This window comes from Homarus americanus, unplaced genomic scaffold (genome assembly GCF_018991925.1).
Source record: "Homarus americanus isolate GMGI-L3 unplaced genomic scaffold, GMGI_Hamer_2.0 scaffold57980, whole genome shotgun sequence".
NCBI classification, from domain to species: domain Eukaryota; kingdom Metazoa; phylum Arthropoda; class Malacostraca; order Decapoda; family Nephropidae; genus Homarus; species Homarus americanus.
Genome location: NW_024716703.1, coordinates 3,776,748 through 3,848,836, shown reverse-complemented (window position 1 = coordinate 3,848,836; position 72,089 = coordinate 3,776,748). Strand labels below are relative to the sequence as shown.

Sequence of the window (72,089 nt, the reverse complement as noted above, 5' to 3'; positions counted from 1 at the left end):
ACATGTATATAGAGAGCACATTGTGAGTTTCCTTTCTCCATCCCATCCTGAGTGTGAACCAAACATCTGGAACCCATACCCCACAAATGGTGACCCCGGAGATTCGCACTCACGCAGGATGGAGGAGAAACTGATCACGCTCCCAGTCTTCAAGCAACATGGAAGACTGGCTTATCCACCCAGAAGCAGCTCTCATCGGCTCTACAGCTACTGTTTCTACACCGCAGGTTAGACAACCTAGAGCAGCTCTGCTACTCTAAGCAGACACCAGCTCCTCTTCCTGTCCCAAGCACCACGTCCTACCGACCCCAGCACACCCGTCCTGCCTCAGACGCCGACCCCGGCCCAGCAGTAACCCCTGCCGCCCTTGATGCGGCCTCTGTTCCTGAGTGCGGACCCACACACCCCTCTTTTCTCCCTCAGGTACTCCCTGCTGCTGTCGTGGACCCAGCTGCTGTCACGAGCCCTCATCCGCTTCTGCTGACTCAGCCCCTGCTCCTGACCCAGGCCCACACACCCCAGCAGGCGCATCTGACGACTCTGTACCTGCCGTGAGGGAAGCACAACATTCATCGCCTCCACACACCCTTATTCTCCCTCTCTACTCCCACAGATATTGTGTATCTAGACAGTTGTCCCCAGCGACCGGCTCATCACGCCATCGCCGTTGTCTCACATGAGGCACGCACCGCCCGTTCTGCCTCACATGTGCTATGCAACTCTGCAGACAACAAGTCTCCTACACAGCCTGGAGGGAAGGGGGAGTATTGTAGTGGAATTCTCCCCTACAAACGCTGTTTGTCGCTGCCTAGCCGACCCCACCAATTCCCCAGTGTATGCCTCGTGGTCTAGGTCAACCAGCGCCGCCATACACCACGGAGCGGGGGTCAACTGCTAAGCCACGCCTACCCCCGCTATTTAAGACCTGACCTCGTGGTGATCTGCCTCTCTTTCTACCTACACCAACCAGCCAGCAACACCTCCTCCGCCGCTGCCTGGCGGCCTCGCTCCTCCTCCGCCTGCCTGGCGGTCCTCTCTCCCGCTGGCGAGCATGGCGACCCACAAGCTGTCCTTCTCTGAGCGTCCTCACCAACCAGCTCTCTCTACATCACGCTTGTAACCATGCTGCCTTCCCAGCACCAAGCTGCATTGTACATCCAATACAACATGTATATAGAGAGCACATTGTGAGTTTCCTTTCTCCATCCCATCCTGAGTGTGAACCAAACATCTTACCCCACAAATGGTGACCCCCGGAGATTCGCACTCACACAGGATGGAGGAGAAACTGATCACGCTCCCAGTCTTCAAGCAACATGGAAGACTGGCTTATCCACCCAGAAGCAGCTCTCATCGGCTCTACAGCTACTGTTTCTACACCGCAGGTTAGACAACCTAGAGCAGCTCTGCTACTCTAAGCAGACACCAGCTCCTCTTCCTGTCCCAAGCACCACGTCCTACCGACCCCAGCACACCCGTCCTGCCTCAGACGCCGACCCCGGCCCAGCAGTAACCCCTGCCGCCCTTGATGCGGCCTCTGTTCCTGAGTGCGGACCCACACACCCCTCTTTTCTCCCTCAGGTACTCCCTGCTGCTGTCGTGGACCCAGCTGCTGTCACGAGCCCTCATCCGCTTCTGCTGACTCAGCCCCTGCTCCTGACCCAGGCCCACACACCCCAGCAGGCGCATCTGACGACTCTGTACCTGCCGTGAGGGAAGCACAACATTCATCGCCTCCACACACCCTTATTCTCCCTCTCTACTCCCACAGATATTGTGTATCTAGACAGTTGTCCCCAGCGACCGGCTCATCACGCCATCGCCGTTGTCTCACATGAGGCACGCACCGCCCGTTCTGCCTCACATGTGCTATGCAACTCTGCAGACAACAAGTCTCCTACACAGCCTGGAGGGAAGGGGGAGTATTGTAGTGGAATTCTCCCCTACAAACGCTGTTTGTCGCTGCCTAGCCGACCCCACCAATTCCCCAGTGTATGCCTCGTGGTCTAGGTCAACCAGCGCCGCCATACACCACGGAGCGGGGGTCAACTGCTAAGCCACGCCTACCCCCACTATTTAAGACCTGACCTCGTGGTGATCTGCCTCTCCTTCTACCTACACCAACCAGCCAGCAACACCTCCTCCGCCGCTGCCTGGCGGCCTTCGCTCCTCCTCCGCCTGCCTGGCGGTCCTCTCTCCCGCTGGCGAGCATGGCGACCCACAACCCGTCCTTCTCTGAGCGTCCTCACCAACCAGCTCTCTCTACATCACGCTTGTAACCATGCTGCCTTCCCAGCACCAAGCTGCATTGTACATCCAATACAACATGTATATAGAGAGCACATTGTGAGTTTCCTTTCTCCATCCCATCCTGAGTGTGAACCAAACATCTGGAACCCATACCCCACAACACCATTTTGCCGAGATGAATAAGGTTGGGTGTGTGGCCTAGCGGTTACGGAATTCGCCTTCTCTCCTGTTGTTCATCAGCTCGTGCACGAAGCATTTCCATGTCATAAGCTGTAAATAGTTACTTAACTCTAAAATTTGGGGAAGTGAAGACGGTCGAGTATATTGCCGGTAACATGTCTACTTACATAAAAGAAAAAGGCTTAACGAGTTTATAGCAGAAGTTTCTAACCTGGAGTAAGTTACCGCACGTGGGAAAACTTGTACATCTAAAAATAACAGGAGGCAATCACTGAAAAACACAACAACAACTCTTATCTCAACCACTCATGACGACACTACGACTCGAGTTGAAGTACCCCCCGCTATACCTCCTCCTCCTCTTAAAAAAACTTCATAAACATCAGTCACAAACAAGCACACGCGCTCTTTCTCTTCTTATCTTCCCTGCTAACTCAGCTCGATGTGATATTAAGATGTGATGTTCGAAGTTGTTGAGAATTTTAAGTTGTTTAGATGGGATAAATTAAGACTAGCACCTGTTAGTGTGTCTTCAAGTTTGTATCTCAAGAAATGTAATGCTCTTTATTGTTACAATATGTTAGTTGTTGTAATTACCATTATTCTCCCTCATTATCAGTCCTCCTTATTATTAATCTCCCTTCATTTTTAATCTCCCTTATCGATAATCTCCTTCACCATTATCATCTCTCACTGTCAGTCTCCCTCATCCTCACCACCCATCTTCACCACCCACACCATCACCTTCCCTCATCACCAACACACAACTCATCCATCTCTGGGTAAACCTTAGTGAGAAAGTCATCACTCAGCTCCCTCCTCGGCTGTGACCCTGACTAACACCTCCAGACAGTATTATCATCCGTATATTGGACAGACAGAGAGCAACAGGGCAGTACTTCCTGCCAGTTCTGTCTTGTGTTGTTATATTAATGGTGCTGGTGATTGAGGAGCGTCTCTCTCTCTCTCTCTCTCTCTCTCTCTCTCTCCGTAGGATTTTTACGATATTTTTTGTTACATGTTATCGGGCACCCTCCTTGTACCCTCGTATTTAAGATATGTCGATATATATATATATATATATATATATATATATATATATATATATATATATATATATATATATATATATATATATATATATATATATATATATATATATATATATATATATATATATATATATATATATATATATATATTATTTTTTTTTTTTTTTTTTTTTTTTTTTTGTTAGGTTGTATTATCATTATTAGTAGTAGTAGCAGTTGTAGTAGAAGTAGCTATATCGCAGGAGGTGGGCGCCTCGAATTGGTGAACTACGTTATCGATAAGGAAAATGGTTTGTCTCAATAAACTAGAATTTACAGATGCCAATGCTCTAAGGTACGGAAGGCCAGTAGAAGGTTTGCCCTCCCAATGCGTGTGTGTCTCTTCCTATAACGTCGATCACGCCATGGTGTACAGGAAAGGGGGCTTTATATGCATGAGGCATGCCGAAGTAAGGGACCTCACAGCAAATATGTTGAAGGAAATCCGCCGTGATGTCATGGTAGAACCGACCCTCCTTCCATTGGACGGTGAAATCTTCCAACATAGGACTTCAAACACACCTAACGAAGCCCGTGTTGACGTCAGCGCTCGAGGATTCTGGTCGCTGGGACAGCGAGCCTTCTTCGACGGCAGGATTTTTGATCCCATGGCCGCATGTCACCGTAACTTAGCTCTCGGTGCTGCACACAGGAGGAACGAGAACGACAAGATAAGGGCATACGGAGAGAGAATTCAGAACGTTGATCAAGGCAGCTTCACTCCTCTAGTTTTCACGACCTCTGGTGGGATGGGACCACGTGCAAGATGTTTCTACGCCAGACTCGCGGAGGTGATCTCCGAACAGAAGCAGCAGCCCAGAAGTTATGTTACAGCCTGGATGAGATGTCGACTGTCCTTCTCTCTCCTTCAGTTGGCTTTGCTCTGCCTCAAGGGAACGAGAGCTTCGGCCCCAAAGCCGACAACAGCTGCAGATATTGACTATGAGGCTACAGTCACTGACTGCCGCATAGATCTGCGGCTTAACTAACTCAACACAGCTAGGATAGCTACTTATGTATTAGGATATTTAATATTAAGGTAATAAAATGGTGGCGAAGGTAATAGTAGTGGTAGTAGCATTAGTAGTAGTAACAGTAGTGTCGTTATTATTATTATTATTATTATTATTAGTAGTAGTAGTAGTAGTAGCAAAATTATAATTATTAGTGGTAGTAGTATCGTTATTATTATTATTATTATTATATTATTATTATTATTATTATATTATTATTATTATTATTATTGAGAGGGGGGGAGGGGGTAAGTCACAGGTACACGTCAAGGCAGCTGGCACACTAGTCTAGTCATTATGAAACATGTTCCCCAACCCAGTATCTGTGTGACCCGTCTCTCTGTTTCTGTGTCTGTCTGTATGTGTATCTGTCTCTGTCTGTCATCAAGTTTCTGTATCATTTTGTAGTCTCTCTCTCTCTCTCTCTCTCTCTCTCTCTCTCTCTCTCTCTCTCTCTCTCTCTCTCTCTCTCTCTTTATTCTTTCTTTATTATTTCTTTATGGTACGTTTCAATTCTCGTTTCAGTATACAAGTCTAGTTTATTTTACCCTAAGCTAACCTAACCCCTCCAGGTAGCTTTAAGGTGTTTAATCATCAGGTGAAATAAGCTGGTAGGTTTAATCTTCAGGTTAACTCTCTTTTTCGTAATCCAATATAGACGACTATGGTGACAGATGAGGTGGTGGTGACGTCAGAGAGAAGCATCTAGTGACGTGTGAGGTGAGGACTGAGGATGACTGCATAGGTGTAGTGACGTGTGAGGTGAGGACTGAGGATGACTGCATAGGTGTAGTGACGTGTGAGGTGAGGACTGAGGATGACTGCATAGGTGTAGTGACGTGTGAGGTGAGGACTGAGGATGACTGCATAGGTGTTGTGACGTGTGAGGTGAGGACTGAGGATGACTGCATAGGTGTAGTGACGTGTGAGGTGAGGACTGAGGATGACTGCATAGGTGTAGTGACGTGTGAGGTGAGGACTGAGGATGACTGCATAGGTGTAGTGACGTGTGAGGTGAGGACTGAGGATGACTGCATAGGTGTAGTGACGTGTGAGGTGAGGACTGAGGATGACTGCATATAGTGACGTGTGAGTGACGATGTGAGGTGAGGACTGAGGATGACTGCATAGGTGTAGTGACGTGTGAGGTGAGGACTGAGGATGACTGCATAGGTGTTGTGACGTGTGAGGTGAGGACTGAGGATGACTGCATAGGTGTAGTGACGTGTGAGGTGAGGACTGAGGATGACTGCATAGGTGTAGTGACGTGTGAGGTGAGGACTGAGGATGACTGCATAGGTGTAGTGACGTGTGAGGTGAGGACTGAGGATGACTGCATAGGTGTAGTGACGTGTGAGGTGAGGACTGAGGATGACTGACATGAGGTGAGTGACTGAGGATGACTGCATAGTGACTGACGGTGAGGTGAGGACACTAGGTGTTGTGACGTGTGAGGTGAGGACTGAGGATGACTGCATAGGTGTAGTGACGTGTGAGGTGAGGACTGAGGATGACTGCATACTCAGGTAGGGTGACAATAAAAAGTGAAAGTTTTTATTTTTAGATGGCCATTTGTCCAATACTGCGTACCCATGAAAAAAGAACACAGGCGAAATCCTGGGTCATTTGGACAATATTTAGAGGTGGCTCAAGCCATTTGAAGTTAACACTACTGAAATTATTATTGATTTTTTCTAATTTCTTTATTTATGAACCGATTACTATGAAACTTTGCAGGTATATGTAGAATGCAAATTCAAACTAAAGTTGTTCCTAACATTTTTTCTAAAAATGAGTAATGAGTATTTTGGCTGGTGCAGCTATTGGCAATGCAGAGGGGAGGGAGAGGCGGGTGTCAGTCTGGGTAAGGGGAAGAGGTTGTGTGCCAGTGTCTGACTGGTACAGTAGCATCAGTTGTGTGTGAGACGTGACGGTGGGTGTGTGTGCGTCGCTCTTGTTGCAGTATTACGGTTAGTACCATTGTCTTTGTCTAAAATCAATGCATCAATTTAGGTATATAACACTTAAAAAACTTTATACAAGTGATCTTGCATGCCGTATGCTTTATGGGTGCTGTTGTTTGCATAACAGTAACAACATAAGTTACATAAATGTTTTTGTTTGTTTCAGGTTCAATGGAGAGTACACGTTCAAAAACTGAAGTTTGGCTCATTGGTCAACACATAACCGAAATCACGGGTGCACAACTTCCTTCAAGAGGAGATGTTCTACGTCTGTTTTTCCACGGTCACAATGAACATAAGAAAACAGTGAATGATTCTGCGAGTGAAGTTGCAGCATCGGTTATTAGTTTCTGGAATAAAGCACGGATTCCTACCATAACTGAGAAGAGTATTGGACGAAAGGTAGTGGATCTTTTTTTAATGTGGAAGGGACTTAAGAAAAACTGCACTCGCACTACAGACACACAACGTAAGAAAGAGGAAACTTTTTGTGATGAGTTAGAGGACCTCTTCGATGTTGCCCACCCCAAGGCAATGCAGCTCTTGACCATCAAAGAAGACCGAGCATTCCTGGCAGCGCAACGAGAAAAAGGGAGAAGAGGTGTAATGGCAGGAGTAGACAAAAAGATTGCTTGTTCCATCAAGCGTCGGGAAGAAAGCAAGAGTAAGCAATCTCTACAACAGAATCAAGCCAGTTCTGCTCTTGAATATGATGAGTTGGGTTCTTCGTCTGAAACAGAATCACAATCAAGCTAGCAATCAGGTGTCTCGATGGAGCTCTACCCAAGTTTAATCTCCGACGGCCCGGAGCACTTCACCGAGCACGGTGGATGGCTAAGCTCATTTATGTCATGAAGATCCTGATTTTTGCTAATCAGTTTAAACTAACTGCTCGTGAGACATTAGGCTTGAAACGATTCACATTCTTTGTGCTAGAGGTGTATGTCAGTGCATGGTTCACGGCCTCCGTTCCATCCTCCGCTCCTGCTAATGATTTGCGGCTCCTCCAAGACCTGTCAGAGTACCACGACGTCAAAATATCAAGAACATGTCTCACAGTCTTCGGTCGTCACCTGTGGTACCTCAGTGAAGGCTTGGTGGGTCTTGCACTCTTCGATCCACAAGTTAATGCAACAATGAAGACAAACATAGTTCGGGCAATCGTTGAGAGGAAGGCGACCGAGGATTCACCAAAACGTGCTGCTCTTCCTGCCACATCTTCCCTTCCCACAAAGCAGCTCTCAGACTTTGCTTCTAGAGGATCAAACTTTCTATTTGAAAGTCTCAAAATGAAGACTTCTTTTTTGTCCAAGGAACCTGACACATGGTCTGATGATGAAGACTTCAAAACTGGCGTCGCAGTTGTGGGTGGTCTCAGAGTCATCAACGACACTGCAGAGAGAGGGATTGCCTTGATACAGGCATTCAACAGCAAGATCACGAAGAGTGAAGACCAGCGTCAACATCTGCTGCAGGTTGTTGAAGAGCAGAGGCGGTCACAACCAGGGACATCAAAACAGGACCTTACAAGCAAAAAGCGAAAACAATGAATGGGTTGTCCACACCTCTCCCACCCATTGATGTAAGCGTGTTCACTGCAGTTTCATTTTAAAAAGGAATTAATCATTTATATGTACAGTGTACACATAAACTTGCTCAATATGTAAATTTTAAAATAAACCGGCATATTATGAATATTCGTATTTTTTGCCAAAAGGATAAAACTTCAATTGACTTGAGCTACCTCTAAATATTGTCCAAATGACCCAGGATTTCGCCTGTGTTCTTTTTTCATGGGTACGCAGTATTGGACCAATGGCCATTCCATTTAATCAATTTTAGAAATTCACCCCTATGCACTATTGTCACCCTACTGCATAGGTGTTGTGACGTGTGAGGTGAGGACTGAGGATGACTGCATAGGTGTAGTGACGTGTGAGGTGAGGACTGAGGATGACTGCATAGGTGTAGTGAGGCGTTATATAAGGTGATAGACATATAATTGAAGGAGATAATATTACGATTTGGGAAGGTTATGGTGACGGTGAGTGACGCATGTTGAGGTCGTCAAGTAGCGTCAAGGAGCTATGGAGTAGGGAAGGAAAGGGGGTAGGGGGGAGACTAGGGTAATTCTGAAGGAGTAGAGAGGGAGGTAGGTATAGGGAAGGAGAGAGGGAAGGAAGGAGGGAGGTAGGTAGGTAGGTAGGGAAGGACGGAGAGGAATACTATATGTGCTGCCAACTAAAGGTGAAGGGCCTGGTACTCTTACTCAGGGTCACGCATGTTCAGAGTGACCTGTTGATTGGGGCGGTAACACTGATATAGAGAGTAAAATTGTGGTATGAAGAGAGATTATTTTTAGTCATTTTTATCATTAGTTTTATCAAGAAAGTGTCTTTTCGTCTGACATAGCGACAGTGCAATCAATTGGACGATAATGATTGACTAACGAACTGTTTACTGAAAAAATAATAATATTCGAGAAAACAACGAGATGTACTGATAATGATAAATAAACACACACACACACACACATACACACACACACACGCACACACACACACACACACACACGTGGGTAAGGGGATCAAATAGGGGACCCTTATCACTTATAGAAGATGAGTTGTGTTTATATTTCAGACAGAGTACAAGTGGGTTCTTCACCTCCCTACACCACATCTAAGTTGTAGTGGTAGGTTAGGTTAGGTTGTAGTGGTAGGTTAGGTTAAGCTAGGTTAGGTTAGGTTGTAGTGGTAGGTAGTTGTTTCCATTGATTTTACATATAAAATGTATTATTTATTTTACCCTGACCTATTTTGACCCGCTTTGATTTACTCTGACCTACTTTGACCTGCCTTGAGTTACTTTAACCTATCTTGAATTACCCTAGCTTACTCTGACCTACCTTGACTTACCCTAACGCTAACCTCTCCTGACCTACTTTGACCTCCACTGAACTATCTTAACTTGTATGAAACTATCTCGACTTACCTTGACCTACAATTTAATTAAGTTGACCTGCCTTAGTCTATCTTAGTCTGCCACCTATAACACGAACACTTCTAATAATAATAATAATAATAATAATAATAATAACTACAATAACAACAATATTAATAAACAAATGTGTCTTTTTCCGTCGTACCAGGATCTGTCACACAAAGCTTCACATCTTCCCGGTACGACAGTCATCCCCTACGTTATAGTGTCTTAAGATAAGAAAGTGTCGTATCTTCCTTGAGTCATACCTCCCTTATGCTCCTGGTGTCGCAAAATACTGAACAAATTCCCAGTTTACCCGCATTATCCAATAGGTACTCTAAGATCTGTCACCTTTAGCTCCCTTCGCATATCATAAAGACCTTATCGACTCATTGATACTTACACCATAGAGGAAAAACATATGCATAATTTCTTCATGGGTACTAGGTAGTAGGTAACTACCAAACAGGGAGGTACTACCGCTTGGGAACATTTTGGAAGCATAATGTGTTGTCTAATGGTAGACCCTGCTGCCATATGGCATCACAAAAATTGACCAAGTCCCAGGTTGGGGATCTGACTTTCTGCCTCATTTACACACAATTGCAGGGTCTCAATTGTTTCTCTTATTTTCAGAACACAACATACATATATTGTTTCTCACTTTTTATCTTTTATTTTCATGTTTGCATTTCTTTATTATTATTATTATTAATATTATTATTATTATTATTATTATTATTATTATTATTATTATTAGTATTAATTTAATATTTCATTTTAAATTTTGTATTTTTTTATAAATTTTATTTACTTTAAATTATTATTATTATTATTATTATTATTATTATTATTATTATTATTATTATTTTTATTTTCGCCCCCCAGGCCCCGATGTGGGTCAGTGACCTGTGTCCGGGTGGGCTAATGTCCGTAAAAAAAAAATCTTGTGGTGGAATGACGCAAGTTTCCATGGGTGATGCTTTGAGACGTGTATTTATAGGAAGGAGGGAGTGAATAGGTCTAGGTAGGTCGAAATGGCTCAGTGTACTGTTAACCAAAGTATAGGTTATTGTAGGTCAAGTAGGTAAAGGCAGAGGTCAATAAAAATTGAGTGATTATGATGTGACCTAAAATCATCAGACGAGCACCTCATCTCCTTCACTTTTGGCCTAATATCACTGACTTAGGGGAGGGAGGGCGATAACCTCAGTATCATGAGCGGGAGGTAAAGAGGTCATCGGGTAGTTATGGTAGTTAGCTAATCAGAGTCTATACCAAACTAAGGACTTACTCACTTCCCTTAAAAATGTTACTGCAAAGATTATTATTTTGTACTATTTGGTAATTAGTTTAGGTTATTAGAGTATTGATGCTGTAACTGTACTTGTATCTGTATCTTCTAACTGTATTTAAAAGCAAGATGTTATTTGTTTTGTAAGTAAGACCTAATTAAAAAAAGACGAGTATTTTTACCTGTTCTTTATCTTATGTTGTCCAGCCATGAAGTAAAATCAAAGCTAAGATATAAACAAAATCACCAGAAGTTGTTAACATTTGCAGAAGACAACAATGAAAAACTATACAATGTAATACGTAATTATCTCTGTGTGTTGATGCAGTGTATTTGTTTGGTCGCCAAGACAGATGTGTTATATCTGTTCCGGCAGGTCTGTGGTAAAATAACGAGCGTAAAGTGTTTGGGTGGTGAGGTTGGGAGAAGAACGCTTGGTATAAAACTACTAATTTCATTATACAGATTGTAAATTTGCCTTGTGTAAATAAATAGGTAGAGTGTGCCTTAGTTAAAACGGGATATATCATGATCACTGACCATAGGTTTATAGTTACCGAGCGTGTGACTTACTATCACTACAGCTCACTTCTTTACTTTACTTTATCCTCTTCGTCACTGATCGGCCTGTTAGCCGCTTGGGTGGTCAGTCACGTCTCTGTTACGCATTGTTAACATATACTGGGCACGTGTTGGTCAAGTCTGGTCCTTACTCCGAAAAAGTTTGCTCTGATAATTTTCTGAACTTGTGGCTCCTTCAACCTTGAGCTGTGACCTCTAGTGGGGCGGGCATCCGCTAACTCCGGGTATGGTCACTCGAATAAGAAGTGCCTTCTGAGATGTTTACAGACTTGTATTAAGTGATCCATTGCCCGTCTATAGTATAAGCTAGGCAACTGCCGACACTTTAATCTTTCTGGGTAACTGTGGTGCCGTTTTGCAAGCACCAGTCTGGTGGCACTCCTTTGAACATTTTCCATCAACTTACAGTCTTTAACATATCTTGGAGACCAGACAGTATTCCAAACGTGTCTTAGTATTTTTGATGGATCACCTGAAGATTACCGCCCCCACCTTCTTTTGCCTTAATATTAATCAATGTAACCTAACCTAACCTAACCCCTCAGGTAGCATTGTGGTGTTTTAATCTTAAGGTGAAATATATTGGGGCTTATCTTCAGGTGATCCATAATTGGGGAAGATTGGATAACATTATAGATACAAGAAATAAACAACATAAAAGGCATAAGGAACAAGGGCGCCAGCGATTAGGAGTAAAGAATTAGATTTTGAACTCTGTGTCCAGTGATATACAAAGCCCGGGAGGTTAAGTTAAAGACAGTCTAAAAAAAAACTGAATATGATAACTCTCATGAAGCAGCGGGCATCGAGGTAGTATGTATTTATGTTGTGTTTTTACATGAGGTAAATGTGGGAGTAAATTCATCTTTTATATCTCGAAGTTAAATCCTGTTTACATGTTGTTAGTTAAGTTAGTTAGGCCATCACCTCTCAGTCAGTCATTCTTGGCCATCACCTCTCAGTCAGTCATTCTTACAGCGAAGGAAGAACCCCCCCCTCCACCCCAAAAAACGGGATAAATTGTTACCATCTATTAAATCCATTTACTGTAACCATCTTCAAGTAGACTAAAATAATCACAAACTTAATTACCTGTAAGCTTTAACCCTTGTCATTATAGTTGTTCACGTCTCTCATTGGCGGAGACATAAACAGACTGAGAAACATAACGTACTTGGCACAACTTTTTACTTCTTTTGTTTTAATTATTGTTTGATTTTTTCTATTCATCTCACTGACTTGAAGGCATTAGGAAAAATAATTATAAGGATCTTGTGTCAATTTTATAGATAATCAAATAATACCATGTATCTTTTCACTTCTTACAAGTCACATTAGAACATTTTTGTTTTAGTAGATACCACGTGCACTTGGTTATGTCATTAGGTCACAATTCGTGATAAATCTCAAAGAAAATGTAGATATTACTTCACAGAAACAAACCTTAAGACAAACAAAAATGTTTATAAAGCAGGATGAGTGTGTCCCTTGTCATAGAAACACGGATCAGACATAATACATCAACACCAGAGAGATACAGAGATTCTCCTCACTGGGATATCAGTAGTCGGTCTTGGCCACCCAGCTCCTGCGAGGATCAATCAGGTCTTCATCTATTAAAGTTTCCAGTAGATCCCTGACGACCTCGCATGGGCTGGAGTCGACTTGGGCTCCGCTAGCGAGGTTCTCAGGCAAGATCTTGAGCTCCCTCAGTCGTTGCGCTTCGTCCTGCCACCTCTGGAGAGCCTCAAGGTGGAGACTCGTCCTCTCGTCCTCCTCCACTTCTTCATGTATTTCCATTTCAACCGTCTGAAAGGAATGCAAACGTTAGGTAATGATGATACATTTTCAGAAACACACCATAAGACACGACAATCATTGGGTGTAGGGATCACAACATTTTGCTTTCTTTAACTATATTAGACTATGATAGTTTACCTTTTGTGGTTGGCCAAGACCTTGGAGTCCCTGGTAACTGATGATGGTCCTGGTAGTGGGTGTACGGGCGTGTGGGCGGAGGGTGGTGGTGGTGCGGAGAGACGTGAGGAGACGAGGCAGAGAACGGGATGCAAGAGCGGCCATGTTGTTGCTCTGAAAGTAAAGATAAATATCCAATATCGTTGTTCATTTAGACTGTATGAAGTGCTTGGATAGTTTACGTAACTTAAAACCCTCACATAATATTGTTACCATAACATTATAAAGTAAATATGTTCAAAGAAAACCAATATCCACTACAATACTTACTATATTTTACTGGATATGTAAAAGACGGTTGTAGCGCACCTCGTGTCAGCTCCCATACACTGATGTACCTCACAGTGAACAGCCGTTCTTTATAGTCTACCCGTTATCTTATTTGACACACACACACACACACACACACACACACACACATGGTAACAGGTCACGTGAGGATGCCAGTGGGATTAATCTAGACTTAAAGTAAATTATGTAATAGGCCTCACTTATCATGAGGGTTGTTTTCCTTACGTTTATCACTAATTATTTCATGAAAAGTTTGTCAGGAAATTATTCTGGGAGTTTGGTGTTTGCTTATTCGTTGTGTTTAAATATGAATTAATAAGCTTGATTTACTGACAAGTGAATACAGAGTCCATGAGCACACCTAACTGAACCCGCCTCAGGTAAAATAAGCCGGGGTGTCTAATCTTTAGATTATAAACTCTTTTGATTGACTTCAACTTCAGGCTAAAACGTACTTGTTTATATTTTTTGCGGCTTTGTTCACTGGCATTGGCACTGGCACACAAAACCAGCAATAATTCTCCGGTTATATTTTCCTCCCGTTAGTCTTAAATCATTAACACTATAGGCACAATAATAATCATGCTTATAACAATACTTTAATCACAATAAATCATATGGAAGAATACAATAAAAATTTACCTTACGTCCTGGATATTGTGGCTGGTATACTGCCCCTGCCGTTCACACAAAATATATCATTATCTCCCTGATCTACACATGAAAAGTGTTTCGTTATACATTACACTACATGAAATATGACAACTGAATTAGATATGGAACCCCAAATATGGAGGAAAAATTAACATGTAAGGAAAACCCAGCCGGCGTGTGTTTGTCTAGAACACACCAGTACCGACCAGCACAGGTAAAAATTGACCTAATAATTACTGCACCACCGAAGAAAATAGACGACTGGCATAATGAATATACACTAAATTGTTGGTCCCATAGCACATGTAAACATCTTCAAAACCATTTACAAAATTCACTCGGTACACACTCCGACACACCCATAAAGACACGTGTACACAAGAGAGATAAACACAGAAAAAATTTATAACATTTATTCCTATAAGATTATTGACAGTTTTCTTCTTTCGCGTTGTTTTTAAAATTGAATTCTTGTGAGAGGATGTTAATAGACTATCACCCTAACATCTTCACTACGGGGACGCTATTTGTAATATTTTATTTAGACAACACCAGACGATTTTATTCAGCTCTGAAGGGAACCCTTACACAAGGGATTAAATAGACAACCATCTCAAACAAACAACCCCTGGCTGACCGACAATACTGTATAAAGGTTGTATACAAAACAGAAACAACATAGAAACTTTAAATAAAAACACTTGCACATTCTGACCATTACAAGAGTACCACTATCAAACACCATCTTGGGACCTGAGAGGTGATTGAGGTGAAGACGTGTACGTGCTTCATCAGGTATCACGTATAGGCTGGTCTGGTCGTGCGACGATCTGCTGTACTTGAGTACTATCGTCACGCTGATACGTCAAGGACTTCTGTACAGTAATACTGTACCTCCTTCAAATGTGTTTCGCGATATAATGTACGGAATGGCTATTCGCCCAGGGGAGAGAGAATTTCCACCAATCAGATGTCCTTTCACAGTCATGTTTACAACAACCAATAATATGCGGTGTTCCGCGTGTTTCTTAAAAAATATATATTTAAAACAATTTTCGGATGCACCTGCATAAGAAATACGTATTATAAAACAGCATAAAAACAATAAACTTACTGAGTATTCAGTGGCGTAGCTAGAGTGTGTGCCGCCCGGGGCGGCCTTATGCCAGGTTGCCACCCCCGTGCCCCCACAAAAAATACATATTGCACAGTGACTCACTCTTATATATATATATATATATATATATATATATATATATATATATATATATATATATATATATATATATATATATATATATATATATATATATATATATATATATATATATATATTAAACACAAGAGAACTTAAAAGTCGTCTAGCCTCCCCTCGTCTTGTCACGATGGAGACTTGTGCAGAACTGAAGTGAATTGCTTGTAACTGGTGGATTGGTCGGCTGTACATGAACTGATATGACCCGAGACTGCATGGTTTTGCAGCTACTGGAGACGTTAATCCTTCCCTTTGTATCGGCGGCAAGTTAATCCTCGTCGTGTCTGACCTAACACCTGACCCACACCACATGAGCTCACTGGCGTACTTGTTTGAAGTTGTTTCCTTAATCCTCAACAGGTTACAGGTTGTGTGTGTGGCGGGGAGGGGGTGGGGCGCATAGCAAGGGTGTAGCTCATGACGTGGCCGTGATGATGTGGGTCAGGTGTTAGGTCAGACACGACAAGATTAACTTGCCGCCGATACACAGGGATGGATTAACGTCTCCAGTAGCTGCAGATATGGGTGATGAGCAGACCCAAAAGTGCCGCCGTAACATTATGAGATGTCCTTATTACCACCATGCTATTGTACTATTCCAGATGATACTAAATGTTACACAATACTTCCTTGAGATAAATGTATAGCATATATCAGGTGCCAACAAGAGAGCTGTTTCTCAACTGGCTCAGCCATGTTAATATTGTTATTATTATCCACTCTGTATCGGTGTTTTTCTGGCGAAATAAACTGTTTCAATTCAATTCAATTCAACTATTACATTAAGTCGCCGGTCTAGTCGTATGATATCAGTGTGACGCAGTTGACAATATTGATTATCTAAAGTAGTTTTGCATCGATAACTTACATTTTCTTAAAGTTATTATCAATGAAAACTATTTTTCCTATTCATTCGAAGGGAAACTTAAGTATAGTAGGCTTTTTATATATGTGATCATTACTTAATTTTAGCTTCTTCGCCATTGGTAGGCCTGTTAGTCACTTGGGTGGTCGGTCACGTCTCTGTTACGCACTGTTGGTAAGTATCGGGCATGCGCGTCCACCAGCACTGTCTCCCTGAGCGTTTCCTACGACTCCAGTTCACGTCGACGTAACTTCGGTATCAAGTGCTGAGATTGTGTCATCCTTAAAATAAAGTCAGCTCATCTCAAAGCCTTGCTGCAACTTAGAATACCATACATATTCCCATCAATATAAGGTAATAATGGTGTTAAGGTTTGGTGAAGCATTGAAAAGCCTTGGCTTGGGTTTCGGTTTCATGACTCTCTTAATGTGTGGGTTCGGCTTCGTCCTGAATTCGGTCTGCAAAATTGACGGGTAAGGGGTGATTCAATAATAATTTATAAAAACCTCAGGATATTCAGTCGATTGTCCATATCTGGAGCTTGTGGATGTCCTCCACACTATAGGTACAGCCTCACGTTAAATAAGTCACAAATATAGAAAACTGTAAGAGCTGAAATGCCTTTGATTCCACCCAATCTAACAGGAGTGAAGTATCTACGGCATCTGTACAGCATTCCCAGCTTTCGGAAGGCAGCTTTAGCAATGTTGAGGATGTGTGGCTTCCATGACATATTAGAGGAAATGGTGGAGCCTAGCATATCTGTTTTAGAATTTGGCAGAATGATAGCGTCCTGAAATGTGATTGGTGGGAGATCATCTAACTTGGAAAGTGTAATTGGTAAATATTGAGTTTTATTACTATTGAATTTAACCAAGTTTCTACCTCCCCATTCGGAGATGCTGCACAGATCCGCATTGATAGATGTAATGACATCAGCTCTAGAAATAGATCTAGTTTTAGAATTAGGGGGAAGGGGAAAATGTGAAGAAGAGTGAAGAGTAAAATCATCAGCGTAAGAATGGATAGAATTAGTTGGAGTGTGAAGTAAATCATTGATAAAAAGAAGAGAGTAGATGAAAGAACAGAACCCTGTGGGACTCCACTGTTGGTAGAGAAAGCGAGAGGTCGATCCCTCGACAACAACTGCCATGGATCGGTTCTCAAGGAAGCTAGAGACTAGAGAACAAAGTAGGGGAGAGAAACCATAAGAGGGAAGTTTAGAAAGCAAAGACTTTTGCCATACCCTGTCAAATGCTTTGGAGATGTCGAGGGCCAAGACGAAAGTTCCCCATAATCCCCTAGAGAGGATGACGAAAGATGGGTGCAATAGGAGAGCAGATCACCAATAGATCTCGCCTGGCGAAAGCCATACTGGTGATCCGACAAAAGAGAATAACGTTCAAGATGACGGAGAAAATGGGAGTTCAAGATAGTTTCGAAAATCTTAGAGAGGGATGAAGTTAGGGCAATGGGGCGTTAGTTAGAGGGATTAGAATGGTCGCCCTTCTTTGGGATGGGCTGAACCAAGGCATGCTTCCAAGAAGAAGGAAAAGTTTGGGTTTTGAGACAAAGGCGAAGGAGGCGAGCAAGCACAGGGGCCAGAACTTCAGCACACTACCTCAGAACACGAGGGGGTATTCCGTCCGGTCCATTCGCCTTACTCACATCCAACCTGGATAACACACCAGCAACCCTTCGAGTGCATAGGTTCAGTAGGAGGAGCTATACCCTCCCCATACATGATAACTACATTTGCTATTATTTTTCTGATACTTGAATTCACTGTAACTCGCTACTAATTTGTTCACGAGAGGAATTTCTAGTTAACATCCTACATGACTATTAGACTGAGGATTCCTTTGAAGTTCGGAGTAACCTTTAAACTGCTGAGTAAATAGGTTAATGAAAAGGGTCGTGTACGTCGTTCAGAAAATAAGATGTTATTGATTTACATGTTGGTGAATTAGCACATATTGTAAAACTATGAAGACATATTGTACAACCGCAGTGTGTGTGTGTCTGCGTCTTTAATGAGTGTGTATTAGTGAGTCTTTTTCTCGGCAACTGAGGCAGGTTTTATATCACCCGTAAGCCTAAAGTGTTCTTACCTCTGTACCCTCACACACAAAACTTCATCACACCAACAAGGGGTGAGTTGGGTAATGACATCACAGGTCAGCTGAGACAGAAGAGACATATTTCTTCTCTTGTCTGATTATTTTTGTGAATGAACTTTAAGTTATACGAAATGATACCAGCTCAAACACAATGTCGATCCACCCTTTGTTATGATACGATCTTGCTCGAGTTTTCTGATTTATCTACTTTTATTATCTTTATCGGAGAGAAGCGATTACCCCCAAATCCCCAGGTAATCAAGATCCTGAAGCTGGCGTGTTTGTTTATGTTATCGTGTAATGCATTACTTGGCCTTAACAACTACAGTAAGGTCTTTCCTCATGTATTCCAGGATTGAAAATACACTACTCTCTAGCAAATTAATATTAAGACAGATACGCTTCCATGGTGATGCTGTGATATGATATTCTATTGAGTTAAGGTGCCTAAGGTCTTTCAGAACCAGCGTGTAGCTCAGTCACCCGAGAATCAACAGTTAAAAGGTTTTGACATATTATAGTTTACTGTACTTTAACTCTTCGCCACATCTCCCAATTATTCATGTACGTGTATAAATGAATTATTAATGTATCACGGACATAATTAGATTATTTCAAACTCAGGTTTTTCATAGATCGTTACATAATTCTAACATCGGCCTGTGCATTAGTCACCTTGATGTTACGTAACGATACACGTTTATTGTGAAGAATTCTGTCAAGCTTTAGATCGAGCCATTCTATGCGGTTTATCATCTAATATTACATTTTGATACTTCATATTTTTAAAGTACACCGTCTTTGTTAGTTTTCCTATGATTTTATTCCGTAAAGTAAAATGTCTAAGCTATAGTATTTTTTTTCATATTAGTAGTTCGTTGTAACATAATATACTAATTTTGTAACCTCTCGTTGCTTACATGTAGCATTTATTTAAAAAATTCCGATATAGCTTGACTTTTTTTAGTTACAGATGGTATAAGCTTAACCGAAACATTGTAGCCTAGAACCATGTTAATCAGCATACGTCAATATTCTAAGTACTGTGTTATATTGCAGCTGATGCACGATTTGTAGAATACAGCAAAATTGTCCTTTGTGCACCGTTGCACATTTCCCGGGTACCAACCGTCTTTTTGTTTCCTTTTTGCCGCCCGGCGCGGCGGGTGATGCCTCCTGGCCCTCGTTGGCAACTGCATTTGGCGCCATTCTCTTAACAACACAACTCGAATATAATGATTATTAATTTATTACTTTTATGCTTCTTCAAATAAAAAAGTAGTTTATCTTTTCTGAATACCTTGATAATACGAATTCAGAGGATAAACGTTAAAAAATTAATCATATGTGCACCTAGACATATATCGTCTGCATCTTGCGACCCGCGACCCACACGAAGAGATTTGCGGGTTATTATTGATTTTATCAAGATACTTATATTAATAATAGCCAATAGACGCAATTTAATATAAATAATTAATGGAAAATATAGAACCCTGCATATTGTATCACATAAGTGAGTTATTTACAAAAGCAAGCTGTTTGTTTTCAAGGAAGATAGCGCTTGAGCCTCCCATAGCGGGGCGAAGTTTGTGAGGGACATCCACCAACTCTTAAAGCTTCCCTCTGACCCATGAGTCTGGTGATTGTTTTACACAAATCTCTGAGATATTTTATTCATTACAGAAATAATAATATTTTAGTTTATAAAAGACTTAAGTAATTGCTGTAATCTGCGGCATAAAAACAAATAAAATAGTATCTTCCCTAAGGGTACGTTGAAATATTGGAACTTTATTTGGGGTCTACCATTTTGTTGTGGGACAAACACCATCCAAGTTAAGACCCTAGATTAAAATGGTTGGAGGGTTTAGGAAGGGGTTAGACACATGAAGCCAAAACAGGAAGACCCAAAGGAAATGGTGGGGGGCTGCTGTGTTTGTTCGGACGAGAATGGATGGACGGAAAACCCACTCGTTTATTGCGATGGCCAAGGCTGTAACGTCGCCGTTCACCAAGGTACTGACAACATCCTCCAACACCACATTTATATTATCCATTGTCAGTGTTATGGTGTCAGTTCCTCTATGTCACACTACCCCTTGGTCAAGGAGAGTAAGTATGAACACAATGAAGGACAGGAACTTTAAGTGACTTCAAGAAATAGTTCATAATCATTATGGTGTCCACAGTTGGGCCCTGTGTCAACAGTGGCACTGATGTGTGTGTCTGAGGCTCGTGAAGGAATAAACTGGCACCCTGCTGATGAGCTGGGCTGGTTCCCTGTTTAGTGCACATAACAAGTATAAAATGCTGAAAGACTGCACCGAAAAGGCCATTAGAAGTGACCCAGTAGTAGAAACTGTGCTTGTTTTGCTGTTATAAACATTAAAAGTCTAAAGAATATGAATGATTATTTATAGGTTTTAAGTTCTTTTCTAGGACTCCATTGTGACTTACGAATATCTAGGTTGGTGCTGTGTGATGTAGTACATAAAACTGACAGTCCATGTGTCACCAAATGTATCTTACCCTCATAATGTAGTAAACGTTTACTTAAGTGCTGTGAGAGATTTTGCCAGCCAAAAAATTTTTGGTTAATATATTTGACAAACCCGCCGGGCTGTGTAGCACCGATGCGGCCGTATCAGCTCACGTCCAGAAAATGCCTCAAATTTCACCATATCATAGTAAGTTCTTTCTGTTTAATATACCGGGGAAGTTAGGTAAGGTTAGTACGTTTGGTTGGTTAGGTCTGTTCTTCATAACCACAAATGTTATGTAGCGTTTATTTTAAAAAATATCCATTTTTTAACATTTCCACAAACTACAATAGTGTTCACTATAATATAACAATAAAAATCCGGCTTTTTTAAAATGGTTTTCAATCAATTTCGCCCATGGATTAGTCCTATATAATTACCACATTTTTTTCCTGTGTGAATTTTGTCGCTTTTTTATTGGAGATGTTTTTTTTGTTTTTTTTTTGGAAAAGACAATTAAACTAATGATTTCCAATCATGGTCAAACATTAGTTTTTTCAGCCTTTCCAGAGAAATCAATATCCCCAGTAAATTAAACAGCAAAATTTATGCAGGAAAAAAGGTTTTTGCTGCTTTTATGTACACAAAAGCACTAACACCCCCCACCCCCCCCTCCGTGAGTGGATATGTAATGTTTTGTAAGTATTTAACTTGTCCTTATTTAACCCAACGTAAGAAGTTCAAATTTATTGGCCATTGATTCTATGACGAACATGACAAATTTGTCACTGCGACCACACCCACGGTTCTTGCGGTATTATGGTATAAAAAAAAAAAATAAAAAACACTTCCCCCAAAAGAGAACACTGTTACTAGCAATTAACAACAAAAATTATCATGGAAAAGCAGTGTTCTTACTAGAATCGTTGGCAACATTAATCTACACATTAACCCATAATGTTAAGTACCGGATAACTAATATGTATTCTAGGATAGTTAAGTTAAGCTTGATTATTTTATGTTTTATAAATGATGTCTTATCTTATTTTTGTGATAATCCAAACCAATTTCATGCATTTACTACCTATTGACCAACATTTCAAGATTGATAAATTACATTGTGGTAGTTACTGGGGGGTCTGCAGTTTTTATGTTTTTCACGTTAGGTTAGGGTAAATGTGGGGCAGATTGTTAGCATCCGCATATGTATTTATATTTCTTTCATATTTACCATAGTTGAACTTTGGATGATATTAACCAATAAAATTAATACGTCGACTTTTTATTTCAGTTATAAGTATTTTTTTCCTCTTTTTCTCCTGCTTTGATCATAAATCACCTGTAGTGGTTAGGGCATGTAGGATGAGGGAAATTGTAGAATAAATACATGACAAAAAACTGATCATATGACACTTAAATAAAGACTCTACGTGCTGTGTACGTGAAGAATTTTAATATTTACCGGAAATATACCGCTGAAAATCTGGTCGAGGGGTCTGGCCGGTTAGGAAGTAAGGTAAAATTAGGTAGGTTTCTTTGGTTAGGTCAGGCTCTGTTAGGTTCTGTGCATTGTCATTCCATTTTCGTCTTCAGCATCATTCAAATAGATCTCCAGAAATTTTGCTAACCATATTCTTCACCTTTACCTTGATAGGTATGGTTTGGTTATGATGGTTAAAATGTAATGTAGCTAACAGTATCTGTTAAGTCATTACTCGGTTAATTTGTAGTTTCGATCTACCACGACTCGAGTTGAGCAATGTGTTGTTCTGATGGCTTAGACAATTTTAAGGTGCTTTTTTCTATGGCATTTCCCTTGCAAATGACCTAAAATTAGCTTACCTAACCTGGGGCTCCACTTTCCTGGATCCCCCGGTATATTTAAGTAATTTGCGAGGGAAACGTCATAGAAATGTCTTAAAATTGTCTAGTTAATATATTCCAACTTTTTAAAATTGTGTACATCAAGAAAGTTGAAGTACAGGGGACCCCCAAATTTACAGAATTTTATTTCACAGTCCTCAATTATTCACGGATGACACTGGATGTACAGTACCCAAGAATGTCTGTGGGTAGTTTTAAAGTTGCCAGCATTTTTGTGGCTGGGACAGGGAGCCATTTGTTCTAGAGACAGTAATTTCCTTTACCTGTACAAGTATTGTAAATATATATGTGTGTGTGTGTGTGTGTGTGTGTGTGTGTGTGTGTGTGTAAACACGCACACAAAACATACAAATAAATAATAATGGGAAAATCCTCTCACAAATAATCTGAAGCAAATTTATTTAAAATGTGACAGTCTACCCTCAAGTCCATGCTTTAATAAATAAAGCACGGGCTTGAGGGTAGACTCACATTTTTAATATAATTTTTTTCTGATTATTTGTGAGAGTATTTTCCCATTATTATTTATTTGTGTCCTGTATGTGTTTTATGTCGCTGTGTCTACACACGCACATACTGTATATACAATTAGAAGTTAATTTTTTTTAAATGCGACAATCTACTCTCAAGTCCGTGCTTTAATAAGCACAGACTTGAAAGTAGACTCACATTTAAAAAAAATTAATTATTTCTGAGAGTATTTTCCCATTATTATTTATTTGTATGTGCTTTGTGCATGTGTGTCTACACACATACACACATATATGCAATACAGGTAAAAGAAATAATTGTCCTAAGGGCAAGATTTGGCTTTTCGCGACCATTTTGAGAACCTAACCCCCGCAAATTTGGGGGGACTCCTGTATTCTTGATTGATCAGCCCAGCCTGCAATTTAGATGTGTCTTTTTACAAGAGAAATCATTATCAGTTACAACAACAATGTAGTGTTCAATGTCAAATGAAAACAATGTGGTGCCAGATGTAGGAGTTTGGCTTTGTCATTTAAAACCAAAAGAAATTGTTGAATTCACATCATGCAAAATGTAGCTACTGCTCGTCTAATTTTCGACATTTTTATAATGTAAGAAAGCATTTATTTTCTCTGGTGAAATTTTATACAATGAGTAGTTAAGACCCACAATTCATCTTTACTCATAGTGTATTACTGTATTATTATTTAACAGGCATAAAATCATGATTGCCTCGTTAACAGTCAGTGGGACTGGGAATTTCCAAAGTTTCAGATACAGGGGGTACTGCTACATTATATAATTTGTCATTCATTAAAAGAGTCATTTTAACCTTCCTAACCCAACCCAATTTATACACTGTAATAATATTTAAGTGAACCTCAGGTTAGGTTAGTAGATTATTTGTAATTATTTTATGAACGGTAAATCATATAATGTAGCAGTAGCTGTTACTTTAGAAAGTTCATAGTCTCGCTGACTGTCAACAAAGGTGCTCGTGATTTTATCCCCTGTGTATACAAGATTACAAAATTGAATTTGTATAAGTCAAATAAATAAGACTAGTAAATGATAAAGTGCAGGGGGTTGAATAAAATTTGATCTAGCATTCATAGAAAAGGGCTAAATACTATAGTCGATTTTTACAATGCTGTGTGTAGATTAATATTTTATCTTTGGCTAAAATTCTGTGTGACATTTTAGACACAGCAAATTCTATGGTCAGTTTATAGTAGAGGACATACAGGTAATTAGATTTATGTATTTATTTTTTTTTTTATTTAATAATTTCAGGCAAAAACAAGACATTTCTTCTGTAACACTTTTCCCACATTCTACCCATAACTGAGGTATCCTAAGTTGAAAATCAGAAAACTGTTTGAAGAATTACACTACAGTATATATATATTTTTTCTGCTATTGCCCCCTGGTTATGGTAGCTTTGGTTGGTTAGGTTCGTGCTTTCAACCACATATCACTAAGTTATCCTAACCAACCAAACCTACCCAACCTTAACTAACTTCCTCCCCTGGCATATTAGGCAGGGGGACTTACTTTGATGGCTGGTCCCACCCACACACAATAATGAGCCTAGATTGGTTGAAACAAAGGCACATCCCCTATTTAGACCTCCATGCATTGTCAAATAACTATCGAATGTATAAACTAAAAAAATTGAATTTTTCAGTTCTAGGTCATTTGTGAGGAAAGCATCATAGAAGAAAAGTGTCTTGGAATTGTATAAACTATTGATTGCAAAGATAAAATTCCCAAGATTCAGTTGGTGGCAACAAATGCAATATTACTATACGTACTTGTACTACCTTTTTTAGCAGTTTTCTGATTTTCAACTCACAATATCTCGGTTGTGGGTAAAATGTGAGAAAAGTGTTATACGGTAGAAGAAATTCATCCTATGTTTGTCTGAAATTATCACTAAAAAATCCTATATTGTAATTCTATAATCTAGGTATACACTGTATGAAGAAAATGTATGGTAATACAGGTCAAACTAAATACAGTTCCGAAAAGGACCATTTCACTGTAGACGATACAGTACAGTGTAAGCTTTCTTATCTCATGGAAAGGCCAAGAAATGCACAAGGAATATGTTTTTGTAAAACTATGCAGTACTGTGCCAGACTTATGATTTTTTTTTATAGTCCAGGTAAGTTGTGCTCCATAACTGCATACAGTACATGTAGCATACTTTATTAAATTTTGCCATTGAATGTAAATGTTTTTTCAACTTATGGTAACTCCAAAAACTGTATGATTTTGTATGATATAAATTTTACGATTTCTTCCGGGTTCAGATAGTGGACACAGCTCTTTCAACTGCCTTCAGACGCCATATTTTTTCACCTTGCAGTGAGGGGGTGTGTAAGAATGTGTTCAAATAAAATTTTTTTAACTTTCTAATGAAATTTTGGATGGCATTAGGTTTAATATTCATTTATTTCTTGTACTGTATTGTATCTTTAATATTTTTTATTGTCTCTTACACTGTTAAACTTTTATCTTGATACCAGTGGGCATGTTACTTTTTTCATTTACAGGTAGGGACTTGTGTACTGTACTCAAAATATCAACAAACTTAGACCTCATTATTTTATGAAAGATAAGAATTTTTTTAAAGTAAAATTTGTTGTTGGTTTTATATCTGATAAATGCAGTTTTTTAAGATTTTTGCAGATTTTTGTTTTACCAGGAAGTGATATGGATGTTGTCCTATAATTAGTATTTTTTTCCTTAAAGATAGGACACTGATTAGTACAGTACTGTACCTGTAGGTTTTTTCACAAGTGGACAAAACTGTTCTTCCTTGAATACAGTACTGTACAGGTATAACTAATTACCAGTAAGTGGTTCTCTAACAAAAATATTTTGTTGTATGCAGTGTCACAAAAGCTGCAACATTATATTTTGATTGTCTCTTTTGTATACAGTATTTAATTTCATTGATATCAGCCAACTTAATGGACCATTGTTTCAGCCTGTTATGGTATAGTTACGGTGCCTACTGGAGCCTGGTTTTGCCGCAAATGTGAGAGTCAGGAGCGCGCTGCAAGGGTTGTAAGTACGATCAGCACTCTCAAAATTGTGTTGTGCAGCACACTGTAATAATAAACTGATACCCTCTGTTTATAGTGTGATAAGTCAATATAAGTTGGTGTGTCTTGTGGGCTATGTGGTTGGCATTGATCACATGGATACAGCATATAGATGCCAGTTCTATTTGCTGTTTTATCTTGTGAACTAAGTTGGTATGTGTAGGAAAATAAAATACTGTACAGTACAATATTCCAGTGTGAAAGGGAGAGAACATGGAATTTCACTCTTTTTATATGTAAGCTTAATACTGTACCCCCTCCCCCACTTTATTTTATTTAATTTTTTCCCACGTGTAGAATCTTCCCCAAGTATTTTAACATTAACCATCTTAATGCCAAGTTTAAAGGATTTTGCTATAACTCTTGAAACATTTATTAAAACAATTTTGCATGTTGGTTTGACTAATGCATAATTGAACTGGTTTCAATTACTTGTACAGTACATGTACTGAGAAGCAAGAAAGCATGGATACTATTGGGAAGTTTGCATTTATAATCATACACAGATTCGCTTATAAAAGTCAAAGGAGTAAGAAAGGACAGAAGAGTGCAGATGTTTTAGAAATGAGTAATAAAGAAGCTAAAGTATAATGGAGTAGTGAATGTGAACAAGTAGTGGGAGAGAATCTTTGCATATGACTGGGAAAGCTCAGAAAATTTGTATCAAGTGATATGAAATTACCAGTGTGTGCAGTACAGTATAAAATTTATTTGTCTTCATTAAAAAATCATTGGCAGTATCACATATGCTTACCGTTACTTGGACCCTTGGTATTGTGCTGGATGTCCCTGACTTTGCCGACAAAATATTTTGTTTATAATTTGTACTCGTGGTGAGATCAGCTTGAGAATATAGAAAAGCCTTCAGCTTTTGTAGAGGTTAATTTCCAGAAAACCCTTGTATGCAGTATATAACTTGAATTTGCATGTGGCTCCATAGTTTAGTTGGTAAACTATTTTTCTCTGCTTGTGATTGGTCATTTATTTGATTCCAGACCAAAGTAGAGGATTGTGTTAACTTTTTGTAGTCACCCACAAAAGTCCTGTTGACTCTTCCTGAACCATGAACCACAAGATTCAGACTCATGAAACTGAATCATTTATGGACACAATAATGCATCATTGTCTACTGCTTCAGGTTCATGGAACAGCAGGAGAGGCGACAAGACTTGTGGGTGACTACACCATTTGTGGAAACCTTTGATGAACTATCATCCTGCCAAGGGGTTGGGTAAGCCTCTTGCTACTGAATGTTAAAATTTGAGAGACCAACACCTGTTCAGCCACCTTTTGCTTTGTGGGAAAGGCTGATATGAATGAAAAGAAAGAAACTCATACAATTGAAACTTAACTTCATATGGGAATAAAGATTATCTTTGATCTCATGGACACATTAAACCCCCAAAATCTCACTCTAAAACAAAAACAAAACAAACATACACTATAGGTCTCATGTGACAGTTGAACATGAAAATTAAACCTTACAGACTGCTGTACTATGCCTACTGGATTGAATTTACATAACATGAATAGTACTGTATTCATAATGCATAACTGGATGTTGTAATCACTTAAGTCTGTTGTCCATGTTCTCATCCAACCTGGCTCATACCAGCTAACACTAGAAAGACAATTCTTAGTTTTCACAGTAATCGTCAAATGAGGAGGCATGTGCAGTAGCTGCTCTTTCCCTCCCTGAGATACTAGGGGAAGAGAAGGCTGGAAGTCTCTTTAGAGCGAGTATGTGATCAATCAGTGACCATCACACCATAGCAATAACTCCCTTATTATTTTTTGGTTTGCATACTCAAAACATAATGTACTGGTTCCTAGCTGACCATTGCAGTGAATAGTTTTGTGCAATTGCCCAAGCCTGACATATTTCAAAAGTTAAGCCTATTGACCCAACTGTTGAGTTGTCAGGAATGGGTTATCTTAGGATTTATCACAGCCTAAGTGTTATCACATGAAAGTAAATGAGTTTACTGTGCATAAGTGTTTCAAAGGCTTTTATACATTTATCCAAATCATCTGAGACCTGGTTAGTGTGCTAGAAATGACAAGCATTAGTATTTTTTCTTCTGCCCAACAATTTACCCGAGTTCACAAATTGTGGCTTTTGCTGCAGCACCGGACCTCCAGGGGATTGCATAATTTGATGGTGAATTATGTGCACAGGTTGGTCATCAGCTGAATTTCTTTTTGTGATGATCAGGTATGGAGTTAATTAAATATACCTTGAGTTTGAATACAATACTGTATACCTTTTCTGTAAGGATTTAATATGCTTATGTTTGGTTCATTGTTAAATCATTTGCAAATTGTTCCAAAGTTTTTTTCATTTAAATTTTTTGGGGGGTTGGTTACTAAGCACACATTTGGTTGATTAGAACTTTGAAATCTTTGTGTTTCCCTTTAACATGAAGTACTGTACCCCTCTATACCATTGTACAGTATTGTTAATTTATCAGATGATATGATCAGGAGCTCCTGACCCAGTTTTCCATGGGGGACAAAGGCTTACCTGTGGTTTTAGAATGTGCACACTGAGGAAATGAATCATTTGTTTATAACCTTATGATTTGATAGTGTGTTTATTTTCCATACACTTGCAGTGTTGGTTTTAGTATTATGATAATATTCTTTGTCATTTTTATCTTCCATGTGTGAATTTTATCTTCTATTTATTAATTTTTTTAAGATTCAAGTTCTTTGCAGATGAACTTTATAGCTCCTTAGTGTTGGTTATTCCTGTTCTTTAACCTGCTTTTCTGGTTCTGGACAGTTGTAAGTCAGGTACTGCAGTATTTGTATTGTCATAGTAATGCCTTCTCAAAAAATATTTAATGGAATTCTTTGCTCTTTTTTGAGTAGATCTTATGATGACCTAACTTTGAAGTGAAAAGAGGCAAGGTTTTTTTTTTTTTTTTTGTCCGGTATCCCAAAGAAGTTTAGATAATGCAAGAAGGTGGTTATTGGGACAGAATACTGTTTTAAACTGTTGTATGTAACTTTAATGCATTAGTGAAGTTCAATTGATACTCTTGCACTAAGTAATATGTGTCTATGATGTACAGTCTTTAATTTTATATGGTATCATTGTAGGAGCAGAGGGTTAATTTTTTTGAAGTTAGTTTCTAAATTTCCGTACCATGCATAAATTTGATGTTCTCATATATACAGTACTACTTCTATTTTGCACTGGCAGTAAATATATGGCCTTTTTTTTCCACCTCATACTTTATATGGTCAGACCAATTGATAGGTGGGTGATCAAAATTTTTACACAATTATCACTATTGTTCATCCATCACTGGGCAGTGGTCTTGCAAAAAAAGAACAGGTTATGTTAATGTAATGGGGATAATTCCTGACCCAGGCCAGATGTGAGAAGGGTGTTATACATTGTGATCTTACGAAGCACTTTAGCTTTCTCAGGAGACTCTGGTTTCCTCCTGTACAATCCTGGACAGTGAAGGTCTTAACAGAGAACAGACCAATTGCTTGAACAGCTAGTAAGCTGATAAGAGGTGAAATGATAAATAATCAAAACACAAGTTGTAGGACCATTTGAGATTTCATTGGGGACTTCATTTGATTATACTCTATCTGTATGCTTTTTGATTACTGATATTGGAGTTGTCTTAGTTAAATAAAATTGAACAATTAATTGCATATATAGGTATATACAGTATATTTATTATACTGTATATGAAAGGTGTATTTTATTTTTTTGTAAGTGTTATCTTGATTCGTAGTTCTATTTATTGGTGTTGTATTTCAAGTGTTTGATCTACACAGCTGGGCTGGTGGACAACCTGTTAGCCAGGTAATTAAGAAAAACCACTTTCCTAATGGGCTGAGATTCATTTGTAAGATTTTCGAATTTTAGGTAAGGTTCAATGATCAGCCAGCTCCTCTTTTTGGGAATCATTAGGTGTCTTTAGTGGCATACGTATTGTTAAAAAAAATCCTGTTGTGAAACAATGATAATTTAATGTGAGATAGTTTCCAGTCATCTGGATATATGTGGGCTAGTTTGTATGTGTTTCAATATTTTTAAGCATGATTGTCATGTTTTTTAAAGTTAGCTTTCTTGGGATTGAAAGTAATGTATTTTTGGTAAAATCTTGAATGGGATTATAATTTGTGTTAACTAAAATCTTCGAGAAGTTTCAAGTGTTTACATAAAATTAAAAGTATCGGGGCCTGTTTTTATTTCTTGACATTATCAGTTGAGAAAAAGATTGGGGAAAACAAAATTAAATTGGTGTCATAGATTGAAGTAGAGTACTTGTACTCATCTTCCTGTATTATTATGCCTTTTCTCCATTCAGATCAGGTTATTTTAGGTAAAATCATTTCGAAACATTGTTATCAAACATTTCCACATACAGTACCTGCACTGTACTGTACTGAAGTGACAGGTAAAGCAGTTTCTCAGACCTAACAGTAACTCGGAATACTGTACAGCAGATGTAAAGATGATATATGTACGAGGGCTTGCTGTCAACTTTGTGACTATCAGGAGAGAAAAAAAATGTGATGTGTTCTGGTATAATTTGTTAATGCTTTATCGTTCACCCATAATCTCCCCTAATATTTAAGTCTTAAATTTTGAGCATCTCCATCCAACTCTAGACCTCACTTCTCTGCCCACCACTCATTTGTTGCTATTCCATTTTTTCTCATATGTCCTTTCTTTCATAGTACAGCAGTGTCATTGAAGTAATGTTTCCATTTTGATAATGCATGGAGTTAGTGCACAATGTGACTCCCTTGCTTCAAGATCCTCTTAAGCATAAGTGTATTTGGTCTGGCATAACAAAGTACAGTAAAACCCCCATACACTGTACCCTCATTAAATTGGAATGTTATTATTTGGATTTGGGCTTAATTTTTATGATTTTTCAAAAATGAATTAAACGATTTGATTTGGGAATGAATCTGAAATAACCGGGTGGTTACGAAAAGTAGTTTTTTATTATAGGAATATGTTATGAAATTGATTAAGCTGAATTTATACCACGGGAATACTGTAGAATATGAATTATATTAAGATACTGTATAATATTACATTTGGGTGCATAGCCCAGGAGAGGGGAGGAGGAGGGAGGGGGGGACAACTCATCTCCCGAGCTCTCTTTATAATGACGGTACTGTACATGTATGTAATTTCACCATAATTCCCATATTATTTTGGTTCATTTGATGCCAGGTTAATAAAATATTTTCGAAAAATAATTAAAATCCCCCCTTCCCCAATCCCAGATGAGCTATTGCGCCGTAGTACTGTATATTCCCGGTCTCTTGTTTACAGGCCAGTAAACAGCTGATTGCTCCTACTCTCCCTAACAATTTTGTCAGCACTCGCCATCTCCCAAGCACCGTTGTTGTCTTGAGCACTTAGTATATAATATTGCAATATTTTTATCAGAACATGATAAAAAACTATTGTAGTGTATAATGCATCTCCATATGCCCTGGTTTATTCACTGATCAGTTGTCTTAGTGCAAAAGTAGCCAAATCAAGCCATCATGTATCAATTAATTTTAAAATAGAAATTATAAATGAAAATGTTAAAAGACAATGGGTTAGTAGTGGTGTTAATGTGTGTGCTGTGTAAATGCCTTGTTAAGCCACCTGACCTCTCGCCTTTTCACCTCGTCAGCTCACCACGCAGTGTTACATTTATTTATTACTGTTTTATTTACTTTATTATTACTACGTATGTGTGCTTTTCAAAAAATATATTTGAACTGTAATTATAAATAGATTATTTTATGTTGCAGCCAAGGCATGGCCAGGTGCAAAAACTGAACAGAAAACGAACGAATAATCGAACACAAAAATTAGGAAATTGTCAAATACGGTAATGTCAAAATGTTCCGAACTCGTTTAATTCGGACACCTTCTCACAAGGAAAAACCAAAGCCAAAAAATAGTACCTTTCCGTTATCTGCCCCAATCAAAATTTAATCATTATCTAGGATGTTTAAATACTTGTGCTTGCCACTTGACATGACAGCTTTCTTCTTAGAAGCTCCTTTTGAGTTCTTTGGTCCAAGGTTATCAGACATACAATAATGGTTCAAACACTGAGCGGTAGACTGTAGATGTGCACGCCACGACTAACCTGACTAATTAATGTGAACTCACCCTGAGCAACAGGTCCAACACACATATACAGTACTGTACTTGTTTACACTGAGGCGGGCGGTCACATCCCCCGGCTACATGTGTGTTATACATATTCGTTAATGTTTAACATAATCCAAAATTTTACCAAATATTAAAAACAATGTAGTTGTTATACCTGTACAGTACAGGTACTACTCGACTTACGAGACTTACGACCACCCGGACATAAGACTGCCTCAGTAGTACCAAAAATTTTTTCAAATTACGTATTTTCGAGTCCTGTCGTTAGTGATTGCGCTGTGTACTGACAAAATTGTTGTTTGTAATTCCCTTTAAAAGGCTGGCAAGCTTAAAGGTGAGAGTTTTGTGGTGCTGAGAAGAAAAAGAGACACCCATTTTAGATTTTCTATGTGTTATTTTTGCATTTTGGACTTACGACCTGGATTTGGGTCCCTAACCCCGTCGTAAGTCGGTGACTGCCTGTATGTCGTAAAAATTTTAAACGCCTCATATTTTGGAATTTTACCAAATATTAAAAAAATTAAAACAGTGTAGTTATAGTATTTCATAACAGCAAAACTTTGCGAATTATGAGTGATTTCTTATTTGAGGGGTACAAATTATGGGGTTTTACTGTACAGTATTCATAAAGCACTGTTTTGTACCTTCAGTGGAAATTTGGTTATAATATTGGATAAACTTTTTAGGAGATAGTGTGTTGATATAACCCGATAACATTAGGAACAATTAGTCTTGTCATGCACCTCCCTGCTCTTGTTCCTAGTGATATCAATGTCAGCCACAAAGCCTTGGCTATTTATTTCCAAGATACTGCCATAGCTCCTATCCCTCCCACCCTGGCACCCCAAACCCACTGACACCTACCCTATGGCCGCTCACCCAGCACTCAGGCGGGAGGCGCATTTTTTCACAGAGGTGCGAACTGTGCCCGAGTAAAGATGGTGCCCTCAAGCGTACTGACTCGGGTGGTTGGGCACACGTGGTTTGTGCGTTGTACATCCCTGAGGTGCGCTTCGGAAACGTTACCACTATGGAGCCCATTATGCTCCAACTCATTCCTCAAGAAAGGTTCAATAAGGTAGGAAGAAGTCATATACTGTATAATTGTATTATGAACATTTGTGTTTTGTACATTTTTAACATTGTGCATGAGGCAGTATATATATTTCTGTTCCATGTTCTTATCTAGGAATTGTGTCCTGTGAAGTCAGTAAGATGTACAGTTGCCCACAGGTATAGTGTTCCACCCCTCAGTGGCCTTTCTGAACATGTGGCCTACAATATATTTTTTCAGTAATATTTGTACTGTACTAGAGATTTGTGCTCTGAAGTTTCGACTATGATTCTGACATAGCCACATGTTCAGAAAGGCCACAGTACCTATGGTAAGTACCTCATAGGTAGATCCTGCTATTGCCTGTAGGTTGTGCTGGGGCTTGGCAGCAGGGGAAATTATCATTATGGACATCATGTTGCAGCCAATGAAGGAAGTACTTCCTTCCCACCCTTTTGAATCTGTATGATTCATTGGTTGTCTTAGGGATCATTTGAAGTAGTCAGTATTGGGATGTTGACTTCATAGCTCATATGGTTAAATCCGCTCTGACCACTTGAGATGACATACCCTTGCCACCAGTTTCTTGGTAGAGTTTCTAGCAATAGTCATGTGAACAGATTTATGACTAAATGTTTATCTAACACTTCTCAATTATTATACAGTTCTGGATTTTGCCATATACCTGCATGGTCATGAAAGGTATTTGATGATACAAGATTATATTACTTGTCATTGGCATGGATCTACTCATTTATAATGCCTGCATAATGATATAGGTTTGGACTCAGAACATCCGCTGGGGCCATCTGGGGCCTATCTGCAAATTAAACATCTCCTTTTGACAAGTCTTAGAAAAAATGGACATTTGAGGCTACAGAGGTTTTGAAGCCAATAACTTAATACCAACACTGAATAAGTCTCATTTTCTTCCTCAGTCTGGGCAATACCTCCTCCAATATGTATTCCCTCTATAGGAACTCTGCATATATGAGCAGCTTCAAGGTTCAGTTCCATTGGTAACTAAGGATTTATTTTATTTTATTGCTTGCACTGACAAAATAATTGGTTTGTTTCACTCAAGATGTATACTTCCTGGAGAGTTTGCATGGCTTCTTCCATCCCTGTTCTAGTTATAGTTCTAATCACTCAGGTCACAAGTATGTCTTATCAAGTCCTTTTCATTGGCTGGGGGGAAACAGAAGTACTGTGGAACCCCTTCAGGATTCTTTCTGTCTAACCCCATGGCTTGATGCTTTTTGAAGAAACCACCAGACTGGGGTTAGAAAGTGCTTAATAAACCCTGTTTCGACTGAGCAATCTACTGTAATTTAACAGGACATTTTCACTGCAGGTAGAATACAGATAACCACTTGGACAAGAAAGGATATGCAAAGGGATATTCTGGGGGGAAGTTAATAGATCACTCGTCTTCCCTTTAGCTCAAAGTAGGATACCTTAATTTAGTCCTTGATTTATAGCCGAGAAGATACGCATTGGATCTGAATTCCCGCCTTCCTATTTTGAGAGAATTTTAAAATGAGAAGGCAACTGATGGTTGGAGTAATTGTCCTTTATGGTCAGAGTGGGTTCAAGCTGTGAGCTGTATAGTTGAAAGTCTAATTTAACTGACTAACCTTGCTGGTTCTTGAGATACCACTAGGTTTGTATTGATTTTTCTGAGTTGGAAGGCTGCATTACATTTACTGATTGTAATGTTAAATTGTCTATTAGGATAAAGTCCACTGCTGTCAAGCATTTTGCACTTAAGGGCTATGATACTTTCTGTCTGTGAGGTGCTTAGTAGTGAAACATCTCACAGATTTTGCTTTTTTCCTCAACGAGCTCGGATTTCACTTTCCAATCCTCAACTTTCATTTTTGGGAAAGTTAAGATTAGTTGCTTTCTAAGTACATATTAAGAATGCAGAGCACTGCAAATTTATTCATCAAGGATTATCATTAGTTACAAATATATTGGTCCACTTTGGTGTAAATTGTAGTGTAACATATACCAGGTAGTTTAATACTTTTTATCTTGAAAATTTTGGTTGTGCCCTTTTGCCAGTGTTCCTTGGTTTAAAGAAGTTTAAAAAATCTTGTGTGATGAAGTTCTTTGTTTAAGTTGGAAAACTCTTCTGCGAAAGTTACCAATTTATTGTACTGTGGTTGAAATCATCTTTTGTAATATGTGTTTTATAACCTTTATAACATAGGTCTGAGATTGAGCATGTCTTGGGTTGAAACCCCCTTGTCTGAGGACCTCACTACTTTGTGACTGGATTCTAAGATAAAATTCTAGTGTAAGGTTATGAATGGGAGGATCAAATCTCATTTCAATGAGGGATTGTTCCTGAGATCTCATTTTATAACTAATGTGCGATCAAGCACCTCGTATTCGTTCTCTTTTCTGTTTGGGTTGTTGATCCTGTTGCATCATTTTGTAATTAGGTAAACAAAAGACCCAACCTTCACTCTTTAGTGGGAACCTTCATATCAAATATCACCTTTATTGAAATTTTGCATGAAAGGAAGGATAATCTAAGTTTCAAGTTATATTCATGTTCTAGATTCCAGTTACAAGTTTAGGGTCCTGGGACCTGGAGTTTTGACCTTGAGGCTTGGTATCTATACTAAGTTGCTCATTCCTGGGTCAGCTTTAAAATGTGATTTCAGGATCAATTTTGTAGTGAATTTGACATAACATTGTTGGGTGGGCTCATTTCATTTCATTTCATTTCATCATTGATCACTTCATTATCATTGATCACTTGCCTCCACAGTCTTGCTACATCTGTGAAGAAAGTGGTAAAGAAAGCCGAGCCATCATTGGTGCATGTATGCAGTGCAACAAATCTGGATGTAAGCAACACTTCCATGTAACCTGTGCACAGTCAATGGGTTTGCTCTGTGAAGAAGCAGGAAACTACCTGGATAATGTTAAGTACTGTGGCTATTGCCAGTACCATTTCTCAAAGCTGGTAAGTGGAAATTTCTTTCATGTTAGCTTGTCTAAAGTGGTTTATGAGGAAATAAAATTGACTATCCATCTGTATCATTGATTCCCCATCCTCTTTGGAAGTTGAGCATTAGCCAAATGTGGAGTCCACCCCAAACATTTCATCCTCTAAACAATCCACTCCTTTTAAGTGTTAAAAACTGCAAAAACACTTGAAACATTTACTGATGGATTAAACATATTCTGGGTTATTACATACAGTAATTGAAGTGGTTACTTTTTTTTTTCTTTTTGAAGGAATGTGAATGCAGTACAATGTTTAGAAAAGGTATGGGTTTCCTTAACAAGCATACTCAAATGGGACAGCAAGTGAGGAAAGAAAGGAGGGGAAAATACTTGGTTGTATAGTGCCCTTGGGTTATTACTCAAGATAGGGAGTGAGAAATTTGTGAAGTAAAAATGTGCACTATAGTTATACAGTGCAGGTATGTGTATCTTTGACTCAATACAAAATAAGAAGTAGGGACTTTAGGTTCCCAAAATTCACCAAACAATGCTTAAAATGTTTATTTACTTATTAAATACAGGCTATAAATGTACAATGTCCTAGTAAACCATGGGAAAATAAAGAGAACTGTTCAAAGTGAAAAAAATGCCCCAAAAAAAGAAAAAAAAGAAAAAACACAATATATCACACACTGCTGCCACTGACTGACAGTGCTGCACAGATTTGACATACAATTGACCCAGTTCCTGATGCTATAGTATACCTATGTCAACTCACCTACTAAAACTAGACAAATTATGGTTTTCTAGTACAGCACTTCTTTCTGTTACAGCTAATGTTGTCTCCTCAGTGAGAGTCACACAGTGTAGCCAGCATATTGTCACTAGCTGGCTTGCTATCTCTTGACTAAACACATTAAATGAGAGTGAATGAGGAGAAATTGGACTACCAGGCAAATGGTTTTATTTGGTTGAAATAAATTCCTTCCACTTGGGTTAATAACATTGTGAGTGTTAGATAATAATTCATTATTTTATTTAAATAAAAATCATATCAGTAGTAAAGAAATTTGATTACTTAAGCAGGTGGAAAATAAAAAAAAATAGTAACAAAATATTTGTAACTTCTGATTTTTTGCTTGTAATTGAATCATGGGACAAAATTTAATTTGTTCCAACACTGAATTTTCATGAACAATACCTTGCAAATGCATACTTCATTTTGTTTATGGAATCAAATTTGAACTTTGGAAACCTTTGGACAAGTTGGGCATAATAGGTTTTAAAGGTTGTTTGTGTTTTATCTGTGCAGATGAATAGTACTTAGCAATTACAATAGCCACTTGTTTCATAACCCTGATGGTTGGATGGAGTGCTTATAAATTTTACTGAGTGCTTTGTTTTATTATATGTGCTCATCAGTCCTTGATGGATCTATATTTTTGCAGAGGAAAGGAAGCCATGTAAAGACAATCCCTCCATATCGTCCCGTCCCGTTGGAGGCTGGAGCTTCGGATGATGATAAAGAATCCAGAGATCCTAAGCTGAAGAGACGAACAGGACGCCCACCTGGTGTAAAGCCGTCTGGTCGTGAAGGAAAAGTTGGTGATATCATTGCATCAGGAAGCAGTAGTGGGACAGTGGACCGTCATGACAGAGGACCAGTGGGGGAGGAAAACACTAGTGTAACCCCTGGAAGCTCTGGTATTTCTCTGGGAGCTAGTGCTAACTTGTCTATAGTCCCTAATAAGGCTGAGAGAGCAGCTAAAATATCGGAACCTGGTCTTGCTAATAGTGCATCCTTGTCTGTTACTGTGACCAAGGCTCCCATTCCCATAACAGTCAGTGCTTTTGTGTCAAATTCAACCTCCAGTGCTACCCCTCTCTCTACCCCTTCATCTTTAATGCCATCCTTTCCAGTCTCTCTCTCTTCAGTTTCAACATCATTTTCACACTCACCACCTGTAACCTCCACCTCTTCAACAACTTACTCATCTTCCTCATTAACAACATTATCGACAACCGTCTCTAGCTTATCTTCATTAATAACGTCTGTCCCATCATCTATAGTAACTTCAATTCCATCTCTGTCCCGCCTCAAGACATCGGAGCCCCATCCCCTTCCCCCAAGTACTACATCTCATGAAAGCATTAACCAAATAGCCATGCCTCTCAGTCAGTCACACAGTCACGCACATATACCACTTCCTGCTGATTCTGACAAGGACAAAGACAAACAGCAGGAACGGAACCGTAAACTACGGAGAAATGGGCCACGAACTCCAAGTGGAAACAGTAACTTTGGGGACACCGAATCAAATGTTTCTAATGATGAGGCTCATTCTAGTGATCTAGTTTTGAATATATGTGAGGAAAAGAACCTTAGTGTTGAAAAAGAATCAAACAAAGTGCCAAGTAAACCTTTGGACTCCTCGGATGATGGTGGAACCTTAAATGTGCAGTTTACGCCAAACATGTCCTTAACCTCTAAACCCGTTTCTGATCCCTTCACGCCGACATTGGCTGACTTCGCTTCTAGTGAACCAGCTAAAAGAGGAAGGTAAGCAATTTTTTGATGATAAAAGTATAATGTTGTGGTTGTTGTAATGATGACAACACAAGAGCTCTCTGCTTCATTACCTTGGACATTATGCTGTTTTAGGTCTTTTGAAACAAATGTTATCATAGTATTGTAGTAGCCGTAGGAATTGACAAATTTTCTTGAACTTTTTATGAGTAAGGTCAATACTGTACAGTGTGTAGAGCCAGAAGTATGCTCATCACGACATGTATCTCTTTTTTTCTTTCTTCTTTTTCTATGTTATGTTGATCTTCAAGAACTAGAGAGGCACCGACATTATTTTTCTAACATTTTATTTGAGGCGCAAACGATCAGAGTGGACGCTGCACCAGAAAAAAATGAGATCTCTGTGATCTGTCGTCCACCACCCTCACAGCCAGCCCCGCACATAGTGACGTGTGGGCGGTTTTACTAAAGCAAAATCTACCATAATGACACTTCCAGGGGCAGTCTCCCTATCTTTTTGTGAATGAATCTTGGTTTTGACCATTGTGACACTGTGTCCACTCTGGTCGTATGCGCCTCATTTGTTGTTGGCCCTTATAGAATTAAGTACAGTATGTAAATGTATTTTTTTTTTTTTTTTGGTGAGTTATTTTTTCACATTATTAAAGTAAGTTGGGTCATTCCATGCAGAGTTTGGAAGTAATGTAGACAGTTCTAGGATTTAGGCTGCTTTTATAAACTGTTTAAAGGGTGCTTATGATGTTATTAGATGAGATGGGATGAGTAACAATAAAGATATAGAAGATGTGTGTAATGAGTAAGGAAGATTTAGTTATGGCTCGGGTTGGCCGCTTGAACACTTCTTGGTGTTGCCTGTCGTGATCAGGGGCTCGACACATTGTTACATATCAACATAAAAGTGCTGCAATACTTCTTACCCAGTGAACTAGGATTGAAGTAATGCCTCAGTGGTTAAAGCAAATTATTGGGTTAAGTGGATTGAAACTTCATAATAGGTTCAACATTTATCCTTAAGTCTGTGTACTGCTGGGTGTTATGTCACTACAGCCATCATAAATACCTCACACATGGCATGAGGAAGATGGTATAACAATGAGTCTTCCACTGGTGTCTTCAGGAAAGATTATTCTATTTGATGCCATATTCAAAATGGTGTATACAGTATATATATATATATATATATATATATATATATATATATATATATATATATATATATATATATATATATATATATATATATATATATATATATATATATATATATATATATATATATATATATATATATATATATATATATATATATATATATATATATATATATATATATATATATATATATATATATATATATATATATATATATAATTTTTTTTTTTAATCTGTCACACAGAGGAGGGATACTGGGTCACAATAGAGTTACAGTGAATGGGTTAATGGGCATTTATCTAACTGAGACTGGTTGGCCCTAGGGAAGTAAGTTTATTTCCATTTTTTTTCTCAGTTTGGTAGTGTTTCTCTACAAGAAAAGTAAGCAAATAAGTCTTGCTCTACACCTAGAGGTTACTCAAGAGCAATAACCATACCTTCATGTGGTGGCCTCATTAGTATCCACTCTTTGGCAGACAGAATAGATCTGACAGGGGATATTATCCAGATCAAGTTAACCTGGCTAGTTAATTTTTTACCTATTTAGATTCTTCTCTTATTCTTGACATTATTTTTGTGTTAATTGAGTGGAAATTCTAAAAACACGGTTTATTTTCGAATGCTTTTATTTTGTCATTGTAGTTTAATTTTAGGTAATATTTCCTTTAGTATTTGTTGACTGCTGTGAGGTAGAGAGTAAACAACTCCAAGCTAAGACAAAGGTGATAGCCACTTCTACCACTTAACTTCAATGTGCAGACAACCTCACCCCTCATCGCTCAGACTGAACATTACTTACAGCGTATCCTGAACACCTGTACGTGTATGCACACTTCAGCCTCAAGGTGAATGGATTCAAGATGCAGATTCTGTTCCACCCTGCCCCTCATTTAGTCATACCCCCACTTTCCATCCAGTTTGACAGGGCCACCTTTACCAACATTAACCATTTCCACTACTTAAGTTCCCACCTGTCCTCCTCAGCAGATATTATGAGGAGATCCAATGTTGGATCAGATAGGCTTCTTATGGCAGACTGTGTACCTGTGTCTTCAGCTGTACAGTTGAAACTATTAACAAAGCTGCACATCTGTTGAATTGTGGTCCTCCCTACCCTGCTGTATGGAACTGAGAATTGGGTCACATGCAGATGATATCTCAATGCTTGAGAGTTTTCACTAGCACAGTCTTTAATCCATTATGAAGGTCTGCTGAGAAGACCAAATGATAAATGCTAGTATCCTCTCTGGCACCAAATGTAGGAGCAATAAGGCTGACATCCAGGACCATCTTCATTGGACTGGCTGCATTACACTGTATGGATGATGATAGACAACCAAAGCATCTACTCTATAGCCTTTTAAGGAATGAAAAATATACTGCAAGCAGGCACTATAAGAGGTACAAGGATATCTTCAGTACAAATTTTAAAAAATTGCCAAATCGATTCATGCATCTGGCAGACCAACCCTTAATTATAATGCTTAGAAAAATAGAAGGCTGCAAGAGAGGGTGTAAAAACCTCTGAGTTTGATTGACAATCCACTGGGGAGGACAAGAATTGAAAATTTCCCATCACTTTGTCATCATTGGATGATTGTCATATTAACTCACAATGACATCAAAGAGGACAGGTGGTGTAGTAGAAATTTAGTGTGAGGACCCATCTTATTCCCTGTATTTGAGAGTTGGGAAAACATTGATGTTGATGACCTCAAGAGTCTCTAGGATCTGCAGCCAGTGGCCCTTTGTGGATGGAGGCAATATGAAGCAAAAATATGGGAGCAAAGCAAGAGAGGTCTTTCAAGTAGGTGCACTTAATGGAAATAGAATACTGTAAATGCGTAAGTAAAGGGGATGGAAATAAAGTAATTCACATACCTCACACACTTACTATAGAAGTACAACTAAACCTTGCAGCTATTTCTTTTTTCTCTCATGTTGCCTCACCTTTTAGTAGTTAGCCCCAAGGCAAGTGATAAAAATTAGACAAAACACAATGCTCTTTGCTCATCCAGAACTGTAGGCTTAATAAATCCCTTAACTGTCACAATAATCCCTCACTACATTGATCAATCTTCTGCTGGATCTCAAGATGTTCCAAAATTTCTTATTTCCATTTAGTTTGTGGGTGTCCTTTGGGTCTTTGATATTGTAGAATCCGTTCCCAAGCCTCGTTTTATATTTGATCACCCACTGCTCTCACCACATCTTAGGTGCTGATCTGTTGTTAAGGTTGTATGGTTAGAGCTCTCAATACTCATGCATATCTGTATTGCCACTGGTTTAATTCATACTTGTATGCTTTTCAGGATGTTACTCTCAAAACTTTTCAGATTTTTTCTCCAGTGTTTGGGTAATGGTCCAAGTTTTAGAGCTATATGTAATTACAGGCAGAATTTTGCTATTATGAATATGTAGTTTTGCTCTTCTTTACAGAATTCTTGATTCTAACCTTTTAAGACCAGGAGTAGTGAATTGCACCACATTTCTTTACAGTGGGAGGAAAATTATACATGCACATACAGTATTATGCACCTGTGCAGTATATATGTGATATATCCCTTCAGGCTGTATAGTGTATGTCAGGATATACATGATAGGCAGCCCTGAGTTAATGGATCTTGGAGCATCTACTGTACACCTTGGCTTTCAGATTCCTACTTGTAAAGAAAAACAGATTAGAAGAATAATTTGCTCATTACTAAAGTATGTATGTTGTGCAGTACAGTACACCAGAACAACATAAGTGAACACTACACACGTCAGGAAGACAAAGTAAATCATTAGTCTTTGTTTGTAAATCTGGAACGAGATGCATTTATGAACAACTTAGAGCCGATTTACCTTCATGTGGCCTTGAATATTATGTAAGAGTGTTGCAAGTAATGTAATGTACGTACTAACAATTTTAGTTTGGAAACTTTTTTTTTTAATTAATGGTAGCTACCTGTAAGCATGCTGTGCAATGTACGATAGTTTTGTTCTGTGATAATCATGTTCGTACTGTCATAATTAGAATTTGTATTTCAGTAATAATTATTTCGGTGCATTTGTTTATTTCACGTCAACAAGAAACATGTATAACCACTGAAATACTACTTTAGGCTATGCAGTATTATACTCCTGTAGTCTTGCTTATGTAATTTCAGTAAGCAAAACTGCACTATTCTAGAAAGTAGTATAAACATAAATTATATGAATGTGTGTCATGGGGTGAAGAGAAAACCATTGGACTGGTAGACTCACCTTTAGGAAGTCCATCTCATGAGCAGATATAAGTACTGTAGGCCTATATATCTTTTATTAAGTATTAATATTACTCTAACATAATTCTTTAATTGATCTCCAGACAGTAACCACAATGAGGCGTCATGGTTACACACAAACTATGGTAAATGATTGTCAGTCACTCTTAAATGACTTATTGTGAAATATCATCTCTTGGAGTGAGTGTTGAGGTGTGATGTGATGTGAGGTCTGAGTGAGATCATTGTTGCCCTCACTCACTCTCCACAGGCAATATTGTGGGTTTCCTGCCAACACCAAATACCTAAAACACCAAAAGTCTGAACCACCGACCATTGCACCATCAACCATCTGAACCACTAACCAACTACACCATCAACTATCTACACCAACCAATTACACCACCAACCAATACATCTCCAATCATCTGTACCACTAATCATTTGTAACAGCAGTCAAATGTGTCACCAACACCTCCAACCTGTGATACAGTATTTCTGCATGGTGAGGCCCTAGATCTACAGTACTCAGAATGTATGGTAATTCTCAGTTTTTGAATTGCACAATCTAGTACAGTATATAGTTGTGCAGTCCAACACTCATAAGCTGATTACCTCCTGTGGTAAGGTTTCAAGCCCATTACTGAACCCTGAAACTCTAGTGGAGTTAATGATGCCACTTTTCTGAATAAGTAAATCAGATTTTTCTCATACTGTATTTTATATTTGTTTTAGTTATGACTATACTTTACTGTTCAGTAATTATATACATATAAAGAATTGTACAAAAATTCACCTGAACTTTGGATTATACAGTACTATTAGTGTTATAATTCCTGAATAAATTAGAACTAATATTTCCTGACTTCATATAGAAATTTGTAAAAAGATGTGTATGAGAATAATAATCCTCATAATTGATATAAATATAAATTCTTAGAGAAAAATTTAGTATTTTTATCTAGAAATATTGTTTCATTTTCTTCGCAGGAGGTCAGGGTTTTTTAATGGGTTTCAAACTTAGCAATGTCTGCTGTCTGCACATATCAGCATGGTACCTATGTGTGATTTTGTTCAATACTTAGGAACTCTGGCCATGTTTTGTACATTGTGTAAATTAACTGATCAATATGCTTTCATTAAAAATAATAGGTAGTACTGGTATCAGTACCTAGACCATTCTTATTTAAAAACTTTTCCTCTTGTCTTTTATATCGCTGAAATACAACAGTACTGATTACCGTTTATATATTTATTTATTAATTTCATATTTTTTATTATTGCTGTACGAGTATCTATGATTGTGTTGGAGGTGTACACTTCGCTGCTTTAGGTATTTAGTCAGGTTTTCTTTACTCATACCAGTGGAGGTTGTGACAAGTTGGAGGTCCAAGCTAGAGAGATGCTTCTGTATACAAGTGTGAAATACTGTACTGTACTGCAATACTTGTGTATAGTACAGTACACACTTTGAAACTTCTCATGATTTTTGGTGAATGTGTGGTTCTCCCACATGTCCAACATACATGCAGAATATAATTCCATGTTTGTGTCATGGCCATGGGTATTGTCCTAACCACAGATTAAAAAAAAAAAAACTTGGCAGTTATGTAAATGTAGTGTTAACTTTGTCATCATCACACTCAGCTGACTTGAATTCAATGTGCTGAGGACTTGAGTTGAAAAAAAGTATAGCTCCAGATGAATGTATATGTGTGAATACTTGTATACTGTATATACAGTACTGTACTGTATTTACAATACAGTACATGCATGATGATTTAATCACTCAAGTATCAAGTCAGTATACGCAGGATTTTTCAATGGAGAATGTTGTCTTGTTATTGATTATAGATACATCTGAAGACTGCATATGTTTATCATATGGCATTATCAAACAAAGCAAGATTACCACGGAAACTAGACTCAGGTCTATTCCAAAGAGAGATAGAGGAAATTAAGTTCATAAATATGCTTACGACATCATTGGAAGTCAGTACTGTACTGTACTATGGAGTTCTTCCAAATATTGTCTATTTTATATTACTAAAAGTAATGTGGCAGTGTTTAATTATTTTTGGTTGTGTTTTATAAAACTTTGTGATTAATCTTTGGCTTGTTTCTCAGGTCTGGTAGTCAGGAGCGGGGGAGAAGATCTAAGAGAGGCATGGGGAAGCGAGGTCGGCCAGGGGGTGGACGGGACACCGGGGGACGAGACTCTGGAGCATCCTCCCCAGACTCTTTCACCAGTGAGTCAGCACCAGCTCCTAAGAGAGGGCGCAAGAAAACAGACACAAAAGAGTGAGTTGTAATGTGATGTACAGTACTGTACTTCTTTGTGATGTTCAATATGAAGTATAATTTTTTTATTGTAAACAGGAGAATTTGTTTTTAATTATTTAGTAAGTTAGAGAAGTTGTTTTTAATTGTTTAGTAAATAAAAAATTGAATTGATTTGTTAATAAAATAATTTCATTTAATCTTACCTGTTTGTCACCTTAGTTGAAATAATAGAGATTCCTTGTACTGTACTGGGGACTATCAAAGATGTCATCCAATCATTTGTAAATCTTCACTTGGTAGGACAACTCCAGGAGTGCACTTGCTTGTCACCAAAGTTAATCCTGTACAGTGCTTCTTTTCTTCAGTACGTGGATCAACATGCCCAATGAAATAAGAGTTCCCATTTAAAGGTCTTTGTTACCACTGTTAACTGCATAATATTTGATCATCCATATTTTGGGGGAGAATGTTATTTTTCATGGCATTTGTAAGGGATCTGTCATTCATAATAGAAGAACATTAACAGTAATACGGTATATCTTTAATGATGTAGGTACAACCCATCTCTAATGTGATGGATTATTTTATTCAGTTAACATAATGATGTCTCTTTCAGTGCATTAACCTCAGTCATTACCAATGGTATTGGTGCCAATACACTATTGCTGGGAAACCAACTAAACCCAGCATCTGCAGTTGCTCAAAAAATGACAGACACACTTCATGCAGAGCTTGAAGCACACTCTATATACAAAGATGAAGATAAGATTGCTAACTCACTTGTTGGACCAGCATTACCTGGCAAGAAGGAGGTAAGAGTATGCTTGTTACTTGGCTCTTTGTTAATATTGTATGGCTTTTTCTTATTTTGAGAATTTAGATTTAGCCTCTATACATAAATGTTCTCTATTCAGGTTAACTTTTTAAGCCTTTTAAGCTTTTTGTGTAGAATATTTGTGCTCTGGTGGAGAAAGATGAGGTTTTAAATTTATACAATTTGCTCACTGAAAACAGTGCTGTAATCAGATTTGCTATATCCCAAACAAGAAAGAAACAATGGAGGGATGATAATGCATATATAGCCAGGAGGGAGATGGGGGTATGGAGTAAGGGCTCCACCATGTGTATCAGCTTTTTGCCTGTTTTTCTTATTTATTCATTATTATATTCTCGTATAATCAGCCTCTTATGATGAGATATCTGAATACAGAACTTGTAAATGCCAGTCTGTGTTTCTCTAAAAAATAATTGAGATTAATCTAATACTGTATTAAGTTTTTTGTGCTTGAAGGGGATGATTCCTAGTTTGTGTTGTATTTTCTTTCTCCCTCTCCTAACCTTGTTTAGGTTTTTTAATCACTCTAAAGGTTTCTTAGCCCTTTGGCTGTGGGAGGTTACCCTAAGCTGAGTCTGGCGGTAGCCAGAATAAAATTGCAAGCATGGGAAACGCAGCAAAAGGGTTAAGTTATAATTGGAGGACTAAGGGATGAAATTCCATCTTATGGCTGAGGAGACAAGAAGTGACTTAAATTCATACTTTCTTATCTAGAGTTACACCCTAAATCAACAGGAATACTAAGGCATGACTTTTCATAAAGCTGGATGGATTTTGAACAGAATAAACTTGAAAGTTGTACACCTCTTAGTAATACTGTATACTTCTGGTCCTTGAGACAATTATTGAATCTTGATTGTAGTCCAGATTTAACGAGGTAAATTGGCTGCTATACATCATTGCTTGCAGGAAAATCATTCTTATAGAATAGCTTGATCCAACAAGCAAGCATTGCATACTTTTGAATGTTGGCAGGGTCCTTCACACAGGTCACTCACTTGTTTCATCATTGGTAAAAAAGTTAATGTCAGTCTTTTTGCTTCATATAATTTAAATTTTTTCTTTCATTCATATCTTCAGAACTTTTTGTGCATTCAAAGTTATAATCTCTGCTTGTATTCCTTATGCATTATTAACACTAGCATGCCATTCCTAACATCATATATTTTTTCTTTTGCACAGAACATAAGTGGAAGTAATAGTAATGGAAGCAGTCAACCACCACCTTTTCCACAAAGTCTAGAACAGTTGCTGGAGCGTCAGTGGGAGCAGGGCAGCCAATTCTTGATGGAACAAGCGCAGCATTTTGATAGTAAGCTGTGAATTTAGTATATGATTAGTCAGTGGATGTTATTAGTTTATATTACCTTTTTATTTCACTCATAATTGCAAATATAATTTAGACAATATCCAACCAAAGCTCAAGATGGATAAATGTTTTCCCATCTACATTCTCTACCTTTTTTCAAAGAGCTGTGTTATATGTGCTCTTTTTGTGTATACTGTACTGTATATAGTTTGCTTTTCCTGGGGACTCAAGGGGACATGGGTGTAGGTCTTGAGTGGGAATAATAAAACACAAAATACTGTATAAAAAGACATTTAGACTAACTGTAATATAAATTAGCAAACAGTATTAAAGTGTTATTACCAACTTGGCTAACAGGGATGGTACAGGAAGGCTGATGCTGTACCATCACCTGTAGGTGCCTCTCTGAAAATTTTTTTTTATTAATATTCTATGACCTTAAAACATTTTCAAGTGATTTTGTAGAGGGACAGACTTGGGTAAGTCTTGCATTTGTTTATGATGGGTTATGTTTTCATAACCCTCATGCATCATCATTGTCGTTTTACAGCCATTTTCCATACTTGCGTGGTTTAGTCTCGCCTTCAAATATATCACTCATTACCACAACTTATACAATTCTCTTATGCAATTTTACAAGTATTACAGGCTTATTAATTTATATTGTAAGTGTGGTAAAACTGGGTGTAGATGATAGTTGGGTGATGACGGAGTGTCTGTTGACAGACCCTCTAGATACATCGAGTGATGCACTTCAGGTGTCCCTCAGTATATGGATGGGTTAGGTTCTTGAAAAACATTCATCAAGTTAATTTTCATAAAACAAGTTGAAGAACATATGGGAAAATAAGGTTTGGTTCTCCAATATCATACATCAAAACCACGAAATCATTTCACAAACAACAAAAAACCTACCTAACTAATGGTAAATAGTACACCACTACTGTAATTTATTACCTCACACATAATAAACATTAATAAGATACTGTATAACTTTGGTACATTACCTTATGGGAGGGTAGTCTGGGGGTGAGCAGGGGTGGGCCTTATTCAGCGAGATGAGGAGGGCTATCCAACTCATCACTGATGTTAGCCAAGGACACCACAGTCACACCAGAGGTGGAACGAGTGGAAGAAAATACACTGATAGAGGGAGTGGGACTGGCAGCTGAAGATGCAGGAAGCAGTTCATGGTGGTGATGGGGCAACCCCGATGAATATCCTACAGTAGGGCATTGTTGCTGAAGGGGAACACCATAGCAGAACACATCCGTTACAGGAATTAAATGAGCAGATAACAATAATTAAAGGACAAGTTTATGTGTGGTCTGAGTGTGGGTTTTATTATGGTCACCTTGCAACATAGGGAAAGGTTTGTAGGATTGATAAATACAAATTTGACCATACAGAATTTATTGTTTGTTTTGAAATTGTTTACCGGTATTTCTTGTAAATAGGTTACATTACTGATTTTTCTTTGTAATAGAAGTGCACTTTTTTATTCCAGTTGCATCTTTGCTGTCTTGCTTGCATCAACTTCGTCAGGAGAATGTTCGACTCGAGGAAACTGTGAGCTCTCTCATATCTCGAAGGGATCACCTCTTGGCTGTCAATGCTCGACTTTCAGTGCCACTCAGTTCGCCAACCCCAGTCAACGCTTCATCCCCAGGAGGGCCTATTCCTCCTCCTCCACCTTCCATTTCATCTTCTACTTCTTCCTCTGTCCCAACCCATACAACTTCTATACCTTCTCACGCCGTCAATCCAAGACCTTCCAGTCGAGGGTCTGCTCCAGCTCCCCCGCCACCACGACCTCACTCTCAGGGACATCATCCTACAGGTTAGGAAAGTTTATCTACTGTGTTGTTGTTAATGGAGCAGGCTGTGCAAAATCTTATATACAGGTGTATTTCATTCTTGCATACTGCTTGCTCTATGCCTATCATCGTCATCATCATCATCATCATCATCAACAACAACACAATTTTATGGTCCTTGTCCATGCATAGGCTTCATTTAAAAAAAAAATGTTCCTTACCTTTTTACTTTATGTATCCAATGCAACTTGGACACAGCACACCCTGGTTCTTAAAGCATTTGTTATGACACGTGATGGAGGGAGGGCACTGATACCTACCATTATTAATTACGACTCAATCTACACAAAATCAAATACAATGCACAACAACTGTTACTGTATTACAGTGAAATTCAATGTGGATGGACTATGATGGGGATTAAGTGGTCATTAATCAAGGAAAAAATATTTTGTGTGATAAACTGTTGTTTGATCCCTTGGGTAATGTTTAAACATGAAGACAATGTAAATAGTCATACACAGTACAGAAGTAATACATCACGTCATGTTGATAAAGAGTAGGACCTCTGTGGTGATGAGAATTATACATGGTTTCTAGGGATATTCACTGCTTGGGTGAGCTGAACATGGGTATTCAGCTGATTGGTATTCACTGTCTACAACCTAATCAACACTAAATCCTGTACACTGCAATAAGAATAGACATTACAGCAACACAGTGTGCACATATAAGCACTACTCTTACACACACACACACACACTCCTATATACTGTACACAATAAATCACACTAATGCAGACAGACAGACTTGTACATAGAGCTACTCTTAAACACTTTTACGTGTATCTTCATTTAAACATTAAAAGACTTACCACTTGCAGCACCTATTTGTTATATTGTTATGTATGAGAAAATCTTGCAATATTTGGATTACAAATATATAGAATCTTTTTTTTTTTATCAAGCTGGCAGTAGCCATACTGGTGGTACAGCCCCTGGAGGAGGGGCACACAGAGGTGCATCGCCACATGACAGAAGAGGACCCTCACCGCACGACAGAAGAGGTACTTCTCCGCATGATAGACGTGCTCCACCTCCACCAATACCTGTTGAAAACGGACTGGGAGAGCCTGAGTATCGCTATAGAAGTCCTGGGACAGAGCATAGACAACAGTCACCAATGCTGCCTCCTGGAGCTCAGCCCAGCCCTACAACCCTAAGGTGAAGTTTCTTTATGACTTGTTGGCTTGCCAGCCACCACTCACACAGCTGGGCTGTAAGACCACCAGTGGTAAGAGCTTACATGTTTTGCTCTAAATTTGTTCATTCTACTCTATACATATGCTTAATAGGCATTACAAATTTACTTTAATTATGTAGTATCTGTAATGGTTGCACAGTATTGTATTTCTTTACTTATAGTATATGGTATTTACTTTAATATACGTAGTTACTGTATGTGCAGTTGTGGACAAAAATAATGGGGCATTGGGGCAGGGAGGGAGAATAAGCTGTGCCAAGAAGGGGGAGAATATGAGTGTGGTAGATAACAGTTTGTCATTTTAGGAACATACAAGTTACCCCCGAGTTACTGTGTCTCGTGCTACAATCGGTCACTCCCGGTTTAATGATTGTCCCTACGATCAACTATGTCTGCCAAGCCTCCTGGCCACAATCCAGTACACAACTTTCTTTGTCACATGTCTCAACACAATCAACACACCAACTCTGAGCCCCAACCATTACTATTCCTTGTCCACATATAAATTGCTCTGGTCCACCATCGCTCTTCTCTCTTGCTTTGACTTTGGTTACATCTTACATACGTTTGCAGAGTCATCGTGATAGTAAAGTGTTTATTTATTAATTGAAAGACATTATGGTGGTGGTGTGTAATTCTTGTGATGTGTGTGCCTTGTTTACTGTACAGTATTAGCACTTTAGCTGATTCATAGCCATCCTCACCCTTCCACATCATGTCATCCACAACCATCTACTTCACTCGCTGTCAGTTCTTCACAATCATAATTAATGATCCACTCAGTCCCAGACCAGCTACACACAAAAAAAGTCAACTTTTCTCATCTCCAAACAGATAATCCCATTGAACCCATGTTAAAATGTCTTGAAGATATGATACTCACCTAACAGTTTTAAAAAATATATCCCATATCATAACTTAGGAGGTCACCTGTACATGATGATGTGAACAAGTCAAACCATTTGATAGACCTGATTCAATAAATATTCTTGTTGCTCTTGGCTAGAAATCACCTTGAAACCACAGATACTCAAAATGGGCCAGCTACTGTGGTGGGTAGAACAGTGTACAAAACATAAAATGTTGACAAGGGATTACTGTGCTCCCTGCATCTAGTGATAATGTACACAAGATAGAACTAAGATAGTGCTGTGCTAAGAAAGAATCAAACTTTATTTTATTTTGATTTATTTTATTTTATTTTTATTTTTTCATACGATCTTGATAAGTGAAAGTTTATTTACCTTCATGCCAAGTGGTTGTCTTTTAGGATCTTGTTATGAAAGTGAAGGATATTCAAATTTTGGGGGCCTTGGGATTTGACATGTAGACTTATTTATTATAGAAGTGCTTAATACTGACTTGGTTATGTAACAGGATTTCAGGATCAGTTCTTCATATTTCAATCAATCTCTGTCTCTTAGCCATGTTGTCATAAATCTTTCTCACTAAAATCTTACCCTGGTATGTCCTCCATATACCCATACCGCTTCAGTACTTTAGGCTCACTTGATTCTCTCTTGACCCTATGTTGTTTTACGTTTTCACTTCTTACTCTATCAGTTCTCCAGGCTTCCATAATGATTCTTAAACTGGTCATCTCAATTTTGGTCTGTATCTACTCCCAGCACTGCACCATATAATCCTCATGCACACACTACACTCTGATTCTTCTTTGTTATGATTTATGCTTTCAGGACTCTACTTATTTTCCTTCTTCACAACCTCCAGCTTTTCTCCATGCATAGTAATATTACCTCTTCAAATACCATTCCTTTTACTTATTCTTGCACATTTACCATTAACATTACTTTTCTTAGAACTTCATCAATGTGTAATACCAATCTCTTTAACCCATTCTCTGATGTGGATAACTGCACAACAACAACTGCATACAGTAAACAAAACAGCTCCTACAATGTATAATTATGTTTCCATTTCATTCCCCAGTTGCCCACTCTTGCTTTTGTTTCACATCTCAGTACCTTTATTGAGATACAATAACTGGTAAGGAGACAATACACACCCCATTCTCACTCTTCCAGTCTTTTTGTACCATGTAATCACACCATTAATTTTCATATACATTTGTAGGTTATTACTTAAGTTTCAGCTACACTTCTTCAAATTTAAGTACAAAAAACTAATTTATAATGTACAGGTATATACAAAGGATAAAGTACTTTATTAACCTCGTACTTAAGTTAAAAGTATTTATATAAAACTTTTCCTTCTTTGTAATTTTTTTATAACACAATCTAATTTAAATTTATTTGATATATATTTATATTTTTTTTAATGAAAGAAATTGTGATTTTTCAACTATGATATGTAATACTGCCATTGTTACAGACACAGTCCGGCTGGGGGCAACTACCACCCGAGTGTGTCACCTCATGGAGTGAGTTCTCCAAGCCCCTCAAGTGTTCCTCATCACCCACCAACTTCCCATGGACCCCCTCCTCCTTCTCATGCACCCCCTCCTCATTCCATGGCCACTTCACATGGCCCATCAAGCCATGGTCCCACTGGACAAGGCCCCCCTAGCCATGGCCCCCCTAGCCATGGCCCTTCAAGTCATGGGTCACCACATGGGCCTCCTCATGGTCCACCACCCCCAATGGTATCTGTAGCCCACAGCTCAACTCATAGTGTGGCCATTAGTAGACCATCAGATCACCGTGGAGACATGAGACTACACACAGGGCCGCCACCACCACCTCAACACCCAGGCCCTAACCTTGGTCCTGGAGGCTATTCAGTGTATCAGATGGTTTCTCCACCTGTGCCGGGACCACATCACTCCCCTGTACCACCCATGAATCAGCCTCACCCGCCACCACACGCTCAAGTAAGAGAGAGTTAGTTTAACTCGTAGATTTTGTTCATTTGTGACTGGTTTTTAGATAATCATGTAGGGTATTCTGTCTGTTTGATTTATTTTGTAATAGTATGAGGCGTGTAATATTTTCCCTCCATTCTTTCAATAATGCAGGATGGTTAGAATCAAGAGGAAACACGCACTGTCCAATTATTATTATATTTTTTTTTTATAAGCTAATGTTCCACTATGTTTTAGTCAGTAAACTGTTAACCCTTGTTATAGTTAAATGTGATAAATGAACTTCAAAAGGGATTTGGTGATGCTGTTCTTTATAGCATTGCTGGTAAGGTCTTGATATGATGATGTTAATTTTCTTGCATTGCCTTTAATAGAGTTTCACATATTTTCAGTGTATAGAGTGTGGTGGTAAATAGCTCTGGTGATAGGAAGGGGGAAGAAGAAAATAAGAAGTGCAAGAGATGTCATGCTTTAATTAGGGTGCAAAGAGATATGAAAAAATAGGATGAGATGTTAATGAATTATTGAACAGAGAACAGACCATAGTTTGCTAAGGTAGAATCATACTACCTCTGTAACCCAAGATCTCTGTTCCTTGGAATGTGATAACCTGTACTTTGGTGTACCCAGAAGTCCTTCTTGAACCGGTGTATAACTTGGTACAGTACGGTGTATTACCTTATTGCATCTAGGTGGGTGTGAAGTGAAAATAGTAATTTAAGGCCATGTTGACTGTATCAAGGTGCAGTAATTGTATTGGTTTCCACATTAATTACTTTATGATGCAGTATATCTTGTGTTTTTATAGTACTATATGTCTAATATATTGTTCGGTTTAAAGAAAATATTTAGCTTCTAAGAGGGCAGTAAAGTTAACTTTGCTAAGTTATCTTGAAACAAGTGTTTGAGTATCTAATGTATACCATAACACGTTTTTAAAGTTATATGCCCTAACCAATGAAAGTTCTGAGGCATAAAAGGTCCAAGAATGGCCTGATTTTGTGACGTTATTTTGAAGTAATTATGTTACTCAATTACAAGATCATATGATAAACTCAAAAGGACATCTTGACATTTGATAATCATACATTGCAGAATTTTTTGTAGTTGATATTCTTGTTGTGCGCACCATTTCGGTTCATACAGGCCTTGACACACACACCAAAGTTCGACACAACCTTCTTGCAAGTTGAAGGGGTTGTTGCGTGTGTGAAGATGACCACCACCTGTTTGCAGGGATTGTTGGTGTACACATTGCTTTTGGCTACTCCCCAGAAGAAAAGTCTAAGGGATTAAGGTTAGGGCTGTGTGGCACCCACTCAAAATTGGTCTCTAAGCTGATGATTCTGTTGCAAAACAACTGGTGGTGAACAATAGTGTCCCCTGCTGTGTGTGGTCGTGCTCCACCCTGCATGAATTGTGCATTTCTCAGCTGGTTGGGAGTCAGTACCTGCTGTAAGTCACGGTAGAACTGGTGTTTTATCACATTGCAGTACCGCACGCCATTCACCGTTACAGTTTTTCCATCTTCTTCAAGACCAAGCATCCCCTTATCTGAATTCAAAGCAAGGAATTTTCAGTCACCTCTTCTGGGATTTCAGTGCTCTAATAGATGTTGTGTCCATTCACCGTGCCATTCAAGTGAAAATGTGCTTCATTTGTCCACCAAACTTACCTGATCCAAGTTGGAGTTCGCTCCATTCAGTCATTGAATGCTTCACAGCTGGCAAGTCTCCTCTCCTTGTTGTAATCATTCAGGTTGTGAACCACTGTGGATAATGTGAGGGCAGAGTTTAAGATCTGCTTTCATGATTTGCAAAATATTGGATGGTGACAGTCCCAACTCTTGTGATCATCGACAATGAGATTTCTTTGGGCTGCGAAGCACTGAATCTCACACTCTGCTGATGTTTTCCAGAGTTCGTACTGAAACTGGATGTCCAGAATTCTTATGTTGATCCTCTACTGTCCCTTTATGATCAAATTTTTCAAACAATCTCCGTATGACTGTATCACAAGAAAGATCTCCCATTAGCAAACCATATTCAATGCGGAATTTGTGTCGCACAGCAACATAAGATTTCGTCTCATGGTATCAAGTTACAAGTTTTGCTTTCTGCTGCACAGTTAGCTTCATAGTTCACATATTTAGACGAAACTCTCTGAGAACAAGTCTCATATCATACTCCACAACACCTGAAGAACAAAATGCTGTATGTTAAAATTGAGGTTGTGGTAAAGGCACGAAATCAGGTGATCTTAGGGCGCACCCTGTATTAATTTACAGGTGAAATTAACTTTGCTAAGTTATCTTGAACAAGTGTAGGAGTCTGTAATTGATACCATAAAAAACATTTTTAAGGTTATACGCCACAACCAATGGAAGTTCTGGTGAATAAGAGGTTTAAGTTAGAGAGGCATTCCTTTAATAATAGAATGGAAAGTATTAAACTTGTAAAAAAAAGTCCATAATTCAGAAGTGGAGAGTAGGAGGGAGGGAGAACCAAGGAAATGGATGGATAGGCTGAAGAACACAGTAAAATTGAGGAGAGGAAATACAAGAATCAGCAATCGAGTATATATGTATGAAAACAAACGAACTGAGGCTCTTCTAATTTCAGCTACCCTGCAATTGGTTATGCTTTATTTCAGAATTTTTATTTTTATTTTATTTTTTATTAATTTATAAGTTTGTTTATTTTTATTTTTTTAAGGAACCATAATGTTTAATGTGATTATATGAAACTTAGCATTGGTAGAATTTGCAAATGCATCTTATGTCCGTGTAACTTGCAATTTTTCCCTATCAGGTGATGCGACGTGAACTGGTTGACTCTGGGAGAGGGGCACCAGGGCCGTTGGAGAAGAGATGACACAGAGACTCATGGGCTAGAACCAGAAGATAACAACAGCTTCAGAGCTTCTTCACTGTCCTGGACATATATAAGGAGGCTATAGAATTACACCCAAATTGTCAGTACTCAGCTGGAACATCATTTGAATATTCTGGCTCAGAAATGACTTGTGGCCCCCTATGACTGGGAGAGGTGCATCGGATGCGGGTCTGCCAAAGTGAAACTTTGTGACAACTTCACATTTGTAGAGCTGGTTCTGTATTGGAATCCATAGTCAGTGCACTAGTACAGTTCAGGAACTTCTAAGGGAATCGTACAATGACATAATGTGGTCCCTGGTGAAGATATGTGCTGAATTTTGCACTTTAAAATATACTTTTGCTTGGGTTGCTGCGAAAGTGAGCCACCAGAGTTAAAGTAGGTCTCTGTGGAGTGTTATCCAACAAGACTCACTAGATTTTACTTATAGAAATAAGGACCTTGATTTTAGATGGTTAACCACGATCTCCAGCAAGTTTTCTCTGATGCCTCAAAACCCAAGCAGTGTGGATTCCAGCCGATTTGATAAAAAGAAGGGACATGTTACCTTTATTTTACAAACTTAAGGCCATGCCAGTTATTTACTGTTTGGGAGACTGTCATAGTGCTAGAGTGGCATGTTTCCATAGACGTTGGACAGCTTCATTATGTAGTGGAGAAAAATGGTTCTGGTAAATGGTAAAGTACAAATACCACTCGTAGTCACCTATGATGTGTGTTGTCCATTATGAGGTCCACACTTGTTGGATTTCATAAGATGTTGCCTCTTGCTAATTAAGATGGTCGGGTAAAAAATTAGCCATGTGATTGTTATAATTATGATCATGTAATTGATAGTTTAAGGACAGCAGTTCGTATAGATGATGTCTCACCACTTTTTGTCTGGAAAGCTTGTCATTTTAGAAAATAATGTTGTTATGGATATGACTTGCAGACCAAGTTGAAAATTTAGAAATGGACTGTGCTGAATCAAGAGGATTTTTTTTAGTACAGTGAATATAATTTCATGGTTGTTGTATACTTAAAATCTTGCACTGCTTTTATGGACTGTCAGAATTAAAGTGAGACTTCAGAAGTCTAAAATGTTATCTTTTTAGCACATATACATTTTTAAGATACCTTAATGTAAAGTTGAACCAAACAAGGTTACCGTACTTACCGCTGTGATGCTAGTGGAGAAGCCCAAGTTTGTCTCGTTGCTGAGCATCATAAGGGAAAAATAGTTCCTTGTTTTCACAAATTATGTGAGGGTTGATAGTAAGTAGAATTGGGGAAACTTTGTAAATATATTTTTTATGTCTTGTATAGCCTCCTTGTGTTGTTTATGCATCTTTTAAGTAAAAGTGACCTGGCCCACATTGACTTGAGTACAAGTAGCCTAGTGCTAAAATAGTTATGCAGTTTTTCATTTTTTATTGTGGTTTGGCAGCATCTTCAGCATCCATGAAAGTGGAGAAGATTGGTTGCATCTGCCATCTCTGGAAATTTTAATGTTTGCAACAGAGTTGGGTAAACAGAGTTTAGAGGGAACGGTTAATAAAATTCTGTATCAATTTTAATGGTAAACTTTTAAGCTAAAAATAGTGACATTTACACTCAGTAGTTATGGAAGAATGAGTTGATAAATACCATTTCTTTTAATTAACTTAAGTGTTTGTTTTAATAATCTTTTACATTGTGGTGCTCCTTTGTTATATTTAATTTAACAAAACCTTAACATTCTGTTTTTTAGTGATACTTTTATCCTTGCTTTTATGGAAACTGGGATACACCCCATAAATTCATTCATTCAGTGTTGAACAAAGGAAGTGTTTTTGTATTATGCATTGTGTTGATATGAAGCTGTAATAATCTGGTTGAAAGGGTAGATGCACAAGTCAAGCTCATGGTTTTCTTAATTTATTTTTGAAATCTACAGTATCAAATTTTCTTTATTGTAACTGATTAGACGTCATATTAAGAGAAAACTTGCTTTACAAATTATTAATCGCAGAATCCAACTCTTGATAGTAGTGGGACATGAGGATGGGGAAGTGTTTATGATTTGCAGATGAGTGTTCTGTATATTCCAGAAATGAGTTGTTAATTTACATTAATATTCTTGCCTTTATCATTGTATAGCCTGTATCCTTATCACTGCTACAGCTCTTTTTTTCAAGGCCCATCTTGCTTATTGTCTGGCATTCAGTATCCTCCCTTTTGTATTACAGGTGTGCTCTACCTTAATTAAGTTCACCTCTTCATACCACACCACACCACATTTCATTTCTTTTTCATATAACCTGAAGCTTTTCAAGTAAAGAACATCCAGAAACTTACCATCTACATGTTGCTAGTTTTGCTGCAGTGTATCAAAAAGCCTTCACTTGCATAAAGACCCATGTTGGGAACTTCATTGTGTGTGCTGTTACTTCCTTTAAACAAAAAATAAGTTTTAAATATTATAATTTTTAAAATATTAGTTTATCTAGTTTCTACTATGATTCTATGACCTACAAGTCAGTTGACAGTTGACATATGAGATAATCCTGCTAGAACACCCCCAAGCAATGCTCTCTGCATCCTGAAGCATGGACAATGTGTTGTTGGATAAATATAAATTTCTGCATAAACAATTACTTTCCCAGGGGAGTAAGTCTTAAGAAAGTAACCTCTAACTCTAATACTGTGTAGCATTACTTCAAAAAAAGCCAGTTAGGCAACAGGTCACTGGAGCCCTTTTGTTTAACTCAAACCTATTAATCATAAACATGGCTTTTCAACTTCATTCAACACATTTCCTTGCCTTCTGGGTTGCTGTTGACACTGATGCATATTGCATTCAAGTTCTTACAAAATCTGTTCCTGGTTTAGTTTAAATTACATGCCAACCTTCCAGGCATCAGTACAGTACTAGAAAAAAGGGGAAAAATTTAATATTTTATGAAAAAGCTTAATGCTTTAGGTAGTGTTTATTTATAGCACCAATCAATAAATGAGCGTCCTAATGTTGGTGATATTAACATTTTATAATTTTTTGGGGTGCCTATGATATTATAGGCAATCTTAAACAAACAAATACATGTGGAAAATTATTGACCAAAAGCAGCATCATAAATCTAGAATTAATATTAACAGCTACTGTTTATTATTTGTGTTAATGTGCCTCGTTCACCTAGGGTTCCCCCCTATTGCCCAAGAGATGTCCTGTTGCTTGTGATCTTTACCCATGGAATTTATTCACTTTGATTTTTTATCTTTGGATATGAAAGCTTTTGTCACATAGTCCTTTCTCTACCAATTAATACTACAGTATTTATGAGGCGAGTGAAATTTTTTTTCTGATATGCCAGTCTGGTTATTCAGTTAATAGGTGAAAGTGTTCCCTATATGCTTAAAGGCCCATTATTGCATTGGTTGCATTGTAGATACAGCCCTCGGTACATGAGGAAACAGTGTGGCCAGTAAGTAGTGCAGTTGACCATCTTCACTTCCCCAAAAGTAAAGTTAGGCATCCATTCATAGCTGAGTGGTCTATAGGTGCTCTTGGCATGGGTCAGCAACCCTTTGGATGAAGGAATAAGGGTTCTTGTTTTATTTGATGACATGACTCGTGTGGAATTGGTGTTTCCTGAGTTTATGTGTCGAACCCATCCACACTTCATTAATGTCTCAGGATATGAAACTGATTGATTATTTGTATATTTTTTTATTATTTCAAGCAGGCTAATATTTTTTGTTTTATAAAATATGTTTCCTGAATTTTGACAAATGACAGGAAATCATTTGGAAGGATTTTCACCACTAGGGTCATTGAACAAGCCTATTTATAGTTTTTACTTAATTGTAATCCTTTCCTTTCCCTTCAGAGTGAACTACCTCAACTCTGAACCTTGCTGTAGCCATGCATACCAAGAAAAATTAAAAACTTAAAATATAGTTTTTATGGAGTCTCTACTTTTATATGACTTACCCTGCCTTGCTGTTGCTTGCCTTGTGGATAATTTCCATACCTATGAATAAATTTTTTGGGGGGAGGGAGTTAGTTCACTCCCAGTCCTCTTTTGTTATTTATTTGTTTATTATTTGGTTGCATGGATTAATAGCTTTTCAGAGGCTATTGATCTCTATTTTGATTCTCATTGCACATATCTTGCTTGTTGTTTTGTATATTAGCTCCATCAGTCATATTACAAGAAATAAATAGGAATTTACTTGCATACTCTCCCTCCACTGGGACATGTAACCAGGAATTTACTTGCATACTCTCCCTCCACTGGGACATGTAACCACTTGAGATGTGCATTTTTCACATTCCAAATACTTTTTTTTATGGGGGAGGGGTGGGTGTTTAGCTGAGGATTTCTTATCCTTGACTCTTTACTGAAATATATGTTGAGTGCAACACCGAGTTCCTTATTTTGTCGGTATTCTTCTTAATGACATTTATTGTGCTCTCCCCAAGACCGAGTGCAGTACAAATGCAGATGCTCTGTCATCTACTTGGGCTTGCCTCAATATTTCTAACTGTTTATGTGTTGCAGCAGTTGTCTTTTGTTTTATCATTAGAGGGGTTAGGAGATACTCTAGGAAAGTCACTTAGATGACATTGCACTAAGTCAACAACAATGGCAAATCCACATATAAAGATGGATGAGTATAGCATAGGACTGCACAAAACAATGGACAATGCAATATTAATTGAGGGAATGCATAAATTCCCTCACATGGCTGTTCACTGCTCCACTTGCTCCCATAAGGCCTAGTGTGCCCCAGCTGCATAGCGGAGTACACTCTTGCCTGCACTGGTTGCACGAGCTTCCCACATCCAGCCCAAACAGTCACATAATTGCTTAGTTTTATTGCACAAAGCAAGAGAGTGGTAGAATTAGGATCTTTGCTGAATAGCAAGATTACACTTCTGTGAAGTAACAAAGTGAGGGCCATCTGTATAAAGTGATAACCCTTTCTATTCCATTCACCTAGTTATGCCAACAGTTGTCTTCCTGACTTGCTTTTGTATTATGGCAGTCTGGTACTTCCTATTACACATTTTGGATACTTCTCAGGGTTTGGCATACATTCTAGACATGTTTTGCACTGTATCAACATTTGCTGAATGATGACTTCCTGGTGAACTGGTATGCAAAGCCACCATTGCCTAGTAGCTTGCTTAAGGCCACAAAAGGATGTTTCAGTTCCCTTGGGGGATGTATAGAATTAGATTTTAGGAAAGATAATTTTGGAAGCTTGCACTGGTTATCCCACCTTAAGGAAAATCAGGTTTGTATGCACTACCTGTATATTCATTCTAGTGATTCTTATGTTCCACTTAGAATGATTTAGTCATACAGTATTTTAATCATTCAGACCACTTGACGGCAACTGTAATTGACTCGAAGCAGGTATGTTCATTGGGGAGCTGTTAAGTTTTTTTATGGGCAATGTTCTTAAGTGTTGTGCATTACTTAAGCACATAAAACTTATGTGTTCATTACTTTTATCATATTACATGAATTTTTCCTGACTGAACAAGAATTACGTATCATAGAAATAGGGCCTCCAGGGACAAGGATGGTCTTAATGACTTTGGAAGTTATGTTTTGAGCCATTGAGTGCCTGTCCATTCTATTCTACTGCATCATCAAATGTTCAGACTGACATTTCTTTACTTTCCTCCTGTCTCACCAATGGCTGAAGGGTGTTTGAGCTTCATGCTTAAAGTCGAGGTAAGATGATTCTTGTTTTAGGTCCCTAATTGTTGTGTGCTAGCCTCAGGCTGAGTCTAAAGGTTTTATAGAACAAACAGACTCCCAGTTTTCTGCCAAAGGAAACTCATTTCAAGGCTTAGAAAGAAAGTGATGTTTCTAGTTAAAGAAGTTCAGGATTACTTACAGTTGGTAACTGATTTTATCAACAATCATTGCTCATAGACCATCAGTCTAAGCACGTAGCCAGTCGGGCTTATATCTATAGTATGATTGTCAAGGCTCCTTATTCTTTCTAAGGGATATTACTGTCAATCCTCTCACTTCTGACTTACTTTTAATACGTTCAGTAATTTTTTATTTACAGGGGCTAAATAATTTCGTAATCCTGTATATGTATGGTAATTATATAAGTTATTGTACAGTACCATAATTGTTACATAGCCCCGAGGACAATTATGGTATTACAAATTACAGTGAAAACACATGATGCATTATAAGGATTGTTTAGATAAAGTCTTCCATAATACAGTATAGACTAGAGGGGTTGCTGTATTGAGTATCATGACTTCTTTTTGACTTGATGCCTCATAATCAGGAAGCTATCTATAGCAGCCATATTTAGTTTACTTATGTGATTGTTCAGCAGCAGGTTTCTTTTGCTCAGTTTCCCTAAACACCAGTCGTTTATTTAATAATTCACCAAAATACTAGGTTTTTTCCCATTCAGGAGGAGGAATTAGCTCCCTTCAGAATCTTTTAGGTTTGGTTTGATGCTCTTGACTTTTAGATCTCAATGCCATAAAAGTACTCGTGCATCTTTCAACTTAAAAGAGATACAACTCATAACTGGTCTACTTGGGTTCATATCTTTCCTAACCCTGGAACCTCTCCTTCACTCCATCGGTGGGTTTCCTTATACAGTATAGCAGGAAAATATGAGAAAAGTAGTTTGGAATTAAAATTTAAGAATGCAGATTTCAAGTCGGGCAACTCAGCTCCAGGGTTTGCCTTAGTTTACCTCTTGACTCACTCACTTTTTGACACATTACTTGAAGTTGGAACTTAGTTTGTAAACCCTGATTTACCTGGGCAAATAGGTAATTTTGCACCTACCCTGTGCAGTATTTATACTATTGGACAGAATGGTGTTCTTGCCTTAGAACACAGGTAGCCCCACCACAGACAAGCTCTGCTAAGGGGATGTTCTGGCAAAGTAATCTTATAGTTTATTTGTCTCTTCCCTTCAGCTGTGAAATGGGATTTTATACTCAAGTCCTTTGTGTGTGTTCTTATTTTTTTATTCCCCAACTTTATTCAAATTTTTTATCTTGTTAACATGAGGTTTCAATTAACATGTTTTCGCTAGCATTGTACGCTTTTTTCTCTTGTGTAAATTTGTAAAAGTATCCTCGCAATCTATTTTAGAATGGAATACAGTATAACTGATAGATGGGTAGTGTTCTTTACTGTTTGAAGACATCACATTAAGTTATGCAATGTGCAAAATAGAATTATAAACCTCTTATTCTATAGCTAGGAGGAAGATTTTTGTGTGCTTTTCATTATTATTTCTCAAAAAAAAATTAAATTAAAATGGCTGTTAGCAAAATTACCAAACTTTGAGATGAAACGTAAGTTGCTGAGCCTTTGGTAAAACGAATACATCTTTGATGATGGCACCTGATTTTATATTCCTTGCAGTGAATGCTAGTGGATGGCACTCAGTTTAATGTGCTTTTTGGTCAAATTCTTCCTGATCAGAGTATGTTGTCAGCCTTATTCTAAACTTAAGGTTTATATTAAAGTGAAGTGCATCTTTCAAATGATGACTATTTTTTATTTTTTATTAATATATGAAGCAAACCGGTGAACTCAAACATTATGTACAAGGTTTGGAGATATTTTGTATGTATTCAGCTATGCATGATACAACAATGCTTCCAGTTTCTCCCTCAGTACTTTATGTAATTTTGATACCATAAGCTCAAAAAATTTTTATCTGCTTGATAATTGACGTAATTATATTAATGGTTAGACTGCGAGAAACTTTGGGAGTACACTCCTTTTTAAAGTATTTTAAGATGTTAACCGCTGTAATTTAGTCTTATGTATCACAGTTGAAAGGAGTACTTATGGCCTAGTGCTCTTCAAAGCGACTCGAGTAATATACGCACTAATTCTATGGGTTGAAGCCCCCAAGACATCCTCTGATTTTAGTGGCTTGAAATAATTCATGAATAAGTTGCACCTTTCACCGACAACCATGTATTGAAATGGTAACTTTAGAATCAACAGTCGCCATTTAATGCAAAAGTAACGTGTCGTGACATCATGTTAACGTTCACACACCTTCCCTGTCACTTAATCGGCCATATTGGAATTTCAGGTATCAACTATATTTATTTCCAGCCACTCATGCTTCTGCACATATCATTATCTGGGTAGCTAGCATTTCTCAAATAAGGTCTTAAATGTTTGAACTTCTGCACATGTGATGTTGTTTTAGGCCAGTCCACACAATTCTCAGTGTTTTATTACTATTAAAAGCAAGTAATCTTCATTACATCATGTTGTAATTGTTGCTTGCTATTGCTGATGATCCAATGTTGGGTGTGCTATTAGGGTTGTGTATATTTGTTAATAGTTCCACTTTGGGTCTAAGCTGGCATATTGGTTTCAGTAGGACCAGCATAACCTAGGTTGTATTCAAGTAATAACCTGATACCACAACCAGTAGCTCAGTCAACCATGTAGGCAGTGTTTTTTTTTTTTACCAGGTTTTGAGGCTTGTTCTCAGGCAGGATTTTCTTTGACATGACATGGAACAGAATGGACAGAACTTTTATTTTGATGAAACATTGTAGGGTTCACTGGGTTTTCTCTATTAGGAACAAATATACCTGCGTAAGATATTGTTTTAGGTGTTTTGCCCTCATAGGATATGTAATAGTTAATAGAGTAACTCCTCGGAAGGTGATAGCTGGGTTTAGTTGTTCCGTGAGAATACTTAGTTATAAACTAATTATCCATCTACAAAACTGAGCTTAGCGCTGCACAGAGTGAGGAGGCAGTGCTAAGGGCATCATTATATTAAAATGAGTTGAGAAACTTTAAGCACAACACATTACCTTTTGTTCAGTGATAGATATGGCAGTATGTTTATGCCTTCATCTGTTGTTACTGTTGTAAGAGTACAATTTCTTGAATATGAGGCTTTATTTCTGTGTTATATTGAACACTGATATTTATGTCGTCATACCGAGCTAATGTAGTTCAGATTATTTAGTTCCACATTTAGGCCTTATATTTTTGTTTTGAGGTTATTCCCTGGGTTTAGTGAATCACCTCTTCCTTCTTAGTGTAACCTGGTGCTGTCTGTAACATGGTTTAAAAAAGGTTGGAATTTAGCATTCTATAGTATCAGTTTTCATTGAGTGTTGTGTGTATCAAGGCTTGTGTTTTTATCTTCCTAGTACAGTATATCTCTACAGAAAGACTGGAACAAGGGCATAGGCTGTTAACGACAATGGTGGGCCTTTTCAGAATTTGAAGGCTTAAGATTCCTAAGTTAGGAACTTCATATACTGTACTGTAAAGTAGCCATTGCTTTGGTGAATTTTTGCAAAACAAATTCAGTACACTTCCGGTAATGTGGTCCATAAGTTTATCATTTCAAAAGTCACTCACACCACAGACATTAGGGTGTTAGGTTTTCTTCTCGTTCTGTTTACTTTCTGATAGGTTTGGACCAGGATTGCAAATTTGCTCATTCCCATTCCTTTGTCCCAGCATTATGAAAAGTTTCTTAAAGGTGAAAAGTGTTGGAATTGATTATATCCCCTTTGGATTCTCAGTTAGAAATGGGGACAGGAGTTGGTAATTAAGTCTTCCAAAGGAAACTTGTCTGAGTTTTGGATGGTACGGCTTACTGTGTGCACACACGTTATAGATATATTTTGTTGTTAGTTTAATGGACTCCACTAGGTAATGTGTTCAGTACAGTATTTAAAGGTAGATGTAACTATGCTCTAATAACCCACTTGACTCGGGCAGAGGCCATTCACAGTAGAACTGGCCAATCAAGGGTTTAACAGAGCTGTGCATTGCCAACTGTCCCACTAGCAAGAAGAGAAGACAACTTTGCTCAGTCTAAATCTTAGACACAGTACACTCATGGCATTTTACTGATGTTATTAATTCTGTGTTATAGATGGTGCTTCCCCCATTATAAAATATTTATCATTAAAATTGCTTTGCTTTATCACCACTCATGTGGAGAATTATTGAAATCTTTGACTCCATCACGTGCTGCAGCTTGGGCCCATTATGCAATTTTCCCAACTTTTTAAAGTGGTGTTATCCACTTTATGTACCTTCTAAATCTGTTTTTCTTGAGTGAACATGAATTTTTTACAACCATATGTACCCTTATGTACCACAAGTGGTACTCTTTCCTCAGGTTGGGAATTATTGCTACAGTATAACAGACAGCTTGGAGTCATAATCAAAGGCAGTACTTTTTCTTCTCACCTTTTTGTTTTGTTACTCACAATGTTTCATGATTTTTGTTTTTTTTTAAATGTAGGTGCTCACTATTTACAGTAATTTAACATTCATCTTTGTACATAAACACTTGATATGTTTAGAATCCTTTTCATCTATAGTTTAGTTATCCAGGGATAATGGTAGAAGATCAGTGGGAGGACAGGATTACCAAATTCAAGGGATCACCTTTGATCTCACATTACATTTACATAGGCAGATTTTTTGTGAGAGGGATATGTGACCAACCTGAAAATTATCTCTCTTGGCCTCCTATCCTCTGCCTTTTTCTAGTGTCATCCTGGTGGGCACATAAACTTGTTTCTGTTTAGGCTGGGCTCTGCTGAAAAACTATTCTCCATGTTTCTGATAATTCTATTCTTTTTAGTTTGTTTTCAACACTTCTTTCTTCCTAGTTGGTTGATCTTTTCTAATGGCCACATTGGGGAAATTTATAGGCTGTTTCATACTGTATATATACTGTTAAGAAATGAGGGCTGGGGTTAAAGTTTTATATCCATTGCCAGTTAAGAGTGAACTTAGGAGTCCTAGATACAATACCAGTTGCTGCTTTGTGAAAGTGGGTGATAGTAAGGGCATCCAGTTGTAATACTTCAAACTTACTGGATGGTGACTGGAGCACCATGCCATCAGATAATCATGGCTAACCCACACAAATGTGGAAAATGGTCATAAATTGTTGGAAAGTTTTCATTGTGTTGTCTTTGTATAGTAACTCGTATCAGGAATCACATTCACTGCTTTTCCCATCCTTGTTGGTCTGGCTGAATACCTAGTCTGTGTAACATTTCAATTTCTAGTATGCCAAACTATTGGGAGTGTGGTCATGTGGTGCTATATTTTAATGTTTACCTTTTAGAATTAGTTTATACTTAACACACTTTATCATGGAAATGTGTCCAGAATGACTTTATATTCATTAAATAGTGTGGAGTCTTTAGGGAGTCTTTATGGGAAATTACTCTTTTATTCTCAGTGCATTAAATTTATTAGAGATCATTAAAGTGTAGATCAGAATATTCTTTCAGCTAACTCACACTACCTTGACTTGAGAGTGGGGAATCACTTACCGTATTTGGATAACCTTTTTTCAGGGACTTGTGTAGTCCCAAAGAGGTAATGGATCATCATAGACTTGGTAGACCTCGGTTTCTCTGATGTCCAGTATGGGGAGTGTAGAGCTGTGCAGAAAATAGTGAGTTCATGAGGTTAGTTTTCATTGTATCTTTCTATTTTTGCAGTTTGGTTAACTTCTCTTGTGGGGTGTGTATCATATTAGCAGTTGGAGCATTTATATTGTCACCTCCTTCCATTTTTTAGCTAGATTTTGATTTGTAGGGCACTTAGTAAATTTCCAATGCTCTTAATGTGGATATTGGCTGCAACTGAATGGAACTTCCTCTCGGACTTTCAGTATGGTTGGTAAGGCAATGTTTGTACGGGTGTGATTTATATTGTAATTCATGGTTTTCTTTTTTAAGATGGTGACAGTAGCCTATAAAGTTCTCATTTTCAGAAACTTGATGGTGCAATTAATAGATGAATTAGTTCCACCTACTGAGATCTAAAAGTGTTTTGGATTTCAGCCCATGAACTTAGGGAATTGAATATATAACACGAGTCACTTGGTGTTGGGCTTTGCCATAAAGTGGGATTTCAACATCAATCCTCGTTTTATTGTTACTGTAAATTTGTTTTTAGAATAATTAATTTTCCCTAATGTATACAACAGTCTGAATGCTGATGAAACTGGCACACTAAAGGTTCAACTTGGTCTTAGCTTTTCATCTGATGTTGGTAATTGTACCAATTATTTATTTATTTTTCTTATCTTTTTTTCGCTAGAAAATTGAGGGGTGAACTGACTAGCTTCCCGAGTGAAAAATGGTTGTAGGTTGACTGATCATTTGCTCTTACTTATTTGATACGTACAAGTTGTCAGATTTTAAAGAAAATTTTAATGTATAGTTGTCAAAAGTATGTACAAGTTTGTATAATGGCACCAGCTACTTTATGAAATCTCGTATCTCTGCTGTGATATGCTGTCTGCAGGTTTTATACATGATTTTTAAAGTATGATACTATTCATTCTTTTGATTTCCTTCTCCAGATTTCCATGATTTACTTTGATTGTTTGGCCTTTGAATATATTTTTTTAATCCCACATAATTATGTACTTGGAGAACAATAGTTCAGTTAACATGAATATAACCACTTTATCTAAAGCTAAATTATAGTGACCTCTTAAATAATGAGGATTGAATCCTGCAGTACTTCTGAGTCCAGCTTTTCTTCTCTCATCCGAGGCCTTTTTGTCATTAACATCTTTGAAGTTAGACATGTAGAGGGGATTGGTAATTACCAGGTTGCTCTGAAGATTTGGACCAATTTTGAGTAAGTGATAGCAAAGAGGAAGCATGATTATTATTTCTGGACTTGTGTTGTTGAACTTAATTAGATTATAAATTTGGCTTGTGGAAGGTCGACATCATGCTCTATGGGAAGAAACCAAGTTGTCATATAGAAAATCATCAAGGTTGGACATTGCTGATTGGCAATTGAGGAAGGTGTCTGCTGTCTTGTAGTTTGCAAGCCATCAGGGAGTAAAAGTACAAACTGTTGTCTTCTGAAAAATGAATTTTGATGTGCTCAGTGATTTTGAGCCTTAGGTAGTATCCCATTTAGGCTTGTTAATTCTATACATTCACATAAGAACAACAGAGTCATAATTAATAATATGGCGCATGTCCTCAATTGCACCAAATAATGTCAGTATCTTGTGTATCAGTATAATTTAATAGGATAATGCTCAGTCTCTTCAGCTCCCAACTCATGTGTGTTGCCTAAACTATGATTGTGTGCTGTATATGCATCTTTTTAATGTATATATAAATAAACTATATGTACATGATATGAACACACACACACACAAACATACACACACACATATATATATATATTATAGAGAGAGAGAGAGAGAGAGAGTATACACACAGTATAACCTCAGAAAGCCATCACTGTTATGACTGAGAGCCTTCTGGACTAGCCCACCAACCTCCATACATAAAACCTTGAAGCTATAAACCTGTACTGTGTCTAAATTCAAGACGTAAATTATGGTTCTCTTTAGTGATACAGTATAGTAATTTAGCAGAATTTCCTTACAATAATCTTGCAGTACATATATTTAAAACAACAGAAAAAACAATTCTTTTTGCCAGAACAGTATAGGAAGAGCAAAAAACATATGAAAATCAGGTGAAATTTACTTAAATAAAAATGGTGTGGTCATATAAATAAGATGAACATAAACTATTTATCACACAAGAAAAAAAAGAAACAAACCAAATCTTATCTACCGGGGTATCTAAAATGATCGTACAGTTTTAATTGTTAAGTTGTGTAGTGATTTATTGTTACTGGTGGCTCTTGTTATAAATAGTTTATGGTTACCAATTTTTTTAAGACCTTGGCTGTGTTAGTTAATTTTATAGTTTTTTCTCAATTGTTCAGGAAGATTTTTATTTATTTATTTTTAACATACAGTGTGTGTGTGTATATATATATATATATAATATATATATATATATATATATATATATATATATATATATATATATATATATATATATATATATATATATATATATATATATAATTATTAGAGGCTTAAATATGGCCAACAGCTTATAAATATATTTAAGCCTCTGTCCATGTAATCCAGTTGCTCTGAAGATGTCTTGAATAAAGACGAAGTTAAGGTAATTCGTTGTTTCCATTTTCCTGCAGTGATTTTATCAAGATTTATCTTATCCACGCCATTAGGATTTACATGAAATAAATATATATATATATATATATATATATATATATATATATCCACAATGAAAAATGTGGATAAGATAAATCTTTGATATACAGTATATATATATATATATATATATATATATATATATATATATATATATATATATATATATATATATATATATATATATATATATATATATATATATATATATATATATATATATATATATATATATATATATATATATATATATATATATATATATATATATATATATATATATATAATGAACACTGAATTTTTTATTTATTTAATTATTATTATTTTCTAATTGAGTTAACACCTGTATTTCACTAAACTTCATCTTCGGGATTCAAAAAACCTCATCACACTACCTTGTCGTCTCCATCACACATCCACAAGTTTGTCCGTTAGGTTAACTTTTCAGTGCAGCTATGATTTTAATTCTTGTTTTGTTTTCTTGATAATTTTATTACAGTATCTACCGGTATTCAATTTCATAATAAACTGAACTTTACAGTATTTGATTCACTGCTTTTGATGTTCAGAAATAAATACTCACTTGACTGTTTTAGCTGTGGAGGATGGTGGATTTGGCTCATTGTTATATTTTATAATTAAAACAAATTTTTATGTAATTGATTTGTATCAGAAGCTGTGATGCAGGAGTTTAGTTTAATACTACATTTTCCAAATTGTGTGTGGGCGGAATTCAGATACTGTGTCATAGTTTTGAATCTCAAGTTCCATTTTGTGCAACCCATGTACACTCGCTCCAAAAAGTATCTTTTTTATTTTGTATGAGACAATATTGCAGAACAGACAAATGATTTAAACAACCCCACCAAGACAACAAACAGGAGTCACCGTGTTCATTTTGAAATTCATCGGACCCATCCTTAAAGATACCTTTTCGAGCAGAGTGAGTGTTCAGTACCTGTAGTTGCAATATCTATCATTCTAGCTGCCAAAAGTTGTCTGTGGCTAGGTCTAAACCCACTATTGAACCACCAAACCCCAAGTCCCATGCTGAGAAAATTGTCACATACTGTACTGTACTATTGTACTGTACAGTATCGAAATAAGGATACCTGATTTTTCTCATACTGTATATGATATATATATATATATTAGTTGTTACTCCTATAATATTATCCTCAGGA

At 37.8% G+C, this 72,089-nt stretch overlaps 2 protein-coding genes across 3 annotated transcripts; one reads left to right on the top strand and one right to left on the bottom strand.

Moving 5' to 3' along the window:
- Positions 1-12,626: 12,626 nt before the first annotated feature.
- On the bottom strand, positions 12,627-13,694 carry LOC121858441. Its single transcript, XM_042354884.1, has 3 exons — positions 13,604-13,694; positions 13,295-13,447; positions 12,627-13,165 (listed from the first exon to the last, which is right to left on the bottom strand). The coding sequence occupies exons 2-3, from the start codon at positions 13,436-13,438 to the stop codon at positions 12,917-12,919; spliced, it is 393 nt and encodes a 130-aa protein (XP_042210818.1). The 5' UTR covers positions 13,439-13,447; positions 13,604-13,694; the 3' UTR covers positions 12,627-12,916.
- Positions 13,695-20,327: 6,633 nt separating this feature from the next.
- On the top strand, positions 20,328-69,178 carry LOC121858251 (protein AF-10-like). Of its 2 annotated transcripts, none has more exons than XM_042354553.1 (12): positions 20,328-20,537; positions 26,352-26,431; positions 33,546-33,710; positions 36,469-36,666; positions 38,099-39,210; positions 45,726-45,899; positions 46,498-46,693; positions 47,899-48,028; positions 49,533-49,865; positions 50,810-51,065; positions 53,458-53,956; positions 56,758-69,178. In XM_042354553.1, the coding sequence occupies exons 1-12, from the start codon at positions 20,408-20,410 to the stop codon at positions 56,818-56,820; spliced, it is 3,336 nt and encodes a 1,111-aa protein (XP_042210487.1). In that variant the 5' UTR covers positions 20,328-20,407; the 3' UTR covers positions 56,821-69,178. The 2 variants fall into 2 exon arrangements, with proteins under 2 accessions (XP_042210487.1, XP_042210486.1); XM_042354552.1 differs by having other exon boundaries at positions 33,516-33,710.
- The last annotated feature ends 2,911 nt before the right edge of the window (positions 69,179-72,089 follow it).

Excerpts from the sequence above, each read along its gene's own strand:
- LOC121858441 (XM_042354884.1), bottom strand. The coding sequence starts at position 13,438 with ATGGCCGCTCTTGCATCCCGTTCTCTGCCTCGTCTCCTCACGTCTCTC. Across the intron at positions 13,166-13,294 it reads GTCTTGGCCAACCACAAAAG|ACGGTTGAAATGGAAATACA; the intron begins GTAAACTATCAT and ends CATTCCTTTCAG.
- LOC121858251 (XM_042354552.1), top strand. The coding sequence starts at position 20,408 with ATGAAGCCAAAACAGGAAGACCCAAAGGAAATGGTGGGGGGCTGCTGT. Across the intron at positions 26,432-33,515 it reads AGGAGCGCGCTGCAAGGGTT|CACTCAGGCGGGAGGCGCAT; the intron begins GTAAGTACGATC and ends CCGCTCACCCAG. Across the intron at positions 51,066-53,457 it reads CCCAGCCCTACAACCCTAAG|ACACAGTCCGGCTGGGGGCA; the intron begins GTGAAGTTTCTT and ends CCATTGTTACAG.